Raw genomic sequence first — 72089 nt, 5'->3', positions numbered from 1 at the left:
GTCTCCGACGAGATCGACCATGTAACAATATTATTGGTCGCGTAGGCCTAACGTGCGAGCAAGGAGAAAAGGAGACTGCGTACGAGTCAGTCGAGACAAAGCCGCTCCAAAAACAAGACCGTTTACTCTCGATATTAGGTCGCGATTTTTGTCAGTCCGATAAATTACCTGTTGTACTCTTTTGTAATACATTTTAATACTGCGTTTTATTTAAAATAAAGATAGTCTCTCTTATTATACCACACCAGTTCTGATTGTTTCGTGAAGTACATAAACGTATTCTCCCGGATCTAATATAAATAATTTCACGCGTCTATCATAATATTGTTTCGCGGATTCTTTTGCTTTCTGGAGATTTTCCTCCGCGCACTTTTTTAAATAGGATAATCTATCAACTAAATCTGCAAGAAATTCTCTATGTGTAATTCCCTGTCGTGGTTCGCTGAGTTTAGAGGGTAATCGTGGTTTACGACCAAAAATTAATTCGTAAGGAGATATCTTTGTCTTTTCATGATACGAGGTGTTATATGAAAACATCGCAGCATCTAGAGATGAATCCCAGTTATTTTGTTGTTGATTAATATAAGGCTTTAAATATTCGGCTAACACGTGATGTGAGCGTTCCAACGATCCGTTTGATTGCGGATGATAAACGCTAGTTTTAACCTGTTTCATTTTAAAAATTTTTGCAATTTCCATCATTATTTCACCTGAGATATTACTACCTTGATCAAACAATAATTCCTTTGGCGAGCCAAAGGTGTAGATATATTTATTAATAATTATATTAGCTATGGTTGTGCTGTTTGTGTGAGGTAACGGATGCGCTGTGCAGAATTTCGTCAATTGATCTTGTGTAGTTAATATATATTTATTACCATTTTCTGTTTCTGGTAAGAGCCCTACAATATCTATTGCGACTTTTTGAAATGCTTCATGTGGCGTGTCAGTAATAAACATAGGAGCTCTTGTTTTTACACGGACTAATTTTCGTTTTTGGCAATTTTGACATGCTTTTACATAGTTTTTAACATCTTGTTTTATACCATCCCATGAATAATATTGCTGTATTCGTTTTAAAGTTTTAGTGACACCTTTATGGCCGCCGATTCTTGAGTTGTATAATTCTTTGAGTGTGTCTTGTTTCAAGTGTGGATCCGTAATCTTTTCAGTTAAAGATTCGAGTAAAAATACTTCTATTAGTGTGTCTTTGAATAAGTATTTAATCATTTGAGTTATTTTTATTCTATTAGTAGTGTCTCCTATGGATGCTATTGATATTATTTTTTGATTGTTTTCTATAGTATATTCTTTTAATTTGACTAAACAATTAAAAATAGTTTCTGGATGATTTGTGGATGCTTGTTTATTTTCCCGCGTAATTAGATTTATTTCGATTAAATGTTTCTTTTTTATTATATCGATGTTTCCTGATGTAAGTGTTAAGTCCTCGGCTTTATTATCATTGGTTTTAGACAACGTAATTTTTATTTTAGGAGAAGGGATTGCTTCCGTTACTAATAATCCTTTTATTTTACCCGAAGTTTGTGGGGTGACATTATCTGTTTTCCATAGTGAATCATTTAATGCGTGTTGTAAGAATAAACTATAAGTAGGATTTTTATTACTGCTCGAAGCTTTAGCTTGTAAAACTGATATTTGAGGTATTCTAGAAAGAGCATCTGCATTAGTATTTCGTTCTTTATATAGACCTTCATAATCGTATTCTTTCAGTTTTAATCGCCAACGCATTAAACGAGATGACGGATCTTTAACATTAAAAAGCCAAACTAATGGTTTATGGTCAGTAATTATTTTAAATCTTTTACCATATAAGTATGGTCGAAAATGCTTTGTTGCCCATACGATGGCTAAGAGTTCTTTTTCCGTAGTGTCGTAATTACGTTCTGCTTTATTGAGCGTTCTAGAAGCATAGGCGGTTGGAAGATCATTTCCTATCTTTCCTTGTGATAAAATTGCACCGATTCCTTCATCGCTAGCATTCGTAGTTAATATTAATTCTTTATTAAGATCTGGATATTGCAAAATAGGCTCACTTGATAATAATTGTTTAATTTTTTCAAAATTTATTTGCTGTCGCATTTCCCATTTAAACGGTATATTTTTCCTAAGAAGTGATGAAAATGGATGAGTAAGCGAACTAAAATTTTTGATAAAACGTCGATAATAACCAACGAGGCTTAAGAATTGTCTAAGTTTTTTATGATTTCTTGGAACGGAATATTGTTTTACTGCTTGCACTTTTTTTGGATTAAGTTTTACTCCTTTGTCTGAAATTATATGGCCTAAATAAATCAATTCTTTTTTGAAAAATTCGCATTTATCTGGTTGCAAGCTAAGACCAGCTTCTCTAAATCGTTCAAAAAGCTGATTGAATTTTTGTTTATGTTCTTCTAAAGATTCCGCATAAATGACAATATCGTCTAAATAAACAAAACAAACATTTCCTTGTAAACCTGCTAAAACATTATCTATTAAACGTTGGAATGTTGCAAGGGCATTTTTTAATCCGAAGGGCATCTTTTTATATTCATTATGACCGTTAGGTGTGCTAAAAGCTGTTTTTATTGAATCTTGTGGACTCATCGGAATTTGATGAAAACCCGACGCTAGATCGAAACACGAAAAATATCTGGCTTTTCCCAATTGATCTAAAATGTCTGTTATATTAGGCAAGAGATAAGCATCGCCAATAGTTTTATCATTTAATTTACAAAAATCTATCACTAATCTCCATCTTTTGTTACCATTGACATCCGCTTTCTTTGGTACCACCCAATAGTGAATTAAATAATGAAAGAGATGGTTGAATAATATCTTGTTCAAGTAATTTGTTAATTTGTTGTTTAATCTCCTCTTTGTGGATAGGTGGGTATCTATATTGTTTAACGGCTATAGGAGCGTTATCCGTAGTAGGGATAGAATGTGTGATTCGATTTGTTCCTTTTAATTTGTCCCCGGTAAATGAAATATGTCGTTATAATTTTCTATCATAGGTAATATAGAAAGTTGTTCTTCTTCATTTAAGTGATTTAATCTTAGATTTCCTTCAATAGTCTTAATCTATCTGTTAGATTATTTGAGATCACCGAATTAATTACGCACGCAGGGCTGTCCCTCGAGCTCGTGTTGATTAACACTGGCTCTACGTCGATTATGGGTGTCTTGATATTCAATTCTTTTTCTGTCGTATTAATTACATATGTATGTATATTACCGTTAATTACTTTTACGATGCTATCTATAAGAAATACGCCGTTTGATATTTCTTGTCGATTTATTAATCCGTCATTAATATTATTTTGTTTAGCTTTAATTATACATGGGCATATGGTTCTAGGCGGTAATGTTGACATATTACTATATTGTAATAAATATACTTTATTATTTTGTATAGTAACCGTTTGTTTTTCAAAATCTATTTTTGCATTTTCGAGACGTAAAAAGGTTGATCCGATAATTCCTTGTTCTCTTAATGGAAATTTACTCGGTACTACGTGAAATTCATGATTGCCGTTTTCTGAATTTAGATATACAGTTCCGAGAGTTTGCTGTTTTTCTTCCGTTATGCTTTGTATTTCGACTTTTCTATCTTGATATACTAATGTGTCTCGGAGCAAGGCATTCGCTTTAATAATATTTATGTTAGCACCCGTATCTAATAAGAATTTGTCCGTTGGATTTCTGAGCTCGCTGAAAGGGATTGAGATGACATTTCGGGAATTTGTTCGGATTGTGTATGTTCCAGCTCTGTTTCGATCAGGTGGATCGAATTTGCACGGCTCGATGATTGGCCCTGGCGTTGCACGCCTGTCGCTTGGCCTTGATAGTTTAAATTATTGTTAGGTTGAGTATTACTATTATTATGGCGATAATTATTTGAATTACCTGATCTATACCGATTATCGTTATTTTGCCCGTTATTTATTTGGTGTCTATTGGTTTGTACATTAAATCTATTTCCAGAATTATTGTCGAAATTTTGCACAGGATTAAATTCACGTCTATTATAATTATATTGAAAATTTGGATTTGAATTTCCGTTTTGATTCTGTGTATGGAAAATTTTTACTCCTGCATTCATTTTCAGAATGCCCGATTTTTTTACAATAATTACAAGTTATAGTTTGAACATTAGATTTATTAACTTTAAATCTTTCTGCGTGATATTGTGATTTTCATATGAATCTAACTGCACTTTCTATTGCTTCTTCTAATGTATTAAATTTCTGTGCTAAGAGATGTTGTCTGATATATTTGTGTAATCCGCCCAAAAAGTTATCTATTAATTTATTAGTGGCAAAAACTCTTAATCCTGTTCTTGCTGTTGGATCAGGATAATTAGAAATTGCAATAATCATTTCAGAATTTAATTTTCTTACTTTGGTAATATAATTTTCAATGGATTCATCTCTATTTTGCCTGAGATTATTTATTTCGAGTTCCTAATGATCAAAAGTTTTGCTATTGCTGAATTCTTTTTCCAACGCGCTACATAATTCGTCGAGATTCGTGATCGTATATAAGGATCTAACTAGTGCGGCTTCGCCTGTTAATTTTGTTTGGAGGATTACTCTGAAAAAGAAGGTTCTTTCGACCGGTTCGACTATTTCGAGAATTCCTTTACAGTCGGACATAAATTGATGTGTTGGAATATTTTTGCCGTTAAAAACTGATGAAAGTGTTAAACTATTCCGAACAGAAAAATAACTATTATTTGACGAAACAGAGGATCTACGACTGTGGCTCGTCTCGTCTTGGTTTTGCGTAATATCTGCCGCTTGATCGTTCATGATTATCGATTTTACTTTAATGTAAATTTAAATTCTAATCTGCTGTTTCTTAAACTACTATTTTCTAAACTACCTTCTTCAGAACTATCTGTATTAGAATGTGTTTTAGGATTTTTTGTAGTTCATTAGCTTACAGTAATACGGCGTATAACATTATTGCTGGGAGCTGGGGAATGTTTGATGCTGCTCCAAGATGCTGTTGACTCGAAGTCCGATGAAGTAGTCTTTTTACGTGTCGGCCGTCCACGGAGTTTCGTTGTTGTCGTTCTCTCGGAAAGGTTCCGGGATGCTTCGCCTTCTTCTTCGCTCGTTGTATTTCCGCAGCATCTGCCTGACCTTTTACCTTGTATATTGAGCAGTGATTTGCCAAGATTTTATCGGTGGGTAGACCACGAAATTATTGCACCTATTACTGCACTTGTTAAACAGGAACAGTTAGCGTTAGTCTTCGGTCTTCTACCTCAATGTTGCGCTGTACGGCTTGTAAGGTTTTCTCGAATTCAGACTTCTCCGCTCGTATTCTTCTTTCATGCTTTATTTCGACTTCGTACTTTACGTAAATAACGAAGTAAAAATGGTAACAATTTGTCTTCTGGATAACTAAGTACCGCTGCCACCAATTGTTACGTGCTGAACGCGACGTAATGAATAAAAAGGTACAGTTATCTAGTTACAAGACTTTATTTGGCGCAATGCTACAAGTCGAAGGTGTTTTCTCAGAGAGAGACGACTTAGAACTGACTACTTTTATATCGCTGGACCTTCATTCTCGGAGATCCCCACATGCAGATAAAGTCGTGTGGCATCTCGAAGTGATGCGTTTAACCAAAAGAGATATCTCGCGAAGAGATATTAAGAGTGTCCTGTGGCTTATGCACATCTAGCGTGAAAAACTGCTGTCTCTTAACAAGATATCTATTCGTGAAATATTTACGTGGGAAAGTTGCGGTACATAACAATACACGCAGCAATCAAAAGAATTTTTTATTTTTTTATTTAATTTTTATTTCTTTATTAACTTTATTTTTTTTAACAATATATGTATGTATATATGTATATATATACATATATAAAATGTAGATATATATATTATATATATATATATACATACATACAGGGTGTCTCATAAAGATTGAATCAACGTTCGTGAGCAGGTAGAGCGCATTAAACTGAACAGAAAAGTCCTGTACCATTTTGCGATTTTCGGAATAATTATTGAGAAATTAATTTACGAAGATCGGCAGATCCGGCGCGAGTATCAGTCCGCCGCAGGAAAGATTGCGAGAAGGACGGCCCTAAGGACGGTCGCTAAGCGCGCGCGGCGTAAATAGGCGCCATTGCCTCGTGGTTACCTATATATATATATATATATATATATATATATATATATATATAGAGAGAGAGAGAGAGAGAGAGAGAAGATTCTGACTATATAATTCACATATTATAGATAGAAATATTTGCATTGTCTCCAAAACATGCGTTAAAACTTAAAGTCTTTCTTATAGTAACCGCATACTTTGAGGACTATTATATGTATATAATAAACGAATATTTAGGGGACAGTTCTTAAAATATACAATTAAATATACAATTCACATATATGTATATATACATATATGTACGTACAGGATGTCCGGTAATCGCCTCAACAATTAAGGGCAGATTCTCTGACCGATTAAAAGATGATTTCTCCTTAACAAAAATCTTAAAACATTAATAATTTTCAACAAGTTATAAGATAGAATAAAAGGAGTTTTTCGTAAACTAGATTTTGTGGAATTAAAAAGCTAACATAATTATATTCTTTATTTAATTTCAGATAGAGTTTATTTTAATAAAAGTTGAAATCGAGGCTTAGTTACAAATTATGTAATAACAAAAATTGGAATCTTGTAGAAAGTGATGACATTTTTTATGACATTTTTGCTGAGGAAAAGTCGTCTCCAAATTAACCAGAGAATTCGTTTTAGTTGTTGGCGATTATTACCGGACTATGTATATATATATATATATATATATATATATATATATATATATATATATATATACATAGTTTTAATAAAGAACATGTTTCAAGTGTCTTTTATTTAAATAAATAAAATTTTTGCAAGAATAAGTAATAAAAGTTAATAGCCTTTACTCCATATTGTTTCCTTAAAAATTTTAATAGAAAGTAAAAAACTTGCTTTAGTTAGATTAAACGTCTAATTTTTTTTCAACATATAGATAAAATGTATAATTCATTATATGTATAACTCTTTCCAAATGTATTTAACGAATACTTCGAGAAAAGATTCTGACTACATAATTCACATATACGATAGAAATATTTGCATTGTCTCCAAAACATGCGTTAAAATTTAAAGTTTCTCTTATAGTAACCACATACTTTGAGGACTATTATATATAATAAACGAATATTTCGGGGACAGTTCTTAAATTATGCAATTTACATATATGTATATAGTATACAAATATGTATGTACAGGGTGTCCGATAATCGTCTCAACAATTAAGAACAGATTCTCTGACCAATTTAGAGATTATTTTTCCTTAGCAAAAATCTTGAAACATTAATTAATAATTTTCAACAAGTTATAAGATAGAATAAAAGGAGTTTTTCGTAAACTAGATTCTGTGGAATTAAAAAACTAACATAATTATATTTTTTATTTAATTTCAGATGGAGTTTATTTTAGTAAAAGTTGAAATCGAGGATTAATTACAAATTATGTAATAACAAAAATTGGAATTTTGCAAAAAGTGATGACATTTTCGCTGAGGACAAATCGTCTCCAAATTAGCCAGAGAATTCGTTTTTAGTTATTGGCGATTATTACCAGACTATATATATATATATATATATTTGCTTGGAGCAATTAAAATGAAACACCCTGCATATATATATATATATATATATATATACATATATATATATATGTGCAGGGTGTTTCATTTTAATTGCCCCAAGCAAATATCTCGAAAAATATAAAAATTATGAAAAAATGTTTCAGACAAAAGTTGTATGGTTTCAAGGGGGCCATAAGATAGTATCATTGGTTTGATCTTGAACGGTCATTTGAAAATCACATAAAGGTCACCTTAAATTTCTTAAATGGAACACCCTATATATTATTGCATATTCTTGTAGCTTATCTCGAGAGCTTTTCAAAACACTTATGATAAAGTATTTTTCATTAAATATTTTTCGAGTTATGAGACTTGAAAGTTATAGTCTTTTGATATAAAATACAAAATATCTCGTAAAATATTCATTTTTCGATAATTTCATCTAATACTTTTGTGTGCAGAATAATGAGAAAAATCAATTAGTGTAAAGAAAACACAGTTGTCTTAAATAAAAAATATAAATTTGCAACGAGCAATTACATATTTTTTATTTAAAACAACTGTGTGTTTTTTTTACACTAATTGATTCTTAACATTATTCTGCACATAAAAGTATTAAGATAAGATTATCGAGAAATAAATATTTTACGAAATATTTTGTATTTTATATCAAAATACTACAACTTTCAAGTCTCATAACTCAAAAAATACTTAATAAAAAATACTTTATCATAAGTGTTTTGGAAAGCTCTCGAGATAAGCTACAAGAATATGCAATAATATATAGGTTGCTTCATTTAAAAAATGTAAGGTGACCTTTATGTGACCTTCAAGTGACTGTTCAAGGTCAAACCAATGTTACTATCTTATGGCCTCCTCAGAACCATACAACTTTTGTCCGAAACATTTTTTCATAATTTCCTATTTTTCGAGATGTTTGCCTGGGGCGATTAAAATAAAACACCCTGTACATATTCTATCTTATAACTTGTTGAAAATTATTAATGTTTCAAGATTTTTGCTAAGGAAAAATCATCTCTAAATCGGTCAGAGAATCTATCCTTAATTGTTGAGACGATTATCGGACATCCTGTACATACATATATGTATACTATATACATATATGTAAATTGCATAATTTAAGAACTGTCCCCGAAATATTCGTTTATTATATATAATAGTCCTCAAAGTATGCGGTTACTACATATAAAAGAGACTTTAAATTTTAACGCATGTTTTGGAGACAATGCAAATATTTCTATCGTATATGTGAATTATGTAGTCAGAATCTTTTCTCGAAGTATTCGTTAATTACATTTGGAAAGAGTTATACATATAATGAATTATACATTTTATCTATATGTTGAAAAAAAATTAGACGTTTAATCTTAATTAATGTTTCAAGATTTTTGCTAAAAAGCAATCATCTCTAAATCGGTCAGAGAATCTGTCCTTAATTGTTGAGGCGATTACCGGACATCCTGTACATACATATATGTATATACACATATATGTGAATTGTATAATTTAGGAACTGTCCCCGAAGTATTCGTTTATTATATATAATGGTCCTCAAAGTATGCGATTACTATAAGAGTAAAACTATTAACTTTTATTACTTATTTTTGCAAAAATTTTATTTATTTAAATAATCTAAAAAGACACTTGAAACATGTGCTTTATTAAAATACAACACATATAATAATTATTTGTTATTTGCAATATAATATCAAATTAATACACAAACAACATGTAAACAATTTTATTAGTATAAAGAAAAATCGTCAAAGTGGTGATAAGGAAAATCAATTAAAACTACAATATGTTTTCGGAACAAGGTGACTTAGTGATACACGCAAGTCATCTGTAGTAAGCCAATACTGCAAAATTATTTATATTTATAAATCTTTAAAGTAACAATATCGTTAATTATACGTAAGGTAAAGATTTATAAATTTCATTATGTAAATTTTATAAAAAGTTTTTATTTTATATTATTATTTTTTATGTTTTAATATTATACACATACATGTCTTATTATATTAAACATCATTTACTATATTATCAATTATTATATATATCATAACATTATGCACATATATTATTCTTATATTTATATACTTTTATTTCTATATATATTATTTTATTTTAACTTTTACTAAATTACTTTATTATGTTACGGTTGTGTAGTTTTATAAGTAAGAAATTAAAATATCTTCTTAAAAAACGAGAAATAAAATATAACTTTCTAATGTAATGCATTATGAAACTATGTATGGTATAAATAAAATATTGAGCATTAAAAAAAGTTGTACAAAGCATTGCATAAATTATTATGAAAATAAAGAAAATTTTTAAAAGATGTAAAAGGAAAAGAAAAAAAAACAAAAGTAAAACAAAAGAAATGTTAATATGTGCACGTATAAAAATAGAAAAAAAAACTAATTTTGAAAACAAAAATTAAAAATAAATTTTATTTTACGTATATTTTAAAGACGGCCATAAGAAAAAGCGAAATACAATGCAATTATAAAGTAACACAATAACGTCTAAAATCTTATCTAAATAAATTCTTTTATTAATAGTTTTGTCATTCTTTCTTAATATTGTAAGTAATAATGTGTAAGTAGATATATATAGAGAGTTCTAATCCAGGGATCTGAGGGGGTTGAGGTAAGCGAAGGAACTGATTACCTTACCTCACAGTACTGATATGTCCGAGGGAGGGGAGGTACCAAATGTCCACCCAGATTGAGGGAGAAGGGGGAGGTACCTAAACGTCCCCCAGATTGAGAGGGAAGGAGGGGTACATATGCCTCCGCAGGTGGAGGGAGTGTCCTCTCCGACTGATTGCGGAGGTCTGATGGTGAGAGAGAGGAATGTCAACTGTTATAGATAAAATATTCACCCCATTATTTATCCATAATGTATATTTGCAATAAATAATTAGATTAATATTAATAAATTTTTAATATTCCCATAGTAACGACGCGATAGGCGTTCGCAACGCGGTAGAGAGAGACGGTGCTATAGGCGTTCGCAACGCGGTAGAGGGAGACGGTGTTATAGGCGTTCGCAACGCGGTAGAGGGAGAAGGTGCTATAGGCGTTCGCAACGTGGTAGAGGGAGACGGTGCTATAGGCGTTCGCAACGCGGTAGAGGGAAAAGGTGCTATAGGCGTTAGAGGGAGACGGTGCTTTAGGCATTCTATATAGTGTAGGACAAGGAGAGTATGACGTGGTGTGAGAAGGAAGGCGCTGTATGTGTATGACAAGGAGTGCATGATGATGGGAAAAGGAGAGCTTGATAGTAGGAAAAGGAGATATGGGTGCGAGAGAAAGAATAAAAAGGAAGGAAGAGAGCGAGAAGGATAGCGTGTTATGGGGTGCGAGAGAAAGAATAGAGAGAAAGGAGGATAGCGAGAAGGAGAGCGTGTTATGGGGTGCGAGAGAAAGAATAGAGAGGAAGGAAGAGAGCGAGAAGGATAGCGTGTTATGGGGTGCGAGAGAAAAAATAGAGAGAATGGAAGATAGCGAGAAGGAGAGCGTGTTATGGGGTGCGAGAGAAAGAATAGAGAGGAAGGAGGATAGCGAGAAAGAGAGCGTGTTATGGGGGAGCGAGAGAAAGAATAGAGAGGAAGGAGGATAGCGGAGGCTAAGGCGTACGCGAGAAAAAAGATAATTTTTGTATGTTAAGTTTTTTTTATAATGTTAAATGTTATCTTATTATATATCTTATTATCTAATTTTATCTAATACAGAGGAAGAAGGATGGGATAGAAGATGAAGGTGGAAATAAGTAATAAATATATATAAATTTAACATAAATTTTTATTTAAAAAGTGTGTATGTGTATATATATATAAAATGTGTGTGTGTGTTTTAAAATTAAAAATTTAAAAAGATAAAAGATATAAAGATATAAAAATATAAAAGATATAAAAATTTTAAAAAACTAAAAATCTGTTGGGGCGCCATAGGAACTCGTCATAGCTGCGTTTGTAACAGAAATAAACATTTTTATTAGTACTTTAAAAATATTTAAAATTTGCGCATACTTACATTACGAGGGGCTCCTCTCCGAATAGCCTGCGGAGGCCGAATATATCCACGTACGCACACAGAAAGTATGCGTCGTAATTTCGGCTTCTGGGACTCTCACACCACAAATCGTCACACTCGGCGCGCGCTTTCTCTCTCTCCCGCATCCAGCGTCTCCTATTCTTGTGCGCGATGTTAATATATCCAGGGATCGGATACTTATTTATCCAGAAAATCTATGAAAAATTAATAAATATAAATATATTATGATAAGATATATTCGGCAATGAGAGCCCATGCGCGGATGTTGATGCGTAAAGAAACTGCGTAAAGAAATTAATTCTTTTCACGAAAGAATTTTTAATTAGTCGATGCGTAAAGAAACTGCGTAAAGGAACTGCGTAAAGAAATTAATTCTTTTCACGAAAGAATTTTTAATTAGTGCACAGAGCACATATTTAGATTCTCATTTTTGAGAATTCTAAAAACCCCTCTATACCCCCCTAAAGAGATGTAGACGAGAAAAAAAAACCGGGCCAAAGTCGCTGAATCGGGAATTGAACCCGAGTCTTTCGCTTGCCGGGCGACTGCTCTTACTACTGAGCTATTCAGTCAATTAGACAAATAGACGAGAGAAGTATCGGTGTGGGGCTGAATAGCTCAGTGGTAAGAGCAGTCGCCCGGCAAGCGAAAGACTCGGGTTCAATTCCCGATTCAGCGACTTCGCCCCGATATTTTTTCTCGTCTACATCTCTTTAGGAGGGTATAGAGGGGTTTTTAGAATTCTCAAAAATGAGAATCTAAATATGTGCTCTGTGCACTAATTAAAAATTCTTTCGTGAAAAGAATTAATTTCCTTACGCAGTTTCTTTACGCATCAACATCCGCGTATGGGCTCTCATTGCCGAGTATATCTTATCATGTTTGTAAATATTGGAGCCGTATATATTTTCAAATTATAAATATATTATAAATAAAAAAGCGTATAAAATAATAATAATAAAAACTACTCACATCTCCGAATAAAATGTTTATAAACGCCTGGAACAGGGCGCGGGCCAAATCTTGCGCTCGCCGAAGTAACCGGCGGCGAGTGTACCGGCAAGCAATCCCCTCAGGAACACGATGGTTGCGAAAGCCGTCTCGAACATCGCCTGCATGAACGCGACTACTTGCGACATTTTTTTTGTTTTTTAACAAAATACGCTCACTGCACCACAGTCAGACACGTTAGCCAGCTCCAACGAAGTTAGACAACGTCTGGAGAAAAAAAAGTAGGGGATGTATAGCAGCATCTAGGCTTAAATTACGCAGCGAGGTCGATAGACAAAAGATCCTTTGAGCCTTTTCAGTTTTTTTCAACACATGTGTGTGTATTAAATGAGTTATGTACAAGTCGCTTTCTTCTTTCTTCTAAAAATTCTTTTCTTCTTAATCTTTTTATCAGTAGCAGTCTCACTTTTCGAAGATGCTTTATTTCCGGAACATCAGGATATTCAAATTGCATAAGTTCTATATCGGTATTTTCCTTGACCACATAAAAAATCTATTTCGTCACGAATCTTGAAAAACAGTTTTAGCGATCTTGTATAAGTCTTTGGTAAACCAATTTCACGATTTTGTAAAAATTGCACTACAGAATTCATGGCACTATCGAAGGCGTTGTAGTTTATGCGATACTAAACTATTCAAAGTACTGTGAGCAATTTTTTAATATCGCAAAACGTAATGAGGAGGGGATCCCTACGTGCTTTCTCGAGCGCCGTGTGTGGCTGCCGTATGATGAAATCGATTCAAATATTCGATTACAAATGTATACGACGATTCAAATATTCGGTTACAAATGTATACGACAAAGCATGAGATATAAATTTTTACTAAATGAAAACATATACAGAACGCCAACAGTATGGATGTTTGCGCTAAAGAATAACGTTTCGCATAGTGGGTGGGCATTATCATGTATATTTAATTTGATTATAAATATAATCAGGCGTTCTATAGTAGGATGTGGTGTAAAAATGAAGGTGCTGTATGTGTAGGACAAGGAGTGTATGATGATAAGAAAAGGAGAGCATGATGGTAGGAAAAGGAGATATGGGTGCGAAAGAATAGAGAGAAAGGAGAGGGCGCATGGTGAGAGAAAGAATAGAGAGGAAGGACAGCGCGCATGGTGAGAGAAAGAATAGAGAGGAAGGAGAGCGCGCATGGTGAGAAAAGGACAGCGCTATAGGCGTAGGACAAGGAGAGTATGATGTGTAAGGAAAAGAGAGAGCATGATGGTAAAGAAAGAAGGTGACAGTAAAAGAAATATAAATGTATAAAAATTCCAAATTTATTTAAAATTAAAAAAATTTAATTACAGAATATAGAAAATAATACTTGAACTATAGTTTTTTAATGTAAATATGGGTTGATTGAACCTTCATGATGATGATTTGACCACCAATTGAATATTTTAAATACATTTTGTAAAGCGCAATTTTGTACATGTCATCTATCGCAACGCAGAGTAGCATCTAATTTATCTAAAGCAGGAACGTCATCATAGTCGTTATCCAATGTCTCGATAATAAGACCGATTCTCGCATCGTCTTCCAGTAAATTTGCCAACCATTCTCGTTTTTCATGTCCTTTGACATACACTCGAGAAGATGTATCATTCAACGTCACAGCCTCAGTGATTAAACGTTTAGCCATGTAGTATGGAACGTTTCCATCTTCCCATTGCAGATTGTGATGTTTTCCAACCAACCATGCAACCTGAGATCTCTCAGACCTCGTGAGCAAACGGAATGGTGTAAGACTCGTAAAAATATAATGAGACAGTACAGATCCTTGAGTCAGAATCGCAATTTCTTTCACGATAAATTTTTTATTGATAATAAATCCTTGAAGATCCACAAATGTTGGCACAACCATAATGAAGAGATATTAGCAAGAACTACGACGACGAACAACTGACGTTAATCATCGAGTATCGCAAGTTTTTATGTTATATGATCCGGTATGCGATTCTCCAATTTCGTTTACAGAAGATTCGACCGTTGGTTGGTTGATAAGACGAGCGTTCCTGCTCGTGCTGATTCATGTAATTTTACGTACTACGTTTGTTAGAGGATTGTATTCGACAACGCGATCATGCAAAATGAGACAATAAGTGGTAGTGTTTACCGGCACATTTTTCTTACAATCAAATTCTATTCTTACGTCTACGGTAGCATTTTTCACCGATTCGTTTTGTCGAGAATAATCGATGATTACAAACGGACCGTAAAGTAGAAACAGTGAGACGGTGAGACTCGGTTCGAGGTACTCGTATCCGTAATAGTTTTTGCAGAAACGCGCGTACGTGTCGTATAGAATCGACCATCTGTTTTTATCGAAATCCAGATTCATGTCGTCGTACGGATAACATTCCGAGTTCAGATAAAGTTTCACGTTTGTTAATTTGCAGTCGTCGAATTTACTCATATCCTCGAGCATAATATTCTTCCGGCCTGTCTGCAGAGCAAAGATAACGTATCGTGGTTTCTCCAGCTGAGTCGCGGTCTTAATAGCCCACGAATGCTTGGTTGTACGCTGCAAGAGCGGAAACTCGTACAGATCCCACGAGCGAAAACCCATGCTGAGGTAGCGTCCGCTTTCCAGAGCGCGCAGCATAGACAGCTTCTTAATTTCACTCAACAGCACATGTGGCATTGTATCTTGAATATGTTGATGACAGGCTCCACCGCCGAAGCTTCAACCAGACAATTATCATTGCGCGATCGTATTAAGATCAACTCGTGACGAGCGTTAATTACTATACGTTTATAATCCTCGCAAAATCCCAATAACATGTAGAGCGGTACGCAAAAATTAAAGTGTCCATTCACAGTAGTTGGATCACTCCAGCCAGCATTTCTCATAATCACGCTTCTATCGGATTATATTGTTACATAGTTTTTGAGCATACTTGTTATTCCCACGTTTCTGTTGCGATCAATCTCCACGCCATTGAGTTCGTATCGAATCTCGTCAAACATGAATGCTACGCAATTATTTTGCAGTACCACATTAGATCCGTCAGTTGGATTGTTTATCTTCAATTCTCCCTCGATGTATAAGAAACTCTCGTACGGCAATGTATACAGATCCTGTTGTTGTATGGGTATTCTTATCTCGTCACTGTGTCCGAACGTTGTGTTGGCGAATGGGTTGTATGCGTGAGTCTCAATCTTGACGATGCGATCGTCAAAGATTGGCTCGTCCGCGATGTTGAGAATGTCAGTCATCGTTCAAATGTTTCGCACCGCGAATCCCAAAGATTGTAAAAACGTAACGTTTGATGCGTTTAATTTCTTTTTCTTAGCGCAAGATGATTGCGTATTAGCAAATCTCGATGTTGTTGTTGTTGTCGCGGGCGTCGTAAAAATTGTGTTGTCTCTCACGTCTTTCGATCCGTTCAGCACGAGCATCACACGCTAATTTTGCCGCCGTCGTAAATGCACTCTAATGGTAATCTCTTCTCCTCGAAAATCGAGTAATCGTCCTACCTGATCGACAACGAGTAACGTTAAATCCGTAATGCTCCGTACGATGATCGGTAGGTAAATGATGTGCGCCGGTGTTTCCGATATCTTATATCCTGGTGGTACTCTTGGTGAAAATTCATGTATCGTATGAACGAGTTTACCGTTGTTGTACGCACCCGCGGTGACATCACATTCGACGCGGATAATGTTCACGTTGATAATGTTAATCGGCACGTCCGACTCGTACCATTTTCGCGGCTGCAGTATACGGTTCGAGAATCCTAGCAGCGATCCAATGTTGTTAGGCTTACTAAAATTTATTCTGTAGGCGCATTTAATCTCGCTTCGCGTCGTATTGTAATTAGCGCGGAGCACTATCGGCCATTCTTCAGCCTCAAAGTCATCGTCGTCAGTTTGTTTTTTATCACCATCACGAACTGTGTGTTGCGAACGTTTTCGTGAAATTGTTTTTTTCAAAAATTCATGTATCGCTTGCAGCTCGTACGATCCCTCGGAAATCGTAATTTCCGCATCGTCTTTGCCAAAGTAAAATTTATTATTCGAGGAATTCACGTTCGATATCGTGTGATAACTCTCAAAATCCGCTAGACCGAGTTCGTATTCACCATCGCTTAAATTTACGGTGGGCGAGTAATTTGCCGCGAGAACGCTGCTCTTCCCAGTCAGCGTGAATGTCATAGACATGTTGACTAAACTGTTTAATGAATACTAAATTAAATAGCGCAATGTATGTCTTTAAATTCGCGTGCATCGACCGCTCGGAGAAACTGCAAGCACAATAGAGCGTAGGACAAGGAGAGTACGACGTGGTGTAAGAAGGAAGGCGCTATAGGCGTAGGACAAGGAGAGCATGATGGTGGGAAAAGGGCAGCGCTATAGGCGTAGGACAAGGAGAGTATGATGTGTAAGGAAAGGAGAGAGCAAAGGAGAAGGCTGCAGTAAAAGAAATATAAACGTAACTTATTAAGATATTAAAAGTATTCTTGACACATTTCCAATATAATAGCTCAGATTAACTACGCATTTCGATTAAAAAAATATATAAATGTAACTTATTATATAATATACAGGAAGAAGGATAGGATAGGATTTTATAAAGAAGATACATAGCGATATATATGTTTAATATATATAATTTTTATTCAAAATGTGTTTTCATACATATAATGTGTATGTGTTAAAATTTAAATTCGCGTACATCAACCGTTCGGAGAAACTGCAAGCATAATTGTCCGCAGACGCTTTGATTATAAGTTTGATAGGATGTGTGATTATAATCTATTTTTGCCACATTTAAATATCGTACCAATTCATTCGGCGGGCGAAGATTACCCAAACTGTCAAAATATATAGCGCGATTCCCCCTATTTGCATACGCTTCTCAGTGAGTACCCGAGCCTTTAGCGTTATCCAAATTTATGATGCCGCTCTCGTTTCGATATATACCGCCGATCGGTAATGAGTCACGCATAAAAACACCTCTAAAATACGGAATGCGCATATGTTTTGCTAGTTGCAGCAGTTGTATGTTGGTAGTTGCACCCTCTGGCATTTTCAGTGTCTCTTTGACGTTTTTTTTTCTTCTCATTGAGACTCCTCGTCCGTATTTGTATGGCGCGAGATACAATCCGCGACCTTCCATGGCGCGATTGTGACATAGCATCTCTTGAAACTGACGTTGTGTAGCTTTTCCGTCGTTTACCATCTTTGCTACACCAGCCGCTCCACCAATCAGAGATCCGAGAGCACCCAACACTGGTAGAATCGGTAATACGCCCCCGCGTTTCGCTACCGGAAGTATTCGTTTTTTCGTAATCTTTTTCTTCGTCGACGACTTTTTTATCCCCATACCCATTTTCGTCTTTGCTTTCATGACCGTCCAAACGGCCGTGGCGGCTGCTCTTTCACCAAAATTCGAATCTTTCGCTGTAATACGTTCTCGCGCCCTTGCAGCTAGTATACGATCCGCTACGTGTCGTTCGCCGAGATCGTTGCTTCGCGAGTAAGCTAAATCGTGTTCACGACACGCGACATCCAATGGGTTGATGCCTCGATCACCTCTAGTCAATCGTTTTTGTAAACGAGTTTTCGGTCCGCAAAACTGATATCCAGGAATATGTAATTCGATAAGAAGTGCGTTTATCGCGCGATTCAACAGATCACAGCCTTTTATGATTTTCGCTGACATTCGTAACAATCTTTTATCATCGGCGCTGGACCGTCAATGTACATTTGTTGCCACGGTCGATTGTAATGTTCGAAACAGCGACGATAGGTCTGAACCTCCGAATCCGCCTTTATGTATTCCGGAAGTTTGTCCCACAGACAATCCACGTAACGACCAAACTGCTTCAATAAAATAATCTTCGGTATATATCGTAACTGTTCTAAGGTAAGGTTGAGAATATCACAGTCATCCGACAGTGAAAAAAACATGTTGATACTGAGCGGTTTCGATTTGATGCGCATCTATAAATAGGCTCTCCTCCCACTCCTCCTCCTCAGAAAGTATTGTTAAGTCTGATTAGACAAGTCATGCGATTCGTGCTACAACTAACGGTAATTAAAGTAACAAATTTTGACAATAGGCTAATGCCTGAAAAAGAAATACACAAACATGGAAAAATGTTACCGAATACAATACGCGGTCTCATTTGCGGCCCTTCGAATTGTGGTAAAACTAACTTGTTGATAAGCTTGATAGAAAGTCCAAACGGCATACGCTTTGAAAATTTATACATATATTCACAATCGCTTCAACAACCAAAATATCAATATTTGGAAAATTTACTATCATCGATAGATGAAATTGGTTACTTTACGTTCTCTAATAACAGCGATGTCATTCCATCGAGAGAGGCGCTTCCGAATTCTGTTTTTATCTTTGATGACGTGGCATGTGACAAGCAAGATACGATAAGAGAGTACTTCTCAATGGGTCGACACTCAAGCGTCGATTATTTCTATCTCTGTCAAACGTATGCCAAAATACCCAAGCATCTTATACGCGACAATGCTAATCTGTTGATCTTATTTAAACAAGACGGTACAAACTTACGACATGTGTACAGCGATCATATAAATACTGACATGTCATACATACGATGATTTTAGCGCGTTATGTCAAAAATGTTGGCAGCACAAGTATGGATTTCTAGTAATTGACAAAGACAGTTCAATGAGCAATGAACACTACAGAAGAGGTTTTAATGAATTTGCGGTAAAATGATCAGTTGCTATCGAAACATTGACAGAGCAACGTCTACATAAAAAAAACATGAGTGATAACAGTGATCGTGAAAAGATTGCGCGAAAAATTGCACAGACGAGCGAGTCAATTCGCAAAAATTATCGCACGTTAATAACTGACAAAATTGAGGAAGATGTAGCCTTAGAGAAACAGTTTAAGCCGATTAGCGAGCCTCTAAAACAGCTTGTTTAAAATACCATCGATGTAGAATCCGACGTATCGAAAATCGAGCCGTTTGATATACTCGAAAAAGACCATGTGGAAAAGAAAATTATTAAAGTTAAAAAACGACCAAAAATCTCATTGAATGATTTGAGCTCAAAGCAAAAACGATTAAATGTCTCATTAAATGATATGCCGATAACTTCTACACCGAATCAAAGACGAACGATACCGGACACATCTACTCAGATAGAAATTGCGTAACCGCGTCAATTATCGTACGAGCAACCACCCGCCGAAGAAATTTTTAAAACTACATCCGATTCGTTAGTTACAACAGTTCAACGTGAATTGCAAACGTCCGCAGGTGTAAACATATTTCGAGAGCATTTAGGTTCACTCGGACAAAAATATATACTAACTTTTATGAATCAAGATAAAGATAAAGCTATGGATTATGTGTATGGCATTAAGTTTTCTAACGATGGAATAATCCTCGGTGATAAACACGTAGACAAAAATGATAATATAATTATCAATGAAGTAAAATATACGGGAACGCCGGGTCTCTATGAATTAATTTTCAAAAAAATCCCCGATGATGAAATATACACCGAAGATAATTTGCTTAAATATAAAAGTATATTACTAGCGACGAATGCGCATAAACGTGCGAACAAAGCACATAATCCAGTATTAGGGACTAAAGGATATAAGTATAAAAATGTAATTGCACCGTTATTTTCTAGCAGAAAAGCTGGAAAAGGTATACTACCGCGCGCTAAACGACAATAAGATCGACTACGTGCATTGGAACGATCCAAACGAGTTGGTAGATCGTCTGCGATTATTGGATGCTTCGCGTCGAGCCGGTAATAATGCTCACGACAATGAAATTATGTCGATTATCGAAGAACTTCGCGAAGATGGTCTTATTATAAATTAAATGATGTCTCGACAAAACTAATCAGTCGATCAGCGTCGCGTGACACTTTACGAAGCGTCGGAAAAAATGCCTATCAACAAATTTGGCTTATTCGATTCAAGAAATGATGCAACCGGTACAAACGGCTCTTGGGATAGATTGGTAAAAGTATGTGCACGAAAACGCTTTGTGTCGCGTCGTTACAGACTTCGATGCGAGGTCGCGTAAGATTCGCTGTGTAGCGCAACCTGAGGCTGACACCGATGCCGTCAACAAATTGTACGTGCAGTCCTGCGTTAAAAGATTAATGAATCGACAGAAAAAATCAGGCGAGAAGCTTACTTCGCTTGAGAAGAACGTGCGAGCATTACAGATTGCGCTAAACAAACTTCAACGCGCGGCTAACGCTAACTCAGAGACAGCTATCAACCTGAATGAGCATCAGTGAACGGGTTAGGAGCGGCTATCGAACGGCTAAAGAACAGCTACGAAGGATTATCGAACGGCTGCGAACAATTATCGAACAGCTACGAAGAATTACCGAACTGCTATCTAATTACAATGAGTGGCAGTGGTAGTGAACGACCTAGCAGCAGCAACAACAGCCTCGAACGAGGCTATCAGCATCTCAAGGAGGACTGCGAACGAGGCTACGAACGGGTCAAAAGCGGCTACGAACGAGTCAAAAACGACTGTGAAAAAGGCTGCGAACGGGTCAAGAACGATTTTCGAATAGGTGAAGGACGACGGTGAACAACGCAAGAACGGATTAAGAATGGGTCAGAAAACACGAAAAAAACGGAACTTAAAGAACGGTTATTAAAGGATGATAAACGAAAATGAGTGATAAAAAAGCAAACAACAAACGACCATTGAGAAAAACTGACAAAGCAAAGAATCGACATAGTTTGGAAAGGCGGCAGTTGGTAAACGAATTGCACGCGCCAGCGAGAAAAAATTTTCCCCGAAGACACGTCATAGTGCGGGGATACGATGATCTGTGGTAAGCCAATATCGTCGAGATGCGTCCGTATGCTCGAGTCAACAAGGGATACAATTACATACTCACTGTTATCGATGTGTTGAGCAAGTATGCGTGGGTCGTACCGCTCAAGAGTAAAGGTGGAAGCAAGACGGCCGATGCGATTGCAGAGATAATTCGAGACGATGCGAGATGTCCGAAAAATTTTCAAACCGATCAAGGAAAAGAATTTTACAATGCAAATGTACAAAACCTCATGAAGAAACACAATATTAATCATTATTCGACATATTCCGTCATAAAAGCCTCGATCGTGGAACGCTTCAATCGTACTTTGAAAAATAAAATGTGGAAAATGTTTACGCTCAATGGAAACTACAAGTGGATCGACGAACTATCGAGACTCGTTGAAGAGTACAACACGCAAAAACATCGTACTATCGGTATGAGACCTGTCGATGTTATTCCAGCCGTCGCAGAAAAACTTTTAAATACGGTGTACAGCAACGTAAAGATTGCGGCGCCGGTGAAATTTAAAATAGGCGATTCGGTGCGCGTGAGTAAATTCAAGACTTTATTCGAAAAAGGTGAGTGGGAGTCATTTGACCACGTTGTTATTGACCACAGATACTTTTGACCACGTTGCATTTGACCACGTTGCTTTTGACCACGTTGCATTTGACCACGTTACGATTGACCACGCGTTGCATTTGACCACGTTGCGATTGACCACGCGTCGCAATTGACCACGTTACAATTGACCACGTTGCGATTGACCACGTTACTATTGACCACAGTAGTGATATAATGAGGTTTCTAACTCGGGAGCTCGAGGGGGTGCGGGGGCGGAGGGGACCCGTGGGCACGGGGGGGATGACGTCACGCAGGTCCGCGATGCGGTTTGTAGACGCGGGGTACGCGGGGATGGGGGAGAGGTCCGCGACACAGCTGTAGGCCGCGACGCGGTTTGTAGACGCGGGGTACGCGGGGAGGGGGGAGAGGTCCGCGATACAGCTGTAGATCCGCGACGGAGCCGGTAGACGAGGGGATTGCGGAGAGGGAAGAGAGGTCCGCGATGCAGCCGGTAGACGAGGGGATTGCGGAGAGGAGAGAGAGGTCCGCGGCGCGGCCGGTCGACGAGGGGTTTGCGGAGAGGGAAGAGAGGTCCGCGAGTAGGGAGATGGATAGAGAGAGACAGCGCGATAGGCGTTCGCAACGCGGTAGACGGAGACGCGTGGTATAGGATAGGATAAGGAGAGCGCTATGCGCATTGTACATAGCGTAGGACAATGAGAGCATGATGTGGTGGGAAAAGGAGAAGATTACAATAGGAAGATAGCGTGAGAGAGAAAGAATGAGGATGAGGGGAAAGGATAGCGGGAACGCGATAAGACGGAGGCTAAGGCGTACGCGAAAACGCAGATTAAATTTTTTTTTTATATTATAATATTATTATTATATATTATTATTATATATTATATTATTATTATTATTACTAATTATATATATTAAATATAATCTAATCAATACTAAGTGGAGGAGGAAGAAGGATGAGATAGATAATGAAGGCGCAAAACATATTTATCATAAACACATATTTATCATAAACAAAATATTTAATTATAAAAATGTGTATTATTATACATATAGTGTGTGTGTGTGTATGTGTGTGTGTGTGTGTGTGGCTGTGGGTGTGGGTGTGGGTGTGGGTGTGGGTGTGGATGTGGGTGTGTGGGTGTGAATGTGTGTGTGTGTGTGTTTTAAAAAATATAAAAGATATAATATAAAAAATATTAAAAAATCGAAAATATAATATAAAATATAAAATATAAAAAGATATGAAATATAATATATAATATATAAAATATAAAATATAAAAAGGTAAAATATAAAGAAGAAAAAACTAAAAATTAGTTGGAGAGAGGCGGAGGGGGAACTCGCGACGGCTGTTTCTGTAACAGAAAAAAAATGAACATTTATATTAGTACCTTAAAAAATACACAAACTTTTGAGCGTATTATGTAGAGATACTTACAGTACGAGGGGCTTCTCTCTGAACAATCTGCGGAGACAGAAAATGTCCACGTACAGATAAGGGAAGAACCCGTCTAAGAGGCGAGCACGAGGGGGCCATCGCCCCACAAATCCTCATATTCCGCATATTCGCGGTTGAAGGTCCGCCACCGACGCACCTCTTTCATGTGCGCAATGTTGATATACCCCGGGATGAGGTTGTGGTAACATAGATATTCCTGTAAAAGAAAAAACATAAATATATTATAAATAAAAAAGCATATAAAATAATAATAAACATTACTTACATCACCAAGTGGGATGTGGTAGCACCGATATTGGTAACACTGTAAAAGATAAAAGTGTATAAATATAAATATATTATAAATAAAAAAGCGTATAAAAATAATAAAAACTACTTACATCCTCGAACAGCACATCCAACAATGCTCGGAATAGGTTGCGAGCCAAATTTTTAACCCAGCGAAGTGCACGGCGGTGGCTTCGCCTGCCAACCCCTTCGGAAAGCCAAAGGCGACGGTACCCCGTCTCGAACATCGCGTCAAGAAATGCCATAACTTGCGACATTTTTTAAATCTTTATAAAATAAACTGCACTTTACAAATCAACTCACAGGATCACAGTCAGATACTTTATGCTAGTTCCAGCGAGAGTTAGGTAACGTCTCGGTAAAAAAATGAGTAGGGGATCTGCATGACATAAGAGTTAGCAACAAATGCTTACTCTTCACAGCTGACAAAAAAAAAATTAAAAGCTGACGCGGACTGTCGCTCCACATAGCATTCATACAGATAATTATAATTATAATTAAATAGCGACACAATCAAATAAGCATCAGACATCTATTGAAACATTGATCAACATGGATCTAAACATTGATTAACATCGATCTAAACATGTTTAAACCTTATTATACATCAAATAAATATCTTAATATCCTGACTTGAAATATAATACCAGATGCAGCTGCACCATGAAATATAATATTCACCACACAGATGTATACATGGCTAAGAGATATAATACTTGCTACAGATTGATCCAACCACATCAAACAAATATCTATCGAACCACTATCGTACATCAAACGAACATCTATCGAACATCAAACGAACATCTATCGAACCACTATCGAACCACTATCATACATCAAACGAACATCTATCGAACCGCGATGAACATCTATCGTACATCAAACGAACGTCGATCAACATCAAACGAACATCTATCGTACATCAAACGAACGTCGATCAACATCAAACGAACGTCGATCAACCTCAAGCGAACCATGAACGACATGAATTTTAATATTTTTTCACGTTTAAAGATGTCAAATATTCCACGCCCATTGTCTGCTAAAATGCAGACTAATAGAAAAATGCATCACGTACTGTAATATAATACATGCTACAAGGAGAGGATAAAAAAGATAACACACATGTATTGTAACAATAGTTTATTATAAATATGGATTGATCGAACCTTTATGATGATGATTCGACCAATTGAATAATTTAAATACATTTTGTAAAGCGCAATTTCTTACATGTTTATCGTAGTGCAGAGTAGCATCTAATTTATCTAAAGCAGGAACGTCATCATAGTCGTTATCCAATGTCTCGATAATAAGACCGATTCTCTCATCGTCTTCCAATAAATTTGCCAACCATTCTCGTTTTTCATGTCCTTTTACACTCGAGAAGATGCATCTTTCAACGTCACGGCGTCAGTGATTAAACGTTTGGCTCTGTAGTACGGAATGTTTCCATCTTCCCATTGCAGATTGTGATGTTTTCCAATCAACCATGCAACTTAAGATCTCTCAGATCTCGTGAGCAAACGGAATGGTGTAAGACTCGTAAAAATATAATGAGAGAGTACAGAGCCCTTTGTCAGAATCGCAATTTCTTTCACGATAAACTTTCCTCCAACGATAAATCCTTGGAGATCCACAAACGTTGGCACAACCATAATGAAATGATATTGGTGAGAACTATGACGGACAACTAATGTCGATCATCGAGTATCGCCAGTTTTATAATGTTATAATGTTATAACATTGGAGGGGATTATTCCTGATTCATGTAATTTTGCGGACAACATTTGGCAACGGGTTATATTCGACAATGCGATCGTGCAAGATGAGGCAATATGCGGTAGTATTTGCGGGTACATCTAACTTACATTCAAATTCTATTCTTACGTCCACGGTAGCATTTTTGACAGACTCGTTTTGTCGCGAGCAGTCAATGACTGTGAGAGGACCGCACTCTAGAAATTTTGCCATGGTAAATAATACATTATCATTATTGCATCCGTAATGAGATTTACGAAAACGCGCATACATGTCGAATAGGATAGCGTATCTCTTTTTATCAAAATTTAAATCATCATACGGATAAAAATCAGAGTTCAGATAGAGTTTAACGTTTGTCAATTTGCAGTCATCAAATTTGGTAATATCTTTCAACGCGACATTTTTTCTATTAGTCTGTAGTGCAAAGATTACGTATCGCGGTTTCTCCAGCTGAGAGGCAGTTTTCACAGTCCACGAATGCTTAGTCGTACTGTGTAGCATAGGAAATTCGTATAGATCCCACGAGCGGAAACTCATGTTCAAGTATCTACCGCTCTCCAACGCTCGTAGCAAGGACAGTTTACTAATTTCGCTCAATATTACGTGAGGCATACGCCATTGTATTTTGTGTAATTCAATCTCAGCTTCAGCAGCCTGAGCTCCAAATAGACAATTGTAGTCGTTGCGTGAACGTATTAAAATCAATTCATGACGAGCGTTAATTACAACGCGCTTATAATCCTCGCAAAATCCAAGCAACATGTTGAGCGGCACGCAAAAATTGAAGTAACCTTCAGCACCATTATTTTCAACTATATTCCACGCAGCATTGTGCAAGATTTTACTTCTCTCGTGTGTAAAGGAAATGTAGTTTTTAATCGTGCAAGTTATTCCAACGTTTCTATTGCGATCAATTTCCACACCGTTGAGTTCATATCGAAGTTCATCAAACATGAATGCAACGCAATTATTTCCCAATATCATTAGTTCATCCTTTTTTCTTATCGTCAATTTTCCTTCGACGTAAAGGAAGTTTTCGCACGGTAACGTGTACAAATCCTGATGCTGTATAGGTATCCGTATCTCATCGCTATATCCAAGTGTTGTATTTGCGTATGGATTGTACGTATGAGTTTCAATCTTTACTATACGGTCGTCAAAGATCAGTTCGTTTCCAATGTTCAAAATGTCAATTATTTTTTCAATTATTTCGTACGACAAATCCCAAAGACTTTAAAAATTCACGATTCAACGCGCTGAGCTCTTTTTTAGCGTAACCAGACACCTGATTATTGTCACCAGACACCGCTCGTCTCCTCGCAAAAGTATTGTCCCTCGTAAAGATGTCTCTCGCGTGCTCCGTTTCATTCAACACGAGCATACTATTTTTGACGTCGTCGTACGTGCAATCGTACGGTAATTTCCTCTCCTCGAAAATCGAGCAATCGACCCTCCTGATCCACAACACGAATCGTTAAATCAGTAATGCTTTGCACGACGATCGGTAGATAAATGATTTGCGCGGGCGTTTCCGATATCCCGGTGGTACGCTCGGAGAAAATTCATGTATCGTGTGTACGCGCTTACTATTGCTATATGCACCAGAAGTCACACTGCATTCTATACGAATAATGTTTATGTTAATAATATTTATCGGCACATCTGATTCGTACCATTTCCGCGGTTGCAATACACGATTCGAGAATCCCAACAACGATCCTATGTTGTTGGGCTTATTAAAATTTATTCTGTATATGCATTTAATTTCACTTTTCAACGTATTATGATTAGCGCAAATCACTATTGGATATTTCTCATCATTGTTATTAACAATGTTGTGGGAATCGTATTGTAAAATTGCATGCGTTAGATATTCATTTATACCATGCAATTCGTACGATCCTTCAGGAATCGTAATTTCCTTGTCGTCGTTGTCAAAGTAAAATTTATTATTCGAGGAATTCACGTTCGGTATCGTATGATAAGTTTCAAATCCGTTAAACCAAGTTCATAATCATCATCGTTCAAATCTATGGCTGGAAAGTAGCTTACGGCAAGAACGCTACTCTTACCAGTCAACGTAAGTGTCAGTGACATGTCGAATACTGAGTCACGACAGTAGAGTGTTAGGCTTTAAATTTAATCGTTTGAAGAAATTGTTGACACAATTGTCCGCAAATACTCTGATTATAATTTTGATAAGACGCATGATTGTATTCAATTTTTGTTACATTCTGTCCAAAATATTGCACCAATTCCTCGGGCGGTCGAAAATTTCCAAAACTGTCAAAATACACAACATTATCTCCCCTCTTTGCGTATGCTACCCAATGAGTACCAGGATCCTCAACGTCATCCAAATTGACAATGCAGCTCTCGTTTCGTCGCACGCCGCTTATCGGTAAATTATTGCGCATGAAAACGCCTCTAAAGAACGGTATATGCATACGTCTTGCAAGTTGTTCCAATTGTACATTAGTTGTTACACCCGCAGGCATTTTTAATGTTTTTTTTTCTTAGCAGTCGTTGAGAACCCCTGTCCACGCTTGTATGGAGCGAGATAAAGTCCACGACCTTCCATAGCACGATTGTGACGTTGCATTTCTTCGAATTGGCGTTGCGCAGCCTTGCTATCGTTTACAGCCTTTGCGATTCCCGCTGCTCCACCAGCCAAAGAACCGACTACTCCCAACAATGGTAAAATCGGTAAAATACCACCACGCTTCGCTACTGGAAGTATTCGTTTTTTTAACATCTTTTTCTTTTTCGGTGATTTTTTCATCTTCATTCCCATACCAAATTTCGTTTTTGCCTTCATGGCCGTCCAAACAGCCGTAGCAGCCGCTCTTTCACCAAGAGTCGAATCCCTCGCGGTAATACGTTCCTGCGCCTTCACAGCTAGTATACGATCCGCGACGTGTCGTTCGCCGAGGTCGTTGCTTCGCGAGTAAGCTATATCGTGGTCGCGACACGCAGCGTCCAATGGATTGATACCTTGATCGCCTCTAGCCAATCGTTCTTTTAAACGAGTTCCCGGTCCGCAAAACTGATATCCAGGAATATCAATATTTGGAAAATTTATTGACACCGATAGACGAAATTGGTTATTTCACATTCTCTAATAATAGTGAAGTCGTTGCTTCAAGCGAGGCGCTTCTGAATTCCATTTTTATCTTTGATGAGGTGGCGTGCGATAAACAAGATACGATAAGAGAGTACTTTGCAATGGGTCGACACTCGAGCGTCGACTGTTTCTATCTTTATCAAACGTATGCCAAGATACCCAAGCATCTTATACGCGACAATGCGAATCTGTTGATTTTATTTCAACAGGATAGTACAAACCTGAAACATGTGTACAACGATCATGTAAATACTGACATGTCATACAACGATTTTCACGCATTATGCCAGAAATGCTGGCAGCACAAGTATGGATTCGTAGTTATTGATAAAGACAGCTCGCTGACCAATGGATGATATAGAAAAGGATTTAATGAATTTGCGATACCGTAGAGAGGTTAGTCGCTGTCGACACATCAGTCTAACAACGTCTACAAAATATTCATCATGATAAACAACAATGATGCTGATGATGAACGTGAAAAGATTGTGAGAAAGATTGCAAAAACGAGCGAATCAATTCGCAAAAAATATCACGCTTTAAAAACTGGTAAAATTGAGGAAGACGTCGCTTTGGAGAGACATTTTAAGCCAATCGCTGAACCTCTAAAACAAATTGTTGAGAATACCATCGATGTAGAATCTGATGCATCGAAAGTGGAGTCGTTTGGTATACCCAGAGAAGAACAAGAGAGCATAAAGCAGAAACGATCAAACATTTCACTAACTTATGAAAAAATATCAAATGGGGGACGAAAACGATCAAACGATTCATTGATAACTTCTACACCAAATCAATCAAAGCGAATGAAACAATCGACTCCGATAAAAGCTGTACAACAACCTCAAATAATCTCGTCTCCTTCCGTCGAAGAAATTTTTGAGACCACACCCGAAGCGGTTGTGACGTCGGTTCAACGTCAATTACAAACATCCGAAGGTCTGAATATGTTGCGAGAACATCTTGGTCCGCTCGGACAAAGATATATCGGAGCAATTTTAGGCCAAGATGTAAATAACGAGATGGATTACATATACGGTGTTAAATTTTCCGATGAAGGAATGATGCTCGGCGATAAACATTTCGAAGTGGATAAGAATGATAATATAATCATCAATGGAATGAAATATGCGGGGACGCCGGGTCTCTATGAATTAATTTTTAAGAGAATTCCCGACGATGCTGTATATACAGAGAACGATATGCATAAATATAAAAGTATATTACTGGCAACAAACGCGCATAGACGTGATAGTAATGTGCGTAATCCAGTATTAGGTAACAAAGGATACAAATATAAATATATAATCGCTTCATTACTTCCTATCAAAAGAAAAATTGGGAAAGGTATAAACCTACCACGCACTATGACACTGAGTGAGAATAAAATTGAATACGTGCATTGGAACGATCCCAACGAATTGGTAGATCGTTTGCGGCTGCTGGAAACTTCGCGTCGAGCAGGTAACAATGCTCACGGCAATGAAATCATGTCAATTATCGAAGAGCTTCGCGAGGCGGGTCTTATTATAAATTAAACAACATGTTGACGATACTAGTCATTCTGTCAAAACATTTCGTATTGAAATGTCAATTAATAAATTTGGAGTATTGCTCGGTATGTCGAATAATGCATACTATGAATGGAACGGATTACTAAGAACGTATGTGCGAGATAACGCTCTGTGTCTGACTAGCGCCGGCTTTGACGCAAGGTTGACTCAGGAAAAGATACATAAAGAATTATACATGAACTTTTACATTATTATGAAATATGCCACGATCAAACATGCAAGAAAAGAAAAACAACAGTAGGTCAATGTGCGAATCGTGAAGATGTTGCGAATACTCGAGATCGACTTCGAGGATGTAGCCTGTAGACGAATCGAGCGCGATCGATGATATATCAAAATTGAAAACATTATCGACCCACTGAAAATCGGCATAGGGCAATGGTTGACACATTGCCCATCCGTATAAATTATTAACATCGAAATACATCAAGTACGTTGATGGTTTCGATGAGTCATACGATTGCATATATTTGTTATTAGCACGCGCGTACCTGTTGGAACATTACTCAGACCACCGCGTATATCTCGTTCGATAAACATAACCATGTCAATGTCTGTGAGTAATTCAAATATAATTTTCGTATGCTTTAACATGGCGTCCCACGTGTAGCCGGGAAGAGTATAATAATACGCGGGCTCGAGCCCATAACTCTTGATACAACTCTCGCGGAAATTTTCAAAAATGTCGGCTAATAACAAGACATCAGTTTTGAGGTATAAATCGCTATATTCGCCTAGCGTTCGAATTGAGAATCGCTTCCACACAATTTCAGCGTGCGCGTAATCGCTCTCGGATACTGTGTTACCTGTCAAGGAGCTGTAAAATGATTCTCGCGATGGTAAACACGCATCTTGCAATTTATCTACGCAGTCAATGTATTCGTACGGGAAGACGCCTTTTCTTGTCAGTAAATTGAAATCGTCGGCGGATAAATTTTTAAATTCCATTTGTAAAATTTTGAGTTTATCCTTGCTCAGAAAAGATGCCAATTTGTCGAGACTTGTTGTGAGAAATTTATATGAATCTATGAAACGTAATTTAATGTGATTTTCCGGTTTGTCTTTCGTACCCTTAACATGTTTTGTAAATGAAATATATTTTTCTTTTGTTATCGGAAGTAAATCGATTCCCCCTTCGAACGCTGTGGCTATTTCCTCGATTATAAAATGAGAATCATAACGGGATAAATTGTGAAATACTATTGGAATGTAAAAAGATTCTTTGTAATTTAGATTGCAATTTGAATGCGCGGGACCTCTGTACCGTCCGGTCAAATGACAATGATCGCGTACGCGCGTATTATCATCTTCCACGAATGGTTTCTCACATATATGACACTGAGTCGCGCTTCGAAATTCTTTCCATTCATCTTGCGTTAAATTTACCATGGGGACATTGGTTGTTAAAATATTTTCTACACGTTGCGCCAAATTTTTAAGTTTGTCGGCGAACCACGCAACGCAATTGGCTTCGCGACGAGAATGATACGCGAATAATGAATTATCGTACGAGCAATGTACATAATAAACGATACTAAATACTTGGTGATGTTGATAAAAATTTTCTTCTTCTTTTTTCACCAAAACGCACTCCAGATCGGACGAAAGATAGTCGCTCCTTCCTGTTGTAGTTGGCGAATGCGAGCCGCCTGTCCTTATCGCTCGGTAACCGGATAGCGCAGTCGTTCATCTCTCCACAGTCTACTGTATGCGACTGTAGTTTCTCGTCCGAGTGAAAATAGTGCATACATCTGTAAAATAAAAGTTAAAATTTTTTTTTATATCCTTATTTTAAATATTTTTAGACAGTTTTATTAAGTATACATACCGATCGCAGATATATTTTTTATTCTTGTGTTTGCTGAGTTGCGAACTCACGAGCCTGGATAAATTCTTGATCCACACAAAATGTCCGATATCTCGCGCATCTTGCACGTAGAGCAAGTTGACGTGCTTGTCCCTCTTTTGCTCCGTAAGGTGTAACGAGATAATGTTTTCATTCTCGATGGTATACACATTGATTGAAATGTCATTATAAATTTCAAATTTTTTAATTTGATTAAGAGTAACTGGAAACTCAATATCTTGGAGATTCAGTACTGTTGTATAATGTGGGTACGATGATTGTCGGTCTGTGTTTCTTTCAACTGGATACAGAGCAGCCACCACCGCCCACGCAAAACATGCATTGTCTTGAGATTGCACGTTAACCACTGTTCGTTTTATTATTATCTTTCGCGGTAATTGTTTATTTAATGCACGCAACATCCTGCGCACATAGGATTATATTTATTTATATTTACAGTCAAATTTAATATACGCGATAATGCCCATCCGCTATCGCGTTCCTGAAATTCTTCGAGCGATGCAAGGGTGGGCTCGACGATTCGCCGCTCATACCACTCGCGTAAATCGGATGTATGAAAGAGTTCAAAGTTTCTTGTATTGATTGATTTATTGGCGCGCTTATCGCCTGCCACAAACTCGCTGTTAAACGCTGTATTCACTTTCACACTGCTGTGTTTTTGCATAACATCTCGCACATGCTCGAGCACAATGTCGCTCGCCTCTTCCAAAAATTGATGAGGTTCAATATGATTATAATTTATAACCGCACCAGAGTCAAGATACGATCTTCGAACGCCATATCGATCTCTCGCCAAATCAATCCATTTTCTCGCGAACTGCATCCTGCACCCGCGTGTACGAAACGCCTGCGCAACACATTTTTCAGTCCTTCGAGTCGCGCGATTCGAGCAATCAGTGATTGTCGATTTCCGATTGATAATCGTGGTCGTTTAATTCGACTTTGTTCTTCCAACGACTCGATACATTCGTTACATTGCGCCTCCAACGCAATGTACTCCTCCACTGAATTTACCCGGGTGGATTGCTCCTACACAATTTGCTCCGCCATGTTTTTCAGACCGAACAAGATGCACGACTCGAAAATAATGGAGGTGCACCTCTTTGCAGCGATTTTATATCGCGATTCATAGACGTTTCTATCACGCATGTCGCGATTTGTCATCTAACGATGACGTTATGTCGAAAAAATTTTTTTGCTGTATTTCGAAAATTAGCAGCTGCACATCGGCGCTCAAAAGTTTTGCAGTTTCAAATTACATGTAGCTGCAGATATCTCGTTGGATTGTCACCTATGGGTCACGTCATCTCAAAGATTTGTCATATTTCCAATATTAGCAGCCGTATATCGGCGCTCGGAAGATCCGCAGCTTCAAATTACATATAGTTGTCATTTCGCGATTTGCCACGCACACTTTAAACATTTTAGTAAGATTCGTTAGTGCATGGATAATTTGTAGTTTCAAATTACATGCAGCTGCGGATTTGTCATCTAACGATGACGTTATGCCGAAAAAATTTTTTTGCTGTATTTCGAAAATTAGCAGCTGCACATCGGCGCTCGAAAGTTTTGCAGTTTTAAATTACATGCAGCTGCGGATTTATCACGCACACTTTAAACATTTTAATAAGATTCGTTAGCGCATGGATAATTTGTAGTTTCAAATTACATACAGCTGCGAGTTACTTTTTGATAATTTGTCACGTACATTTAGAATATTTAGATGTGATTTCATCAGAAAATGTTGTCGCACTTCGACGCATGGAAAATTTTAAGCGCATTCAACTAAAATCTTTGGAGATGTAATTATTAATTAGCAGCTGTATATAGGCGCTTGGAGAAAAAAAACTTGCTGTATGAATCACTCCCTCCACATTACAATTTGTAGTGCTAAATTGTGAACAATAACCCCCTTCACATTGCAGTATGTAGTGCTAAATTGTGTTTTAATACTTAAAATAATTTAGTATCGTGTCAATCGTTTGTGGTCTCTGCTAAAGGAAGCAACATGAATTATTACGTCCCGATTATGGACACTCTGCCAAAGAAAGAGTAAGTTTTATTTTTTAAATAATATTTTTATTATTCATATTAGTTTTAAATAATATTTTTAATATTTATATATTAATATTATATTTTTAATAACATTTTTCTAAAATTTTGTAGCATTTCATCCGAGTCTCGTCGCGCGGGTCGTATATTGAGAAGAAGATATGCTCTAACCCCGACATCATACAAATACTTGGAGATTGGAATAAGCGTCGGAGCTATGTCATAAGTGGAATTACTTGTTGGTGATAACCGAGGCAATCAAATAGTATTGCCTATCGTTACCTGGCACTCATTGATGCAGAAACGTGCCGATATTGAACGACATGTACAATCGACTGAAAGTGAGCTATTATGGATCTGCGATCTATCTATCCAAATGATTACATTAACTGATTCCAAGATTGTTAAATTAACATTGTCTAATAATTCTTTGTATATACATCCGCAAACATTGGTGCATTTATTCGATTTTGAAGATGTATCGATCATATGCATTTCTGGCTGTGTCAGAATACATATATTATTAATGAAAAGTTTAAACAATTTGTTAGCGTTTTGCAACGCAACAATATCACTAATGTTTACGATGCGGTAAAAGTGAGAGTGATACGTTTGACGGCAAATCACTCATAGATTATGAATTGTTAACATGTGCTGTAATGATTTACTCTATAATGTTTGCAATAAATAAATTACCGTTTTTATTATTAATTTTTATTATTTCTTTCTTCGCCTATTCTTTATAAAACGTATGATGTATATAGTTGGATCTACATTCATTCTGCTAAAGATGTTGAAAATGCTGATGTAGATGAGACGTGATACTCGAGTTAGACGGAGATGAGAGATGTGAGATTAAAATATATATATTTGGGTGGAGCGTGTGCTATAAAAGAGTTTGCGACCATCCTTGTGACAATCTTGTCGCATCTGATAAAGCGAGTTTGGAAGAAAACGCGAGTTTGCGGTCATCCTTGTGACATTTTTTTTATATATCTGATAAAAACTTTGTGCTTATGGATGACTTGATGGACATTTCATCCGATTCGTTCGAGTCGCCTGATTCACTCTTGGTGAACATTTCATCCGATTCATCCGATTCGTTCGAGTTTGCCGAGTCGTCCGATTCGATGGACTTTTCGTCCGAGCATTCTGATTCGGATGTAGAATCCTTACACGATAGTGTTCTTGACGGTAATTCTAGTGATTTCAGTGATGTTGTGGAACCTATTATTCATACGTTAGACGATGTACAAGTTCGTATATATAATGAAATGAAACGGCTGTGCATTATATCTTTTTATTATAAACCTGGGATTTCTGTTAAACATTGTATATCGTGTTTCATGCTATTACCGGAAAGGTCACAGATTGGGAATGATGTGGTGCGCACACATTAAAGTGAAATTTATCAGCAAATCCATGATTTATATGAATGTGGTAGATGTCTGAGACCGCTGTATCAATTAATATCGTGCAATTTTTGTCCGTTTTGTACGAAAGAAGACTAATGCATTAAAAATAAAAACTATTATTGTGTAAGTGTCGCGATAAGATGCAGTGGAGAGAACACTCCGACGCCATCGGTGGCTCTGTGACTTCTGTGGCGCAGTTTTTGCGAAATTGTGAAATTGGTTTGCCAAAGACTCATACGAGATCGTTAAAACTGTTTTTCGAGATCCGTGACAAAATAGACTTTTTATGCGATGTGGTCAAGGAAAATACTGATAGAATTTATGCAATTTGAAGATGTTCCGGAAATAAGGTATCTTCGAAAAGTGAGGCTGCTACTGATAAAAAGAATAAGAAGGATAGACTTTTTAGAAGAAAGAAGAAAGCAATTTGCCTCTCACGCAATTAATACACACATATGGTAAACAAAAAAGTTCTGCATGATTTGTGTATGTATTTATCATTTATAAAATTTTAAAGATATTAATAATGATGTTTTTTTCAGAAGACGCTGTGGTGCGCTCTCCCTCCCTATCCTTATTTTAATTTTTTTTTTATCTTTTATATTATCTATTTTATATTGTATATTTTATATTTTTTATGCTATTCAATTATAATTATCTGTATGAATGCTGTGTAGAGCGACAGTCCGCGTCAGCTTTTAATTTTTTTGTCAGCTGTGAAGAGTAAGTGACATTTTTTAAATCTTTATAAAAAGAACTGCACTTCACAAATCAACTCACTGGATCACAGTCAGATACTTTATGCTAGTTCTAACGAGAGCTAGGTAACGTCTCGGTAAAAAAATGGGTAGGGGATCTGCATGACATAAGAGTAAGCATTTGTTGCTAACTCTTATGTCATGCAGATCCCCTACCCATTTTTTTACCGAGACGTTACCTAGCTCTCGTTAGAACTAGCATAAAGTATCTGACTGTGATCCAGTGAGTTGATTTGTGAAGTGCAGTTCTTTTTATAAAGATTTAAAAAATGTCACAAGTTATGGCGTTTATTGAGGCGATGTTTGAGACGGGGTACCGCAACCTACGGGTACCTGAATGGGTGCCATATCGCCGATACCATCGCCGTGCACTCCGAAGAGCGCGAAATATGATCCGCGCCCTATTCCAGGCGCTACTGGATGTCCTATTTGGAAATGTAAGTAGTTTTTATTATTTTTATACGCTTTTTTATTTATAATATATTTATGTTTTTTTTTAATAGATTTTCGAAATAGGTGTTGATCCGATCCCTGGGTACATCAGCATAGCGCACATGCAGGAAGTGCGCTGGGTGCGGGCCTATCGCAAGGAGTGTGCGAAGTGGGAAAATTTGTGGGCCGATAATCCCTACTCCCACGAATTAGACGCGGATATCTTCTGTCTCCGCAGATTGTTCGGAGAGAAACCCTATCGTAAATATGCTCAAATTTTAAATATTTATTTTTTAAGGTACTAATAAAAAAAAAAAGTTTATTTTTCTTTTCTGTTACAGCCCCCGCTCCCGCTTTTTTAGACGCGGAGGCAGAAAATGTCAACGTATTTCGGATACTCCACAGATTGTTCGGAGAGGAGCCCTATTGTAAGTATCTCTATATAATACGCTCAAAAGTTTGTGTATTTTTAAGGTACTAATATAAATGTTCATTTTTCTGTTACAGAAGCAGCCGTCGCGCGTTCCCCGTCACCCTGCCGCCTTATTTTTAGTTATTTTTAGTTTTTTCTTTATATTTTATATTTTATAATTTTAAATTTTAGATTTTTCATATTTTATATTTTATATATATTATATTATATTTTACATTTTTTAATATTTTTTATATTATATCTTCTATATTTTTTAAAACACACACACACACATACACACACATACACACACATACACACACACACACTATATGTATAAAAATACACATTTTTATAATTAAATATTTTGTTTATGATAAATATGTGTATATGTTTTGCGCCTTCATTATCTATCTCATCCTTCTTCCTCCTCCACTTAGTATTGATTAGATTATATTTAATATATATAATTAGTAATAATAATAATAATATAATATATAATAATAATATAATATATAATAATAATATAATAATATAAAAAAAAAATTTAATCTGCGTTCTCGCGTACGCCTTAGCCTCCGTCTTATCGCGGTCCCGCTATCCTTTCCCCTCATCCTCATTCCTTCTCTCTCACGCTATCTTCCTATTGTAATCTTCTCCTTTTCCCACCACATCATGCTCTCATTGTCCTACGCTATGTACAATGCGCATAGCGCTCTCCTTATCCTATCCTATACCACGCGTCTCCGTCTACCGCGTTGCGAACGCCTATCGCGCTGTCTCTCTCTATCCATTTCCCTACTCGCGGACCTCTCTTCCCTCTCCGCAAACCCCTCGTCGACCGGCCGCGCCGCGGACCTCTCTCTCCTCTCCGCAATCCCCTCGTCTACCGGCTGCATCGCGGACCTCTCTTCCCTCTCCGCAATCCCCTCGTCTACCGGCTGCGTCGCGGACCTACAGCTGTATCGCAGATCTCTCTCCCCTCCCCGCGTACCTTTCGTCAACAAACCGCGTCGCGGACCTGCGTGATCGTCATCCCCCCCCGCGCCCGCGGGTCCCCTCCGCCCCCGCACCCCCCTCGAGCTCTCGAGTTAGAAACCTCATTATATCACTACTGACCACGTTGCATTTGACCACGTAGCTTTTGAACACGTTGCGATTGACCACGTTGCGATTGACCACGTTGCGATTGACTACGTTGCTATTGACCATGTTACAATTGATTACGTTGCATTTGACCATGTTACGATTGACCATGCGTCGCATTTGATCACTTCGCGATTGACCACGCGTTGCAATTGACCACGTTGCGATTGACCACGTTGCATTTAATCACGTTGCGTTTGACCACGTCGCGATTAACCACGTTGCGATTGTCCACGATTAGTGCGGTGAGAGGAACGCTCTGCATTGACAACCTGAAGTCACACACATAGGCCGGTATTCATAGTCCGTTCTTATATATAAGATCATTTTAAGATATGTTTTTAGTTGACTTAAGACTACGTTCAACCAATCAGATGGCCGAATAGAATTTTAAGACTTTACTTAAGACGAGCTTGAATATAAGAACGGACTATGAATACCGGCCATAGTGCGCGCTTCGTTTAATGCGTGTGATTTTTTTCGTCTTAACACCTTATACTACCTGTAACATTTTTTGCTCAGTTTAACCTACTCTACCTGTACCTGACGGGTGGTTCGCGAATTATGGGACACCCTGTATACGCAGGGTATCTTACACACAACACGCGACATCATCATCATTTTACTATTACTGAAAAAACAAAATAATACTTTTCGGTGCAGTATCATATGTCACGTGTCACATCTCCGTCACTCGCCGCTCCCGTGCGGTTACCGCTTCTCACGTGCCAAGACAATTTTGTTTATTACTTTTAATAATTATTGCGAATTTTCTTCTCAGTTTAACATACTTTATCTGCTAACGAGCGGTTAAACGCGAACCACTACGGACACCCTATATACAGAGTGTCCGATTACTGATTGTGAGTAGAGTCCTATATAACAGAGAAGCGACATCGATCCCCCACCACCACCTCCAGCACCGCCATATTGTGCTCGCTCCAGAACTTTAATAAACACATACTCCGTTTATATGAGGTTATAAACGTGTTACAGTTTTTTTATTAAATATATCTGATAATCTCTCTCTTTCTCTCTCTCTCTCTCTCTCTCTCTCTCTCTCTCTCTCTCTCTCTCTCTCTCTCTCTCTCTCTCTCTCTCTCTCCCCCTCTCTCAAATAATAATAACAATTAAAAATGTTACGCAAAAATATAAGTGTATAAATGTATTGCATATGCAATCATTTTAATTATATTGAATATATATATAATCTTAATCCTTAACCTTCCCGAACAAGACAACCAAAAACTTCGCACACTCGTACCATCTCTTTATATTTATTATATTAATTTTTATATATTTAGAGACTGAAAGTTAAAAAATAAACGATATAAATTAAATATATATTATACATTAAATACATATATATTATATGATGTCTATTTCTAATGACAATTACAATATTATATCTAACCTAAACACTGACTAAACACATGCTGCATGCTGCATAAGTTTATCTTCACTTTGGGGCTCAATATGGCTGCTTCAATTAGGTGGGGGTATCACCAATCAGAAATCGCGACGCCGATGTCGCTTCTCTGTTTATATAGGACTCTAATTGTGAGTAAAAACGAAATGTGATGGTAGATTCCGTCAAATCGAAGTGTGTTATACGTCCACTTGTCTGACGTTGCTAAAATACTCCAGTATGTTATGTTAACAAAGATTTTTTATCCAAAGTTATATCGTGGAAAAGAACAACATCCCATAAACTTTATGCCTAGGGTCATCAGCAACGATTAACCAATCAGAAAGTCTCGTTTTAAACTGGCCAATTGACGACGTGGTCAATAGATTCCCACCCCAAATATTTGATACAAAAAATACAAAATATAGTCGGACCATAGACTTTTATAGACAGAGCCGTTAGGCCCTATTTAGGGCGAGAGGGGCTCTGATGATACGGGAAGAGAGCATCGGTGCCAACTCGGTTTATTTCGTTAAGACTCGATAATGTTCGGCCAATATCTAACCTAACATATATGTTGTGTTAAACATGGTGTTAAATAGTAGTGTGAAGAACATACTAACATCGAAGTTTAGAGATATAAAAATGAGTTTTGTGTTGTGTATAAATGTAAAAATCGCAAACACAAAAATAAATAAAATGTTGAACAAGTAGAGATGGAACGTGTTCTAAATAGGAACATTTCATTTCATTTGTAAGTAAAATATTTTAAATGTAGATTATGTAAATTAAGTATTTGCAAATAAATTGATGTAGTTAATTTAATATACTTATATAATAAATATAATTTATATATGAAAATATATATATATATTATTTTAGTCCCTATTTCCATGAAAACAAACGTGGTATACAAAATTAATTGTCTAAATTGCGACGCTTCTTATGTTGGTCAAACAGGCAGAAAGTTGAATACTAGGATAAAAGAACATAAGACCAACATAATGAAGCCCAATAACAACAAATCAGTGTTCACTGACCACCGCCTAACATACAATCATGACTTTGACTGGGACAATGCACAAATACTAGACAATGAGCCCTATTACACAAAAAGACTGATATCTGAAATGTTATATATCAAACGACAAATAAACAGCATAAATCTACAAACAGATATAGAATGTTTGCCAACTATTTACGATGATATAATAAACAAACTGCCTAAGATTTAATGTCACCTATCTAACTCTTTCCATCTTAAATGTATTTTTCACCCTTGAGCTCATTACCATCTGTACCATCGGCATAACCACACGTTAAACATCAGTTGCGCGATATATATACCATAGATTCAACAACACACAAACGGAATGCATATCCTGTAAGCTTTTTCTGAGTCACCACCATTATACACAAACTAGCGGTAAATAACTTTATTACAAACAGGTATTTATTATACTCATTTTATTAATACAGACTTAACCCCTCAATCTAACTGCATACCTCCCTCGGTCTGGAAACCTCGGAGAATTGCCTTGCGGGATTATTATGCAAGCCGTACAATAAAAGAGCCGAACAAGTTGGATCGTTTTATATATATGTAATTTATACAACTAACATGCGACAAATATGTACAGCGGTTCTAAGGCATTGATCCATTTAATCATGCGAATACGATCACGATTTTTAGTTCATACATTGCTTACGCCTTTATTATGCGATGTTTTCTCATTAATTTCATTTTTATCTATTTGTAATTCACTTATTTATTTTATTTTATTTTATATATTATGCTGAAAAGGATTCAAAACATGAATCGAAACGTTCAGATTTTTATTATAATTTCCGTCATTTTATAGAATGTTACTAATGTACTTAATGTCAATATACCTGCGACACATCACCTATATAAAAAACTTATAATTTTGATTCACATCTCCTCGCTCCTATTGCCTCTTTCTTACGTACTTATTTATATTATTTTAGGTTTCCTCAAAATATGGAGATGCGCAAGAAATGGCTCGAAGCCTTACATTTGCAAAATTATGAGCCAAAAAAATCTGCTGCAGTTTGTTCCGTTCATTTTAGAGAAACGAATTATCAACTTGATCATAAATATTGCAAATTAAAAAAAGTTGCTGTTCCACATGTATATATACATATATAATGATATTTATATAATATTTTATTTCTTAAATGTAACAATTATAAAGCCCATATCAGACTACGCATTAAAAATTGAAGAGTAAAGATTAAAGATTAGAATTTGACAAATCAGAACAAAATTTCTTTGTCCTAATTGGTCAAATTTTAATCTTCAATCCTAAATTTAAATCTTCAATGCATAGTCTGATACAGGCTAAAGAAATATTATGCTAACTTGTCTTCTTCAGTTACTTGAAATAGAAATGCAATCTGAATATACAATTCACACAAATGTAGATAAACCTCCAATTCAGACAAATTTAGATAAGCCTCCGATTCAGAAAAATTTACATGAGCCTCCAATTAAGACAAATTCAGATGTGCCTTCAATTCAGATAGATTCAGATGATCCAGTACTTCAGACAGATTCAAATAATCCTCCTCTGCAGAGAGTTTCGAGTGATTTAGATCATCAAAATACTTTTATTGAAGAAAATAACACTGGTTAGTATAAATAAAAAATAAATATATAAATAAATATATCTGCTTATGCTATAAAATAAATAATACTACTATAATGAATATTGTATATCGTTACAGGTAATACTAATAAAATGGTGCGTCGTTCTACTAGTATATCTCCTGACAGAATCATGAATTCACCAATAAATACTAAAATTCGAAAAATGTACAAAGATAACATTAAACATTTAAAAAGAAAACTATCTATAAGTCATTATGAGCGTAAAAAACACGGCTGAAATTATCTACACTAAAGAATGTATTAAAGGATCTGCAGAAACAGAATCTACTAACAGCAGAAGACAGCGATATTTTACAACATTTAGATGCAGGTATCAAAGAATTAATAAAGCGTGAAATAAGGAAACGGAAAAAATTGCCTGTATCTAGAGTGTATAAGCCTTGCTTGCGACAGTTTGCATTATCTCTTCATTATTACTCTCCAAAAGCATATAATTATGTTCGGTATAAATTTTATAACGCATTGCCACATCCAAAAACATTAGCCAGATGGTATCGTTCAGTTGATGGAGAACCTGGTATTAATACTGAGGCTATAGAGGCTATTAAACGACGCGCATATTCAGTTTCTTATAGATTAGTAGGTGCGCTAATGTTTGACGAAATGGCAATACGGCAGCATGTCGACTATTGTAAAGATAAATTCGTTGGATATGTAGATTATGGTATGCATGTGGAATGTGATACGACAAAAATTGCCAAAGAAGCGTTAGTTTTTTGTGTTGTGTGCTTAAATCAAAATTGGAAATTACCTATTGCTTACTATCTGATAAACGGTATTACTACAAAACAAAAGCAAAATTTAACAATACAATGTTTAACTGCACTGTATGAACTGGCATGTTAATAGTATCAGTAACGTGTGATGGTTTGTCAAGTAACATTAAAATGTTTCAGAATCTTGGTTGTAGCTTAGACATAAAATCAAATAATTTCCAAACATGGTTCAAACATCCAACCGCAGACACCAAAGTCAATGTATTTCTTGATGCTTGCCATATGTTAAAGTTAATAAGAAACATTCTTGGCACTATAAAAGAACTTTTAGATAGTGCTGGAAATATAATAAAGTGGGAATATTTTGAAAAGTTACACCAATTACAAGAAAAAGAAGGTCTCCATCTTGGTAATAAATTGAGAACTAAACACATAGATTTTTATAAAAACAAGATGAAAGTCAAATTAGCGAGTCAATTATTAAGTACATCAGTTGCAAAAGCATTGGAATTTTGCAAAAATTTGTTACAATTACCACAATTTAAAGATTGCTCAGCAACTATAAAATTTACTTTTATTATTAATGATTTATTTGATATTTTCAATTGCAAAAATATAAGACAATGTGGTTTCAAAAAACCGATAAGTGTTGACAATAATGTAGAAATTTTTGAAAAAATTAAGAAATATAGAGAGTATATTAAAACATTAAAACTTATTAAAGAGCAGAAAAAAGTAAAAGTACTTAATTCGAAAGTTAAAACAGGTTTTCTCGGGTTTTTAATAAATATAGAAAGTTTACAAAATATGTACAAATTTAATTGCATTGATAATAACTTTTTAGAATATATTCCAACGTATAAAGTTAGTCAAGATCATTTAGAGTTATTATTTAGCAGTATACGTTCTCGTGGTGGATATAATAATAATCCTACTGTAAAACAATTTAAAGCTATTTTTAAAAAATTAATAACACACAGAAATACGAAACACAGCAAATGGTAACTGTATATCTCTAGAAAATATTCCAATATTACATACACCGTCAACGGATGATCCTGTTAATGTTATATATGCCACAATAAATGAAAATTTATATCAAAACTGGGTTAATGTTTTTGACACAAAAATTACTGATCACGATTACAGTTTAAATGTGCAATATCCGTTTTTTACTACGGAATATAAAAACGAAGTTATCACTTACATGGCTGGATATATATTAAAAAGACTTATGAAAACTTTACGTTGTTCTGAATGCATTGAAACATTAATAATGGAACCAAGTACAAATATTAATTGTAATTTAATAAATATTAAAAAGAGAGGGTTATTATTATATCCATCAGAGAGTCTTGTGTACGTATATAAACAAATTGAAAATAGTTTGATCACTTATATACATATACATAAGACACTTGATAAATTTAATATGAATAAGTTTATAAATGATATTTTGATATATTTCATAGATAAAAATATATTTTCGAAATTAAAAGACCATATTAACGATCAAAATTTTTTTATTAATCACTTTAATTACTTATTACGTGCCATTATACAATTATACACAAAAACAAGATTGACATATTATGTAAAAAAAGTAGAATTAAGTGATAGACATAAGTTTAATAAATTAATATTATTTAAAGGCCAATGAAAGTAATAAATATACATTTTACAATAAACATATATTTTATTTTATTTACTCTTTTATAAAAATTAAGTGCTAATATATATTAGAATAATAATATATATAACATATGTATATATATATATATATATATATATATATATATATATATATATACAGAATATTTTATAAAATATTTATTTAATAATAATATATACAATAAAAGATATAAAAATATTTAAAATGTGATTGTATCAGTGGGTCTAAATTTTTTTCGTATTACAATTTTTTTACGTTATATTTTTCTTGATTAGAAAAACTATTTGATTTAAAAAAAATTACAAAAAAGATTTTATAGTATTTATTATCATGTACAATATTTGAAATGACGCAAATAAAACATTTAATATATTAATTATAAATATTTTGATTAATAAAGTTAAGTTGAGAATCAGTAATTATATATGGAAAGCCGAACACATCCGATCGGTTACGAAAATGGCCGACCTGGCACCGATGCCCCCTTTACCGCGATTATCAGATGCCCCTCGTAAAACGCTCTGTCTATAGAAGTCTATGAGTCGGACCTCTTATCCTACGACATTTTTGGTCCGGAATCTTCCCCTTAAACCTCTGATCCTACGGCAAAATTTGAGAGTGGAGGTATAATTCCCCTTTCGCAGTCGTAGCATGAGAGGATTTTTTTTCGTAGGATAAGAGGGTCGTAAGATAAGAGATCCGACTGTATGATGTTAGACTGAAATCACATGGTGCGGAATAGAAGTACGGAATAGAAAATGCGTCATAGAAACAGCCAATCAGAGCTTAAGGAGACATTGCGGCAAAGTTCTAATTGGCTGTTTCTATGACGCACTCTCTATTCCGTACTTCTATTCCGCATCATGTGATTTCAGCCTTAAAACAAGAACAAACGCGAGGTTAGGATATCTGTTATATCTGGAGTAGGCATAGCAAAACGTTATGTTAGAATATTTTTAATATTTAAATAATAAAGTATTATTTAATAAAATGTAGGAAATAATAAATTATTATTTAAATAAAAACGTTCTCTTACATAGCGTTCTTCTACAATACCTACTCTAGATACGACAGATATTCTAACCTCTGTTTTAATATCATGATTGAAATAATAGAAATATTCTAACAGAGCGTTTATCTAGACACCTACTCCAAGTGACAGATATCCTAACCTCGCGTTCGCCCTTGTTTTAATATATTTCGTGTTTTTAGTATTAAACATTTGAAAGCTCTTTACGGGATATTGCATCTTCTTACGATATGATAAGCAATCTGAGTTAACATACACGAGTATTTTAGCAACGTGAGACAAGTGGATGTATGTGTAAGACACAAGTAATTAAAAGTAAATATTGTTTATGTTATAATGTTTTATAGTGTCTAGGTAATAATAAAGGGTATTTAACATAAGTTTAATAATTTTTTAATTAATCAACATTTTTCTATTTACAGAATTTTCTCTAGAAATAATGTATGCTGTGCAACATACATATCAGTGCTGGGATAATACGGTGTAAGTACGTTAGGAAATATTTTTATTTTGTTATTTTATGGTTTGTTGAATCTAAAATAAGCCTGAATTACTATGACAGTTGTACGGGTAAGATTTCAGTTATACAGAGAAAGAGAAGACATATCTTGTCTTCACGCTGCTTATTAATATTGTATCATTTTTATTTTTATTTTAGCATAAGACTGTGATAGATTTATAATAATCAGCAAACCAGATTCAAGATGCACCGAGTGTCAAGAGGGAATCCATTACAAACTATGAGAATCTGTTAAGCGAGAGCTTAATATTAAAGTCTCCGCTAATAGAATCTTGTTTTATGTAATGGAATGATCAACGGTCGGTCACTAATGCAGTGATTGTAAAATCAATAATGGTTTTGTATTATTAATATGTTAGAAAATTGTGTAACATTTGTAACTTTCACGATATGTAACTTTTTAGTTAGTGAATATATCAGTGAAGATTGTAATTTAGCACTATAGTCAAATGCAACGTTTTGTATATTTTCTGAATTAAAATATCTAATAATTTGTTATTTTTAACTGATTTATTAAATTTACTATATTTATCTTGAAGTATTTATTGATGGATACGTATTTTTTCACAAAATAATCCTGTGTATTAATATAATATTTAATTTTGTTAATAATATTGATATTATATTTGTATTAATTATACTTTGAGTTTTACATTTATATGTACTGTTTTACATAATGCATAATATTACTACTGTAAATGAGTATATCGGTTTGTTCAGCGACAGTACAAAATTATGTATAATAGCACATTATACTTCAGCTATTTTAACAACACCATTTTTTCCATAAAACGATTATTTTAGCGACACTCCAAAAGTAAATAAAGAAATTCTTCTTTTGAATAACCATGATTCATCGTATATACAATCAATCAAGATATACATATGTACAAGATAGACAAATATACATATATCTTGATTGATTGTATATACGATGAATCATGGTTATTCAAAAGAAGAATTTCTTTATTTACTTTTGGAGTGTCGCTAAAATAATCGTTTTATGGAAAAAATGGTGTTGTTAAAATAGCTGAAGTATAATGTGCTATTATACATAATTTTGTACTGTCGCTGAACAAACCGATATACTCATTTACAGTAGTAATATTATGCATTATGTAAAACAGTACATATAAATGTAAAACTCAAAGTATAATTAATACAAATATAATATCAATATTATTAACAAAATTAAATATTATATTAATACACAGGATTATTTTGTGAAAAAATACGTATCCATCAATAAATACTTCAAGATAAATATAGTAAATTTAATAAATCAGTTAAAAATAACAAATTATTAGATATTTTAATTCAGAAAATATACAAAACGTTGCATTTGACTATAGTGCTAAATTACAATCTTCACTGATATATTCACTAACTAAAAAGTTACATATCGTGAAAGTTACAAATGTTACACAATTTTCTAACATATTAATAATACAAAACCATTATTGATTTTACAATCACTGCATTAGTGACCGACCGTTGATCATTCCATTACATAAAACAAGATTCTATTAGCGGAGACTTTAATATTAAGCTCTCGCTTAACAGATTCTCATAGTTTGTAATGGATTCCCTCTTGACACTCGGTGCATCTTGAATCTGGTTTGCTGATTATTATAAATCTATCACAGTCTTATGCTAAAATAAAAATAAAAATGATACAATATTAATAAGCAGCGTGAAGACAAGATATGTCTTCTCTTTCTCTGTATAACTGAAATCTTACCCGTACAACTGTCATAGTAATTCAGGCTTATTTTAGATTCAACAAACCATAAAATAACAAAATAAAAATATTTCCTAACGTACTTACACCGTATTATCCCAGCACTGATATGTATGTTGCACAGCATACATTATTTCTAGAGAAAATTCTGTAAATAGAAAAATGTTGATTAATTAAAAAATTATTAAACTTATGTTAAATACCCTTTATTATTACCTAGACACTATAAAACATTATAACATAAACAATATTTACTTTTAATTACTTGTGTCTTACACATACATCCACTTGTCTCACGTTGCTAAAATACTCGTGTATGTTAACTCAGATTGCTTATCATATCGTAAGAAGATGCAATATCCCGTAAAGAGCTTTCAAATGTTTAATACTAAAAACACGAAATATATTAAAACAAGGGCGAACGCGAGGTTAGGATATCTGTCACTTGGAGTAGGTGTCTAGATAAACGCTCTGTTAGAATATTTCTATTATTTCAATCATGATATTAAAACAGAGGTTAGAATATCTGTCGTATCTAGAGTAGGTATTGTAGAAGAACGCTATGTAAGAGAACGTTTTTATTTAAATAATAATTTATTATTTCCTACATTTTATTAAATAATACTTTATTATTTAAATATTAAAAATATTCTAACATAACGTTTTGCTATGCCTACTCCAGATATAACAGATATCCTAACCTCGCGTTTGTTCTTGTTTTAAGGCTGAAATCACATGATGCGGAATAGAAGTACGGAATAGAGAGTGCGTCATAGAAACAGCCAATTAGAACTTTGCCGCAATGTCTCCTTAAGCTCTGATTGGCTGTTTCTATGACGCATTTTCTATTCCGTACTTCTATTCCGCACCATGTGATTTCAGTCTAACATCATACAGTCGGATCTCTTATCTTACGACCCTCTTATCCTACGAAAAAAAATCCTCTCATGCTACGACTGCGAAAGGGGAATTATACCTCCACTCTCAAATTTTGCCGTAGGATCAGAGGTTTAAGGGGAAGATTCCGGACCAAAAATGTCGTAGGATAAGAGGTCCGACTCATAGACTTCTATAGACAGAGCGTTTTACGAGGGGCATCTGATAATCGCGGTAAAGGGGGCATCGGTGCCAGGTCGGCCATTTTCGTAACCGATCGGATGTGTTCGGCTTTCCATATATAATTACTGATTCTCAACTTAACTTTATTAATCAAAATATTTATAATTAATATATTAAATGTTTTATTTGCGTCATTTCAAATATTGTACATGATAATAAATACTATAAAATCTTTTTTGTAATTTTTTTTAAATCAAATAGTTTTTCTAATCAAGAAAAATATAACGTAAAAAAATTGTAATACGAAAAAAATTTAGACCCACTGATACAATCACATTTTAAATATTTTTATATCTTTTATTGTATATATTATTATTAAATAAATATTTTATAAAATATTCTGTATATATATATATATATATATATATATATATATATATATATATATACATATGTTATATATATTATTATTCTAATATATATTAGCACTTAATTTTTATAAAAGAGTAAATAAAATAAAATATATGTTTATTGTAAAATGTATATTTATTACTTTCATTGGCCTTTAAATAATATTAATTTATTAAACTTATGTCTATCACTTAATTCTACTTTTTTTACATAATATGTCAATCTTGTTTTTGTGTATAATTGTATAATGGCACGTAATAAGTAATTAAAGTGATTAATAAAAAAATTTTGATCGTTAATATGGTCTTTTAATTTCGAAAATATATTTTTATCTATGAAATATATCAAAATATCATTTATAAACTTATTCATATTAAATTTATCAAGTGTCTTATGTATATGTATATAAGTGATCAAACTATTTTCAATTTGTTTATATACGTACACAAGACTCTCTGATGGATATAATAATAACCCTCTCTTTTTAATATTTATTAAATTACAATTAATATTTGTACTTGGTTCCATTATTAATGTTTCAATGCATTCAGAACAACGTAAAGTTTTCATAAGTCTTTTTAATATATATCCAGCCATGTAAGTGATAACTTCGTTTTTATATTCCGTAGTAAAAAACGGATATTGCACATTTAAACTGTAATCGTGATCAGTAATTTTTGTGTCAAAAACATTAACCCAGTTTTGATATAAATTTTCATTTATTGTGGCATATATAACATTAACAGGATCATCCGTTGACGGTGTATGTAATATTGGAATATTTTCTAGAGATATACAGTTACCATTTGCTGTGTTTCGTATTTCTGTGTGTTATTAATTTTTTAAAAATAGCTTTAAATTGTTTTACAGTAGGATTATTATTATATCCACCACGAGAACGTATACTGCTAAATAATAACTCTAAATGATCTTGACTAACTTTATACGTTGGAATATATTCTAAAAAGTTATTATCAATGCAATTAAATTTGTACATATTTTGTAAACTTTCTATATTTATTAAAAACCCGAGAAAACCTGTTTTAACTTTCGAATTAAGTACTTTTACTTTTTTCTGCTCTTTAATAAGTTTTAATGTTTTAATATACTCTCTATATTTCTTAATTTTTTCAAAAATTTCTACATTATTGTCAACACTTATCGGTTTTTTGAAACCACATTGTCTTATATTTTTGCAATTGAAAATATCAAATAAATCATTAATAATAAAAGTAAATTTTATAGTTGCTGAGCAATCTTTAAATTGTGGTAATTGTAACAAATTTTTGCAAAATTCCAATGCTTTTGCAACTGATGTACTTAATAATTGACTCGCTAATTTGACTTTCATCTTGTTTTTATAAAAATCTATGTGTTTAGTTCTCAATTTATTACCAAGATGGAGACCTTCTTTTTCTTGTAATTGGTGTAACTTTTCAAAATATTCCCACTTTATTATATTTCCAGCACTATCTAAAAGTTCTTTTATAGTGCCAAGAATGTTTCTTATTAACTTTAACATATGGCAAGCATCAAGAAATACATTGACTTTGGTGTCTGCGGTTGGATGTTTGAACCATGTTTGGAAATTATTTGATTTTATGTCTAAGCTACAACCAAGATTCTGAAACATTTTAATGTTACTTGACAAACCATCACACGTTACTGATACTATTAACATGCCAGCTTCATACAGTGCAGTTAAACATTGTATTGTTAAATTTTGCTTTTGTTTTGTAGTAATACCGTTTATCAGATAGTAAGCAATAGGTAATTTCCAATTTTGATTTAAGCACACAACACAAAAAACTAACGCTTCTTTGGCAATTTTTGTCGTATCACATTCCACATGCATACCATAATCTACATATCCAACGAATTTATCTTTACAATAGTCGACATGCTGCCGTATTGCCATTTCGTCAAACATTAGCGCACCTACTAATCTATAAGAAACTGAATATGCGCGTCGTTTAATAGCCTCTATAGCCTCAGTATTAATACCAGGTTCTCCATCAACTGAACGATACCATCTGGCTAATGTTTTTGGATGTGGCAATGCGTTATAAAATTTATACCGAACATAATTATATGCTTTTGGAGAGTAATAATGAAGAGATAATGCAAACTGTCGCAAGCAAGGCTTATACACTCTAGATACAGGCAATTTTTTCCGTTTCCTTATTTCACGCTTTATTAATTCTTTGATACCTGCATCTAAATGTTGTAAAATATCGCTGTCTTCTGCTGTTAGTAGATTCTGTTTCTGCAGATCCTTTAATACATTCTTTAGTGTAGATAATTTCAGCCGTGTTTTTTACGCTCATAATGACTTATAGATAGTTTTCTTTTTAAATGTTTAATGTTATCTTTGTACATTTTTCGAATTTTAGTATTTATTGGTGAATTCATGATTCTGTCAGGAGATATACTAGTAGAACGACGCACCATTTTATTAGTATTACCTGTAACGATATACAATATTCATTATAGTAGTATTATTTATTTTATAGCATAAGCAGATATATTTATTTATATATTTATTTTTTATTTATACTAACCAGTGTTATTTTCTTCAATAAAAGTATTTTGATGATCTAAATCACTCGAAACTCTCTGCAGAGGAGGATTATTTGAATCTGTCTGAAGTACTGGATCATCTGAATCTATCTGAATTGAAGGCACATCTGAATTTGTCTTAATTGGAGGCTCATGTAAATTTTTCTGAATCGGAGGCTTATCTAAATTTGTCTGAATTGGAGGTTTATCTACATTTGTGTGAATTGTATATTCAGATTGCATTTCTATTTCAAGTAACTGAAGAAGACAAGTTAGCATAATATTTCTTTAGCCTGTATCAGACTATGCATTGAAGATTTAAATTTAGGATTGAAGATTAAAATTTGACCAATTAGGACAAAGAAATTTTGTTCTGATTTGTCAAATTCTAATCTTTAATCTTTACTCTTCAATTTTTAATGCGTAGTCTGATATGGGCTTTATAATTGTTACATTTAAGAAATAAAATATTATATAAATATCATTATATATGTATATATACATGTGGAACAGCAACTTTTTTTAATTTGCAATATTTATGATCAAGTTGATAATTCGTTTCTCTAAAATGAACGGAACAAACTGCAGCAGATTTTTTTGGCTCATAATTTTGCAAATGTAAGGCTTCGAGCCATTTCTTGCGCATCTCCATATTTTGAGGAAACCTAAAATAATATAAATAAGTACGTAAGAAAGAGGCAATAGGAGCGAGGAGATGTGAATCAAAATTATAAGTTTTTTATATAGGTGATGTGTCGCAGGTATATTGACATTAAGTACATTAGTAACATTCTATAAAATGACGGAAATTATAATAAAAATCTGAACGTTTCGATTCATGTTTTGAATCCTTTTCAGCATAATATATAAAATAAAATAAAATAAATAAGTGAATTACAAATAGATAAAAATGAAATTAATGAGAAAACATCGCATAATAAAGGCGTAAGCAATGTATGAACTAAAAATCGTGATCGTATTCGCATGATTAAATGGATCAATGCCTTAGAACCGCTGTACATATTTGTCGCATGTTAGTTGTATAAATTACATATATATAAAACGATCCAACTTGTTCGGCTCTTTTATTGTACGGCTTGCATAATAATCCCGCAAGGCAATTCTCCGAGGTTTCCAGACCGAGGGAGGTATGCAGTTAGATTGAGGGGTTAAGTCTGTATTAATAAAATGAGTATAATAAATACCTGTTTGTAATAAAGTTATTTACCGCTAGTTTGTGTATAATGGTGGTGACTCAGAAAAAGCTTACAGGATATGCATTCCGTTTGTGTGTTGTTGAATCTATGGTATATATATCGCGCAACTGATGTTTAACGTGTGGTTATGCCGATGGTACAGATGGTAATGAGCTCAAGGGTGAAAAATACATTTAAGATGGAAAGAGTTAGATAGGTGACATTAAATCTTAGGCAGTTTGTTTATTATATCATCGTAAATAGCTGGCAAACATTCTATATCTGTTTGTAGATTTATGCTGTTTATTTGTCGTTTGATATATAACATTTCAGATATCAGTCTTTTTGTGTAATAGGGCTCATTGTCTAGTATTTGTGCATTGTCCCAGTCAAAGTCATGATTGTATGTTAGGCGGTGGTCAGTGAACACTGATTTGTTGTTATTGGGCTTCATTATGTTGGTCTTATGTTCTTTTATCCTAGTATTCAACTTTCTGCCTGTTTGACCAACATAAGAAGCGTCGCAATTTAGACAATTAATTTTGTATACCACGTTTGTTTTCATGGAAATAGGGACTAAAATAATATATATATATATTTTCATATATAAATTATATTTATTATATAAGTATATTAAATTAACTACATCAATTTATTTGCAAATACTTAATTTACATAATCTACATTTAAAATATTTTACTTACAAATGAAATGAAATGTTCCTATTTAGAACACGTTCCATCTCTACTTGTTCAACATTTTATTTATTTTTGTGTTTGCGATTTTTACATTTATACACAACACAAAACTCATTTTTATATCTCTAAACTTCGATGTTAGTATGTTCTTCACACTACTATTTAACACCATGTTTAACACAACATATATGTTAGGTTAGATATTGGCCGAACATTATCGAGTCTTAACGAAATAAACCGAGTTGGCACCGATGCTCTCTTCCCGTATCATCAGAGCCCCTCTCGCCCTAAATAGGGCCTAACGGCTCTGTCTATAAAAGTCTATGGTCCGACTATATTTTGTATTTTTTGTATCAAATATTTGGGGTGGGAATCTATTGACCACGTCGTCAATTGGCCAGTTTAAAACGAGACTTTCTGATTGGTTAATCGTTGCTGATGACCCTAGGCATAAAGTTTATGGGATGTTGTTCTTTTCCACGATATAACTTTGGATAAAAAATCTTTGTTAACATAACATACTGGAGTATTTTAGCAACGTCAGACAAGTGGACGTATAACACACTTCGATTTGACGGAATCTACCATCACATTTCGTTTTTACTCACAATTAGAGTCCTATATAAACAGAGAAGCGACATCGGCGTCGCGATTTCTGATTGGTGATACCCCCACCTAATTGAAGCAGCCATATTGAGCCCCAAAGTGAAGATAAACTTATGCAGCATGCAGCATGTGTTTAGTCAGTGTTTAGGTTAGATATAATATTGTAATTGTCATTAGAAATAGACATCATATAATATATATGTATTTAATGTATAATATATATTTAATTTATATCGTTTATTTTTTAACTTTCAGTCTCTAAATATATAAAAATTAATATAATAAATATAAAGAGATGGTACGAGTGTGCGAAGTTTTTGGTTGTCTTGTTCGGGAAGGTTAAGGATTAAGATTATATATATATTCAATATAATTAAAATGATTGCATATGCAATACATTTATACACTTATATTTTTGCGTAACATTTTTAATTGTTATTATTATTTGAGAGAGGGGGAGAGAGAGAGAGAGAGAGAGAGAGAGAGAGAGAGAGAGAGAGAGAGAGAGAGAGAGAAAGAGAGAGATTATCAGATATATTTAATAAAAAAACTGTAACACGTTTATAACCTCATATAAACGGAGTATGTGTTTATTAAAGTTCTGGAGCGAGCACAATATGGCGGTGCTGGAGGTGGTGGTGGGGGATCGATGTCGCTTCTCTGTTATATAGGACTCTACTCACAATCAGTAATCGGACACTCTGTATATAGGGTGTCCGTAGTGGTTCGCGTTTAACCGCTCGTTAGCAGATAAAGTATGTTAAACTGAGAAGAAAATTCGCAATAATTATTAAAAGTAATAAACAAAATTGTCTTGGCACGTGAGAAGCGGTAACCGCACGGGAGCGGCGAGTGACGGAGATGTGACACGTGACATATGATACTGCACCGAAAAGTATTATTTTGTTTTTTCAGTAATAGTAAAATGATGATGATGTCGCGTGTTGTGTGTAAGATACCCTGCGTATACAGGGTGTCCCATAATTCGCGAACCACCCGTCAGGTACAGGTAGAGTAGGTTAAACTGAGCAAAAAATGTTACAGGTAGTATAAGGTGTTAAGACGAAAAAAATCACACGCATTAAACGAAGCGCGCACTATGGCCGGTATTCATAGTCCGTTCTTATATTCAAGCTCGTCTTAAGTAAAGTCTTAAAATTCTATTCGGCCATCTGATTGGTTGAACGTAGTCTTAAGTCAACTAAAAACATATCTTAAAATGATCTTATATATAAGAACGGACTATGAATACCGGCCTATGTGTGTGACTTCAGGTTGTCAATGCAGAGCGTTCCTCTCACCGCACTAATCGTGGACAATCGCAACGTGGTTAATCGCGACGTGGTCAAACGCAACGTGGTTAAATGCAACGTGGTCAATCACAACGTGGTCAATCACGACGTGGTCAATTGTGACGTGGTCAAATGCGACGCATGGTCAATCCTAACGTGGTCAAATGCAACGTAATCAATTGTAACGTGGTCAATAGCAACGTAGTCAATTGCAACGCGTTGTGAATCGCGACGTGGTCAAATACGACGCATGGTCAATCGTAACATGGTCAAATGCGATGCGTGATCAATTGCAACGCGTGGTCAAATGCGACGCATGGTCAATCGTAACGTGGTCAAATGCAACGTGGTCAATTGCAACGTGGTCAATTGCAACGCGTGGTCAATCGCGACGTGGTCAATCGCAACACGTGGTCAATTGCGACGTGGTCAATTGCAACGCGTGGTCAATCGCAACGTGGTCAAATGCGACGCATGGTCAATCGTAACGTGGTCAAATGCAACGAAATCAATTGTAACGTGGTCAATAACAACGTAGTCAATTGCAACGTGGTCAATGGCAACGCGTGGTCAATCGCGACGTGGTCAAAATGCGACGCATGGTCAATTGTAACGTGGTCAAATGCAACGTGGTCAATTGCAACGTTGTCAATTGCAACGTTGTCAATTGCAACGTTGTCAATTGCAACGTGGTCAATTGCAACGCGTGGTCAATCGCGACGTGGTCAAAATGCGACGCATGGTCAATTGTAACGTGGTCAAATGCAACGTGGTCAATTGCAACGTGGTCAATTGCAACGCGTGGTCAATCGCGACGTGGTCAAATGCGACGCATGGTCAATCGTAACGTGGTCAAATGCAACGTGGTCAATTGCAACGTGGTCAATTGCAACGTGGTCAATTGCAACGCGTGGTCAATCGCGAGGTGGTCAAATACGACGCATGGTCAATCGTAACGTGGTCAATAGCAACGTAATCAATTGTAACGTGGTCAATAGCAACGTAGTCAATCGCAACGTGGTCAATGGCAACGCGTGGTCAATCGCGACGTGGTCAAATGCGACGTGGTCAAATGCAACGTGGTTAAATGCGACGTGGTCAAATGCGACGCGTGGTCAATCGCAACGTGGTCAATCGTGACGTGGCCAAATACGACGTGGTCAAATGCGAGGCGTGGTCAAATGCAACGTGGTCAATCGCGACATGGTGAAATGCGACGCGTGGTCAAACGCAACGTGGTCAATTGCAACGTGGTCAATTGCAACGCGTGGTCAATCGCGACGTGGTCAAATGCGACGCATGGTCAATCGTAACGTGGTCAAATGCAACGTAATCAATTGTAACGTGGTCAATAGCAACGTAGTCAATCGCAACGTGGTCAATGGCAACGCGTGGTCAATCGCGACGTGGTCAAATGCGACGCACGGTCAATTGTAACGTGGTCAAATGCAACGTGGTCAATTGCAACGTGGTCAATTGCAACGCGTGGTCAATCGCGACGTGGTCAAATGCGACGCATGGTCAATCGTAACGTGGTCAATAGCAATGTAGTCAATCGCAACGTGGTCAATTGCGACGTGGTCAATCGCAACACGTGGTCAATCGCAACGTGGTCAATCGCAACGTGGTCAATCGCAACGTGGTCAATTGCGACGTGGTCAATCTCAACACGTGGTCAATCGCAACGTGGTCAAATACGACGCGTGGTCAATTGCAACGTGGTCAATCGCGACGTGGTCAAATGCGATGCGTGGTCAAATGCAACGTTGTCAATCTCAACGTGGTCAATCGCGACGTGGTCAAATGCAACGTGGTCAAATGCGACGCATGGTCAATCGTAACGTGGTCAAATGCAACGTAATCAATTGTAACGTGGTCAATAGCAACGTAGTCAATCGCAACGTGGTCAATGGCAACGCGTGGTCAATCGCGACGTGGTCAAATGCGACGCACGGTCAATTGTAACGTGGTCAAATGCAACGTGGTCAATTGCAACGTGGTCAATTGCAACGCGTGGTCAATCGCGACGTGGTCAAATGCGACGCATGGTCAATCGTAACGTGGTCAATAGCAACGTAGTCAATCGCAACGTGGTCAATTGCGACGTGGTCAATCGCAACACGTGGTCAATCGCAACGTGGTCAATCGCAACGTGGTCAATCGCAACGTGGTCAATTGCAACGTGGTCAATTGCAACGCGTGGTCAATCGCGACGTGGTCAAATGCGACGCATGGTCAATCGTAACGTGGTCAATAGCAACGTAGTCAATCGCAACGTGGTCAATTGCGACGTGGTCAATCGCAACACGTGGTCAATCGCAACGTGGTCAAATACGACGCGTGGTCAATCGCAACGTGGTCAAAAGCTACGTGGTCAAATGCAACGTGGTCAATAGTAACGTGGTCAATCGCAACGTGGTCAATCGCAACGTGGTCAATCGCAACGTGGTCAATTGCGACGTGGTCAATCGCAACACGTGGTCAATCGCAACGTGGTCAAATACGACGCGTGGTCAATCGCAACGCGGTCAAAAGCTATGTGGTCAAATGCAACGTGGTCAATAGTAATGTGGTCAATCGCAACGTGGTCAATTGCGACGTGGTCAATCGCAACACGTGGTCAATCGCAACGTGGTCAATCGCAACGTGGTCAAATACGACGCGTGGTCAATCGCAACGCGGTCAAAAGCTATGTGGTCAAATGCAACGTGGTCAATAGTAATGTGGTCAATCGCAACGTGGTCAATTGCGACGTGGTCAATCGCAACACGTGGTCAATCGCAACGTGGTCAATCGCAACGTGGTCAAATACGACGCGTGGTCAATCGCAACGTGGTCAATTGCAACGTGGTCAATTGCGACGCGTGGTCAATCGCAACGTGGTAAAATGCAACGCGTGGTCAATCGTAACGTGGTCAAATGCAACGTGGTCAAAAGTTTCTGTGGTCAATAACAACTTGGTCAAATGAGGCGCTCCCAAAAAGGCTACACACTAAATTGGACCACCAAAGTGTTTGAAATTGTTAAGATACAGAAAACTAATTCCGTGAGATATATATTAAAAGTTTCGCGCGGAAATCCCGTCGCCGGTTAATTTTACGAATACGAACTACAACGCGTTGCTAATCCCGTTATATATCTTGTGGAAAAGATATTGAGGAAGAGGGGTGATGAAGTTTTTGTGAAATGGTTGGGATTCGATAGTTCACGCAATTCTTGGATACATAAAAATAATGTATTGTAAAAATATAACAAATATTATATAAACTTTACATATATATAAATATATAATATTCAAATATATAAGTAGATAGGATAAGAGAGTTCTAATCCTGGGATCTGAGGGGGGTGAGGTAAGCGGGGAGGAGACGAGGCGAGGTACCTCGCCTCCCGTACTGACCGGGGAGGAGGCCAAATGTCCCCCTAGACTGAGGGGAAGGGGGAGGTACCAAATGTCCCCCCCAGATTGAGGGGGAAAGGTTGGTACCAAACACCCCCCTGATTGAGAGGGGGAGGGGGGAAGGCATACATATGGTTCCGCACGTGGAGGGAGTGTCCTCTCCGACTGACTGCGGAGGTCTGATGGTGAGAGAGGAATGTCAACTGTTATAGATAAAATAATCACCCCACTCTGTTTATCCATAATGTATATTTGCAATAAATAATTACGTTCGCAACGTGGTAGAGGGAGACGGTGCGATAGACGTTCGCAACGCGGTAGAGGGAGAAGGTGCGATAGACGTTCGCAACGCGGTAGAGGGAGAAGGTGCTATAGGCGTTCGCAACGCGTTAGAGGGAGACGGTGATATAGGCGTTCTATATAGCGTAGGACAAGGAGAGTATGACGTGGTGTGAGAAGGAAAGCGCTGTATGTGTATGACAAGAGAGTGCATGATGATAGGAAAAGGAGGGCATGATGGTAAGAAAAGGAGAGCATGATGGTAGGAAATGGAGATATGGGTGCGAGAGAAAAGAATAGAGAGGAAGAAGGATAGCGAGAAGGAGAGCGTGTTATGGGGTGCGAGAGAAAGAATAGAGAGGAAGGAGGATAGCGGAGGCGCGATAAGACGGAGGCTAAGGCGTACGCGAGAAAAAAGATAATTTTTGCATGTTAAGTTTTTTATAATGTTAAATGTTATCTTATTATCTAATTATATCTAATACAGAGGAAGAAGGATGGGATAGATGATGAAGGTGGATAAGTAATAAATATATATAAGTTTAACATAAATTTTATTTAAAAAGTGTGTATGTGTATACATATAAAGTGTGTGTGTGTGTGTGTGTTTTAAAATTAAAAAAGAATAGAAATTGTAATAGAAAATTTGCAAAATTAAAATAGTTATATGTTTAAATATAAAAATATAAAAAAGAATTAAAATTATAGTAGAAAATTTAAAAAATTAAAAATCTGTAGGGGCGATGCGCCATGGGAACTCGTCATAGCTGCGTCTGTAACAGGAAAAAAAAACATTTTTATTAGTACTTTAAAAATATTTTCTAAAATGATAAAAATTATAAATACTCACAATCTATTCGGAGTCTCTCTCATCTGACGACCTGGAGTCCTCCTGCAGAATTTCGGGGAGCCACGGTTCCTCTGTCTCCCACACCTCATACGGAAGCTCACCAAAGAGTTTCCGCAAACAAAGACGATAGATAAAAGATCCTTTGAGCCTTTTTCAGTTTTTTTTCAACACATGTGTGTGTGTATTAAATGAGTTATGTACAAGTCGCTTTCTTCTTTCTTCTAAAAAGTCTATCCTTCTTTCTTTTTTTATCTGTAGCAGCCTCTCTTTTCGAAGATACTTTATTTCCACAACAACAGGATCTTCAAATTGCATAAGTTCTATATCGGTATTTTCATCGACCACATCACATAAAAAATCTATATCGTCACGGATCTCGAAAAACAGTTTTAACGATCTTGCATAAGTCTTTGGTAAACCAATTTCACGATTTTGTAAAAATTGCACTACAGAATTCATGGCACTACCGAAGGCGTTGTAGTTTATGCGATACTAAACTATTCAAAAGTTAAATAGAATATTATTTAAATTGGACGCGATTGAAAATAAAATCGAATCTACTATGCATTGCAATAAACATATAAAAATTGTGCTTTACAAAATGTATTCAAAATATTCAATTGGTGGTCGAAGCATTATTATAAAGGTTTGATCAATCCATATTTATAATAAACTATTGTCAAAATACATATGCGTTATTATCTTTTTTTCTATCCTCTCCTTATAGCAAGTATTATATACCTTATCCTTGTATACATCTGTGTGGTGAATAATATATTACAGTACGTGATGCATTTTTCTGTTAGTTTGCATTTTCAGCAGACAATAGACGTGGAATATTTAACATCTTTAAACAAGTAGTCGATCAATGACAGTTGATTACGAACTGATCATGGTTCGTTTTTAATGTTGATTGAGGTTTATTTGATGTTGAGATCGACGTTCGTTTGATGTATGATAGTGGTTCAAACATGGTTGAATCGATGTTTCAATCGATGTTGATCAATGTTCGTTACATGTTTGTTTAATGTTTATTTGATTGTGTCGTGATTCAATAATCGTTTTATTATAATTATCTGTATGAACACTGTGTGGAGCGACAGTTGTCTTTTTTATTACTGATTTTTATTATTTCTTTCTTCGCCTATTCTTTATAAAACGTATCCTGTGTATAGTTGGATCTAAATTCATTCTGCTAAAGATGCTGAAAAATACTTATGTAGATGAGACGTGATACTCGAGTTAGAAGAAAATGAGAGTTTTTTCTTGTCCATCTCTGTAGTATTATATCGTATTATATTTCAGTACGTGATGCAGTTGCATCTGGTACTATATTTCGATTCACGATATTAAAATAATTAACGTCTCTTAAACAGTACAAATAGTTGATTTTTGTTTATTATAATTGATCATGATACATTTTATGTTGATTGACGTTCGTTTGATGTACGATAGTGGTTCAAACATGGTTGGATCGATGTTCATCGCGGTTCGATAGATGTTTGTTTGATGTTTATTTGATGTATGATTGTGGTTCGAACATGGTTGGATCGATGTTTCAATTGATGTTGATCAATGTTCGATACATGTCTGTTTAATGTTTATTTGATTGTGTCGTGATTCAATAATTGTTTTATTATAATTATCTGTATGAATGCTGTGTGGAGAGGCAGTTGTCTTTTTCATTACTGATTTTTATTATTTCTTTCTTCGCCTATTCTTTAATGTGACAATCCTCTAACGAACGTAGTACGTAAAATTACATGAATCAGCAATTATCCCCTCCAATGTTAAAACTTGCGATACAAGAAAAATCTATCCTACAACCAAAATTGTACGCCGAATATTATATGAAGTTATAAGGCGCTCTTAAACCGAGCAGAAACGCTCGTTTTATTCGTTTTCGATTGGAAAACATCACAATCTGCAATGGGAAGATGGAAACATTCCATACTACATGGCTAAACGTTTAATCACTGAAACTGTGACGTTGAAAGATGCAGCTTCTCGAGTGTATGTTAAGGGGCATGAAAAACGAGAATGGTTGGCAAATTTACTGGCAGATGATGCGAGAATCGGCCTTATTATCGAGACATTGGATAACGATGATTGGATAACTATGAAGACGTTCCTCCTTTAGATAAATTTAATGTTACTCTGCACTACGATAAACATGTAAGAAATTGCGCTTTACAAAATGTATTTAAAATATTCAATTGGTGATCGAATCATCATCATGAAGGTTTAATCAACCCATATTTACATTAAAAACTATAGTTCAAGTATTATTTTCTATATTCTGTAATTAAATTTTTTTAATTTTAAATAAATTTGGAATTTTTATACATTTATATTTCTTTTACTGTCACCTTCTTTCCTTACCATCATGCTCTCTCCTTTCCTTACACATCATACTCTCCTTGTCCTACTTCTATAGCGCTGTCCTTTTCTCACCATGCGCGCTCTCCTTCTTCTCTATTCTTTCTCTCACCATGCGCGCTGTTCTTCCTCTCTATTCTTTCTCTCGCACCCATATCTCCTTTTCCTGCCATCATGCTCTCCTTTTCTTATCGTCATGCACTCCTTGTCCTACACATACACCACATCGTACTATAGAACGCCTAATTATATTTATTATTTATATTTATAGTCAAATATACATGATAATGTCCACCCACTATGCGACACGTTATTCTTTAGCGCAAACATTCGTACTGTCGGCGCGTTATTTTTTAGCGCAAACATCCGTACTGTCGACGGTCTGTTTATGTTATCATTTAGCCAAAAATTTTATCTTACGCTTTGTCGTATACATTTGTAACCGAATATTTCAATCATCGTATACATTTGATTCGATTTCATCATACGACAGCCGCACACACGGTGCTATAACTTTTGAATAGTTTAGTATCGCATAAACTACAACGCCTTCGGTAGTGCCATGAATTCTGTAGTGCAATTTTTACAAAATCGTGAAATTGGTTTACCAAAGACTTATGCAAGATCGTTAAAACTGTTTTTCGAGATCCGTGACGATATAGATTTTTTATGTGATGTGGTCGATGAAAATACCGATATAGAACTTATGCAATTTGAAGATCCTGTTGTTGTGGAAATAAAGTATCTTCGAAAAGAGAGGCTGCTACAGATAAAAAAAGAAAGAAGGATAGACTTTTTAGAAGAAAGAAGAAAGCGACTTGTACATAACTCATTTAATACACACACACATGTGTTGAAAAAAAACTGAAAAAGGCTCAAAGAATCTTTTATCTATCGTCTTTGTTTGCGGAAACTCTTTGGTGAGCTTCCGTATGAGGTGTGGGAGACAGAGGAACCGTGGCTCCCCGAAATTCTGCAGGAGGACTCCAGGTCGTCAGATGAGAGAGACTCCGAATAGATTGTGAGTATTTATAATTTTTATCATTTTAGAAAATATTTTTAAAGTACTAATAAAAATGTTTTTTTTTCCTGTTACAGACGCAGCTATGACGAGTTCCCATGGCGCATCGCCCCTACAGATTTTTAATTTTTTAAATTTTCTACTATAATTTTAATTCTTTTTTATATTTTTATATTTAAACATATAACTATTTTAATTTTGCAAATTTTCTATTACAATTTCTATTCTTTTTTAATTTTAAAACACACACACACACACACACTTTATATGTATACACATACACACTTTTTAAATAAAATTTATGTTAAACTTATATATATTTATTACTTATCCACCTTCATCATCTATCCCATCCTTCTTCCTCTGTATTAGATATAATTAGATAATAAGATAACATTTAACATTATAAAAAACTTAACATGCAAAAATTATCTTTTTTCTCGCGTACGCCTTAGCCTCCGTCTTATCGCGCCTCCGCTATCCTCCTTCCTCTCTATTCTTTCTCTCGCACCCCATAACACGCTCTCCTTCTCGCTATCCTTCTTCCTCTCTATTCTTTTCTCTCGCACCCATATCTCCATTTCCTACCATCATGCTCTCCTTTTCTTACCATCATGCCCTCCTTTTCCTATCATCATGCACTCTCTTGTCATACACATACAGCGCTTTCCTTCTCACACCACGTCATACTCTCCTTGTCCTACGCTATATAGAACGCCTATATCACCGTCTCCCTCTAACGCGTTGCGAACGCCTATAGCACCTTCTCCCTCTACCGCGTTGCGAACGTCTATCGCACCTTCTCCCTCTACCGCGTTGCGAACGTCTATCGCACCGTCTCCCTCTACCACGTTGCGAACGTAATTATTTATTGCAAATATACATTATGGATAAACAGAGTGGGGTGATTATTTTATCTATAACAGTTGACATTCCTCTCTCACCATCAGACCTCCGCAGTCAGTCGGAGAGGACACTCCCTCCACGTGCGGAACCATATGTATGCCTTCCCCCCTCCCCCTCTCAATCAGGGGGGTGTTTGGTACCAACCTTTCCCCCTCAATCTGGGGGGGACATTTGGTACCTCCCCCTTCCCCTCAGTCTAGGGGGACATTTGGCCTCCCCCCACGGTCAGTACGGGAGGCGAGGTACCTCGTCTCGTCTCCTCCCCGCTTACCTCACCCCCCTCAGATCCCTGGATTAGAACTCTCTTATCCTATCTACTTATATACACTTTTTTCTTTTTACAACGGTATTCTGTAATGCCCCCATGGTAGCGTATCGATATTTTTAGGTATTAAATACCGTTTATCATCGTGTGGACTTAAAGCAATTTTTTTCTGCCGCGTGGTATATACTTTATGCATTTTTGATCTTATAGTCGATTGCTGTCGCGTCATTTTAATTCCTTCGTTCAGACACTGCATGTAATCGTCAAATGTTATCATTTTCGCGACAACGTTATTCTTGACACCTTTTACCTTTTACGTATTCTTTTTACCATCTACTTTTAGCGCATATATTTTTGCTCTAAGCCCGACAAATTCTGTCATTATCATACCGTTGTTTTCATCCTTCATCAGACCCGGTACCTTTTTATTCACGAGCGGTATACCGTACGCATTGTCTATCGCATAGTCGCTCGTGTCGAACTTGCCGATGTCGCGTTTCATATTCTCGTACACGTCTTCGCACTCAATGTGATATATGAAACTATCCGTGTCGGTGTACATGACTTTACATTTTTCTTTATACATTGGAATCATGTAATCGTGATAAAATTCGTACAAACACATCTTGGATACATCAAGTATACACATACCTACATAGATTTGGTTTGTAAAACTTCACCTCGAGTCTACGCAATTCCACAGGGATTAAATTTTCCGAAAAAACACTCCTGCTATTAAAATTTGGTTTCGCGATCATCGCCTCTGCGCCTATCGTCCCATTTTGTTATAAGTTTAACATCTATGCGATTGCGCACATTTTCCATCGTTTTGCCGAAAACTGCATTATTCATTAATTTGTATAAATTCTTTTCAAAATCATTTTTCGCCATTGTTCTAAATTGCGTGTTTAATTCAATATATGTACGTAACCATGGAGATTGCGCGAATTGTAATATGCGATGAATTTTTGTAACGCGAAGACCGTGTCGCATACATTGCTGCAGATTGCGGTAGTGTATTACGTATCGTTTCTTATCGTATAAGGTTGCGAGCAACTTGTTCTCTCGCCTGCCGGGTGGTTTGTTACGTGTCGGACAAAACGGTAAGTAAGTATGTGCGTCGTGAAGATGTTGCGGGTACTCGAGATCGACTTCGAGGATATAGCCTGTAGGCGAATTGGACGCGATCGATGATAGATCAAAATTGGATATATTGTCGACCCATTGAAAATTAGCGTAAGGCAAAGGTTGACACATTGCCCATCCGTATAAATTATTTACATCGAAATACATTAGATACGATGACGGTTTCAATGGGTCGTATGACTGCATGTGCTTGTTATTAGCATGCGCGTATCTGTTGGAACATTGACTCAAACCACCACGTATATCTCGTTCTATAAACATTTTCATATCGATGTCAGTGAGCAATTCAAACTTAATGTTTGTATGCTTCAACATGGCATCCCACGTGTATCCGGGAAGAGTATAGTAATGCGCAGGATCGAGCAACTCTTGATACAATTGTCACGAAAATTTTCAAAAACATCGACTAACAAGACAATTTTTAAATATAGATCGCTATATTCGCCTAGCGTTCTAATGGAGAATCGGTTCCAAACAGTCTCGGCGTGCGCGTAATCGTTCTCGGATACTGTTATCGGTCAAGAAACTGTAAAATAATTCGCGCGGAGGTAAACATGTATCGTGCAATTTATCTACACAATCGATATATTCGTACGGAAAGACACCTTTTCGCGTTAACAAATCAAAGTCTTCTACACGCAAATTTTCATATTCAGATTGTAAAATTTTTAATTTATCTTTACTGAGAAAAGATGCTAATTTGTTGAGACTTGTTGTGAGAAATTTAAAAAAATCGATGAAACGTAATTTAATGTGATTTCGCGAATTGTCTTCCGTAAGTTTAACATCTTTCGTAAATGAAATGTATTTTTCTTTAGTTATCGGAAGTAGATCGATTCTTCCTTCGAACGCTGTGGCTATTTCCTCGATGATAAAATGTGAATCGTAACCGGATAAATTGTGGAAAATAATTGGAATATAAAAGGATTCCTTATAATTTAGATTGCAATTTGAATGCGCGGGACCTCTGTACCGTCCAGTGAGGTGACAATGATCGTGTACACGCGTATCGTCTTCCACGAATGGTTTCTCACATATATGACATTGAGTAGCGCTGTTAAACTTTTCCAATTCTTCACGCGTCAAATTTATCATGGGAAGATTTGTAGATAAAATTGTTTTCACGCGCGTTGCTAAATTTTTAAATTCTTCAGCAAACCATGCAATGCAATTATTATCCCGACATGAATGATACGCGGATAACGATTTGTACGAGCAATGTACATAATAAGCGATACTAAACACTTGATGATGCTGGTATAAATTTTTTTCTGCTTCTTCTTTGTCCGTCTTTCTCAAAACACATTCCAGGTCGGCATACACGACGAAAGGAACCTGCTCCTTCCTGTTAAAAGCTAATCACTTATCTTTATCGCTCGGTAATCGAATAGCACAGTTATTCATCTTCCCACAGTCTACAGTATGTAACTGTAGTTTCTCATTCGAATAAAAATAATGTAGACAACTATAAAAAATAAAAATAATAATTATATATATATTTTAACGTCTATAAAATAGGAATAATAATTATATATTTATTTTGAAAAAAATCAATAATAGTAAATATACATACCGATCGCAGATATATTTTTGTCCATTGAGTTGCGAACTCACGAGTCGGGATAAATTCTTGATCCACGCGAAATGTCCGATATCTTGCGCATCTTGAATGTAGAGCAAATTGGCGTGCTTGTCCCTCTTTTGCTCCGAAAGACGAACAGGAACAATATTTTCGTTTTCGATGGTATACACATTGATTGAAATATTGTTGTTAATTTCAAACTTTTTAATTTGATTAAGAGTCACTGGAAACTCAATGTCTCGAAGATTTAGCACATCTGTATAACGCGGGTACGATAATTCTCGTTCAACGATTCTTTCAGCGGGGTACATAGCAGCAGTCACTGTCCATGCAAAACATGCATTGTCTTTGGATCGCACGTTAACTACCGCTCATTTCATCATTATCTTTCGCAGTAATATAATATGAAATCCCGCACGCATAGGATTATATTTATTTATATTTACAGTCAAATTAAGTATACGCGATAATGCCCACCCACTATCACGTTCTTGAAATTCTTCGAGAGATGCTAAAGTGGGCTCGATAACACGTTGCTCGTACCATTCGCGTAAATCAGATGTACGAAAGAGTTCACAGTTTTTTGTACTTACACTTTTATTGTCGTGCTTTTCACCCGCCACAAACTCACCGTTAAACACAGTATTCACTTTCACACTGCAGTGTGTTTTGATTGCGTCTCGCACATGTTCGAGCACGATATCACTCGCGTCTTCGAGAAACTGGCGAGGTTCGATATAATTGATATTGATTATCGCACCAGTCGATATACGGTTCTCGAACGCTGTATCAATTTCTCGCCAAAATAGTGCAGCTTGATGCGCGCTGTGTCCGGCACCCACGTGTACGAAACGTTTGCGCAACGCATTTTTCAGTCCTTCGAGTCGCGCGATCTTTGCGATCAACAATTGTTGATATCCGATCGATATTCGCGGTCGTTTAATTCGACTCTGTTCTTTCAACGACTTGATATAATCATCGCATCGCACCTCCCACGCAAAGTACTCCTCCACCGAATTTATCAAGGTGGATTGATGTATTAAAACCTGCTCCATTTTTTACATATAAGGTACACTCGCGCAAGCTTCGACAATAATGGCGAGATGTGACTCTCTGTTCTGATTTATATCTAATCGTTATATTCTTTTCGCGTTGCGAAACGTTATTCTTTCGTGTAAACATACGTCATTTCTATAATATCATATCTCTTTATCTCACACATATTTCATGGTAATGTAATATAATATGACATCCTGTACGTGTAGGGTTATATTTATTATTTATATTTATAGTCAAATATACATGATAATGCCCAGCCACTATGCGAAACGTTATTCTTTAGCGGAAACATTCGTACTGTCGGCGCGTTATTCTTTAGCGCAAACATTCGTACTATAGGCGCGTTATTCTTTAGCGCAAACATCCGTACTGTCGACGTTCTGTTTATGTTATCATTTAGCAAAAATTTTATCTCACGCTTTGTCGTATACATTTGTAACCGAATATTTCAATCATCATATACATTTGAATATTTGAATCGATTTCATCATACGGCAGCCACACACGGCGCTCAAGAAAGCACGTGGGGACGCGATTTTTAGAAGCCTTACATTGGTGCTTGCAAAATTACGTCAGAAATACTCTTCTCCTCATTACGTTTTGCGATATTACTAGCAGCTTTACATTGGCACTTGCAAAATTACGTCAGAAATACTTCCCTCCTCATTACGTTTTGCGATATTACTCGCAGTCTTACATTGGCGCTTGCAAAATTACGTCACAAATACTTCCTCCTCATTACGTTTTGCGATATTACAAATTGCTCGCAGTACTTTGAATAGTTTAGTATCGCATCAGTTGTTCATGCATAAGGTTGTGCTAAAAAAAATGTACACAAAAGAAACCAACAAGATGAATTTTTACATTCCGATTGAGAACGGTGAAATTCAATCAAAGAAAATGTAAGTTTCATTTATTTTCTAAATATTATTTTCTAAATATTATTTTTTAATATATTTTAATATTTTATATAGCGTTTCATCTCGTCGTGCGGTTTGCATACTTGGGAGAAGGTATACCTTAACCCCGACATCTTACAAATATTTGGAGATTGGAATAAGCGTTGGAGCTATGTCTTATGTGGAATTGATACTTGGTGACAACCGAGGCAATCGATTAGTATTGCCTATCGTACTCTGGCACTCATTGATGCAGAAACGTACAGACATTGAACGACATGTACAATCAACTGAAAGTCAACCATTATGGATCTGCGATCTATCTATTCAAATGATTAAATTAAACGGATCGAGGATTATTAAATTAACATTATCTAATAAGTCTTTGTACATGCAACCTCAAACATTATTACATTTATTCGATTTTGAAGATTGTATCGATCATATGCATTCATGGTTGTGTCAAAATACACATCTCGTGAATGAAAAGTTTAAACAATTTTGTAACGTTTTGCAACGTAACAATATTACTAATGTAAATGATACTGTGAAAGCGATTCGCGAGAGTGACGCGTTCGATAGTGGATCACTCGTAGATTGCGAATTGTTGGCGTGTGCTATAAATGATATACTTTATGATACTTGTAACAAATAAAAAAATAAAAAATTATTAACATTAATGTTTCTCTTCACACTATTTTATTCTTCTACGACTCTTCCTCCTCCTCGCGCTATCTTAGTCTCAGTCAAACAAAGACGTATACCTTTCATTGGATCATATGCATAGTCTATTTAGAAAGAGATACTCTATTTAGAAAGAGATGAGATATGAGATCTCGTGTTATATATTTGAGATAAATGCGCGTGGCGCGTGGTTAGTTTTTTCTCTAAGAAAAAGTTTATTACGTGTTCGTGTCGCGAGTAAATCTATGCATTGTGCTCGTGTCGCGAGTAAATCTGTGCATTGTGCTTGTGTCTTCCGAATATGGATGAAAATAATGGTGATGATTATTTAATGATCATTTCTGACGAAGAGGAATCGGACATTGAAGTGCCACTCTTAGAACTATCTAGTGATGATGATGAAAATAATGACAATATTGGAAATATCGGTTTAGATGATATTGAAAATAATGATAATAATATGGACAATTCTGACGAAGAGGGATTGGACATTGAAGTGCCACCCTTAGAGGACAGTGATTATGAGAGTGACGAAAGTGTTTTTGTCACTTTCACTTTGTGAGGAAAGAATCTATCGTGATATAGACTTACCGGAAATTAATTCATATGATGGACTAAAAAGGATGTGTTGCATATATTTTTATTGTGCAACTATAGATGGCACATACTTCTGCGCATCATGTTTTATGAGTGGCGGAACTTTTTGATGAGATTCGTGCTGTGCGGGAACACTCAATTAATATTTTTTCATTAATTCTCGGACTATTTTGTAGCGAGTGTCGAAATCCATTATATCAAATATTACCTTGTAATATGTGTCCCATTTGTATAACTTAAGACTTGTGTGTGAATACTACAAAAACTATTATTGTGTAAGTGTCGCACATACACCGAGGACTTATGTGTGAAAACATCAAAAACTATTATTGTTACGCATGGGTGCGTGATGATGTTCCGGGGTCTGAGATCTCGACGTGGAGTATCAGCATTTATACGTGGATATATTCGGCCTCCGCATGCTATTCGAAGAGGAGCCCCTCGTAATGTAAGTATGCGCAAATTTTAAATATTTTTAAAAGTACTAATAAAAAATGTTCTTTCCTGTTACAGACGCAACTACTGGGAGCGCCCCTGGCGCCTCGCCCCAACAAACTTAGTTTTTTAAAATTTTTATATCTTTTATATTTTTAAAAATTTTTATATCTTTTTAAATATTTAATTTTAAATCACACACACACACACACACACTTTTTATGTATACACATACACACTTTTTAAATAAAAATGTATGTTAAACTTATATATATTTATTACTTATTTCCACCTTCATCATCTATCCCATCCTTCTACCACTGTTTTAGATATAATTAGATAATAAGATATATAATAAGATAACATTTAACATTCTAAAAAAAACTTAACTACATACAAAAATTATCTTTTTCTCGCGTACGCCTTAGCCTCCGCTATCCTCCTTCCTCTCTATTCTTTCTCTCGCACCCTATAACACGCTCTCCTTCTCGCTATCCTCCTTTCTCTCTATTCTTTCTCTCGCACCCCATAA

The 72089-nt window shown here is 35.7% G+C and overlaps 3 protein-coding genes, 3 long non-coding RNA genes and 1 other non-coding gene across 9 annotated transcripts; 5 read left to right on the top strand and 2 right to left on the bottom strand.

The window, feature by feature from the left end:
* Positions 1-12356: 12356 nt before the first annotated feature.
* Trnaa-ggc (transfer RNA alanine (anticodon GGC)) lies at positions 12357-12428 on the top strand. The gene has a single exon. It is a non-coding gene; the product is annotated as a tRNA-Ala (tRNA).
* Positions 12429-29245: 16817 nt separating this feature from the next.
* Positions 29246-30337, top strand: LOC140672720 (uncharacterized). The gene is made up of 2 exons (XM_072905102.1): positions 29246-29287; positions 29360-30337. Exons 1-2 carry the CDS (start codon positions 29246-29248, stop codon positions 30335-30337), a joined length of 1020 nt encoding a protein of 339 aa, XP_072761203.1.
* A 6720-nt stretch (positions 30338-37057) lies between these two features.
* LOC140672265 (uncharacterized) lies at positions 37058-37441 on the top strand. Its single transcript, XR_012047872.1, has 3 exons — positions 37058-37158; positions 37239-37325; positions 37405-37441. It is a non-coding gene; the product is annotated as an uncharacterized lncRNA (long non-coding RNA).
* Positions 37442-41149: 3708 nt separating this feature from the next.
* LOC140672594 (uncharacterized) lies at positions 41150-44533 on the top strand. 2 transcript variants are annotated; one of them, XM_072904878.1, is made up of 5 exons: positions 41150-41289; positions 41853-42015; positions 42260-42515; positions 42612-42865; positions 43452-44533. In XM_072904878.1, the coding sequence occupies exons 2-4, from the start codon at positions 41866-41868 to the stop codon at positions 42770-42772; spliced, it is 567 nt and encodes a 188-aa protein (XP_072760979.1). In that variant the 5' UTR covers positions 41150-41289; positions 41853-41865; the 3' UTR covers positions 42773-42865; positions 43452-44533. The 2 variants fall into 2 exon arrangements, with proteins under 2 accessions (XP_072760979.1, XP_072760978.1); XM_072904877.1 differs by having other exon boundaries at positions 41150-41312.
* Positions 44534-45847: 1314 nt separating this feature from the next.
* On the top strand, positions 45848-47344 carry LOC140672567 (uncharacterized). Its single transcript, XR_012047917.1, has 3 exons — positions 45848-46288; positions 46396-46456; positions 46632-47344. It is a non-coding gene; the product is annotated as an uncharacterized lncRNA (long non-coding RNA).
* A 79-nt stretch (positions 47345-47423) lies between these two features.
* LOC140672520 (uncharacterized) lies at positions 47424-48930 on the bottom strand. Its single transcript, XR_012047908.1, has 3 exons — positions 48490-48930; positions 48322-48382; positions 47424-48146 (listed from the first exon to the last, which is right to left on the bottom strand). It is a non-coding gene; the product is annotated as an uncharacterized lncRNA (long non-coding RNA).
* A 1316-nt stretch (positions 48931-50246) lies between these two features.
* LOC140672571 (uncharacterized) lies at positions 50247-54299 on the bottom strand. 2 transcript variants are annotated; one of them, XM_072904822.1, is made up of 6 exons: positions 54164-54299; positions 53469-54035; positions 52766-52928; positions 52266-52521; positions 51916-52169; positions 50247-51328 (listed from the first exon to the last, which is right to left on the bottom strand). In XM_072904822.1, exons 3-5 carry the CDS (start codon positions 52913-52915, stop codon positions 52009-52011), a joined length of 567 nt encoding a protein of 188 aa, XP_072760923.1. In that variant the 5' UTR covers positions 52916-52928; positions 53469-54035; positions 54164-54299; the 3' UTR covers positions 50247-51328; positions 51916-52008. The 2 variants fall into 2 exon arrangements, with proteins under 2 accessions (XP_072760923.1, XP_072760924.1); XM_072904823.1 differs by having other exon boundaries at positions 53492-54035.
* Positions 54300-72089: the final 17790 nt, after the last annotated feature.

This window comes from Anoplolepis gracilipes, chromosome 13 (assembly GCF_047496725.1).
Source record: "Anoplolepis gracilipes chromosome 13, ASM4749672v1, whole genome shotgun sequence".
In the NCBI taxonomy this organism is placed as follows: Eukaryota; Metazoa; Arthropoda; class Insecta; order Hymenoptera; family Formicidae; genus Anoplolepis; species Anoplolepis gracilipes.
Note: the sequence above shows the minus strand (reverse complement) of the source record. Positions and strands in the feature narration are given on the sequence as shown.

Bases quoted from the DNA above. Each gene is read 5' to 3' on its own strand.
- LOC140672720 (XM_072905102.1), top strand. From the start codon at position 29,246: ATGATAAACAACAATGATGCTGATGATGAACGTGAAAAGATT. The intron at 29,288-29,359 runs GTGAGAAAGATT...GGTAAAATTGAG, and splicing joins ATGATGAACGTGAAAAGATT to GAAGACGTCGCTTTGGAGAG.
- LOC140672594 (XM_072904878.1), top strand. From the start codon at position 41,866: ATGGAGATGCGCAAGAAATGGCTCGAAGCCTTACATTTGCAAAATTAT. The intron at 42,016-42,259 runs GTATATATACAT...TGTCTTCTTCAG, and splicing joins AAAAAGTTGCTGTTCCACAT to TTACTTGAAATAGAAATGCA. The intron at 42,516-42,611 runs GTTAGTATAAAT...ATATCGTTACAG, and splicing joins TATTGAAGAAAATAACACTG to GTAATACTAATAAAATGGTG.
- LOC140672571 (XM_072904822.1), bottom strand. From the start codon at position 52,915: ATGGAGATGCGCAAGAAATGGCTCGAAGCCTTACATTTGCAAAATTAT. The intron at 52,522-52,765 runs GTATATATACAT...TGTCTTCTTCAG, and splicing joins AAAAAGTTGCTGTTCCACAT to TTACTTGAAATAGAAATGCA. The intron at 52,170-52,265 runs GTTAGTATAAAT...ATATCGTTACAG, and splicing joins TATTGAAGAAAATAACACTG to GTAATACTAATAAAATGGTG.